We start from the raw sequence: 72,089 nt of genomic DNA, 5'->3' as shown, positions 1-72,089 counted from the left end.
ATTTTTTTTTATTTTCAATACACGGAGAAAAATGAATCTAGTATTTTATACTCCATATGACTAGTAAGGTAATTAAAGTAAAAAGCCCTAGATTTTAAGTAAAATTTACCTTACGTATTGAACATTTTTTGGATCCGTAAAGTAATTTTTGCAAGAAAATTATGGTGAACAAATTATAGTAGTATATACCTTACGAGTAGCAATATTTTCTTTACGTAGAGTCAAATATACCTTCAACCAAAAAAGTGTATGAATCTTTTCACTTTAAGATTCTAGTAAAACATATTTTACAAATTTAACTATTCTATGAATAAGTTTTACCTTACACTAAAGTAATAATAATACTGAATTCTAGGAATTTTTCCCAATAGAGATCAGTAACCTCGATACATAGAAAAAACTCTTAAAGCTGTCATTGAAAAGTGCGCCATTTGTTCTCCATTTGTGTTTGATTTTTATTTTTTGTCCAAGCTTTTAGGTGACGAGTGCGGGATAATTACATTAATTCATAAAGAATTCGCAAACATTTGGATCAAATAAAGTCAATTTCATTTTTATTGATGATATTTGCCTAAATAAAATTGTATGCATTTATCTTAGAAAAATTAATTAAAATAAAAAAGGTGACTTTTGTAATTATTGAAAAACATAACAGGGTCATACGTTACTTACTTCTAAATAGCTTTGAGGATTAAGTACGTGTTACCTAGTTATGCTTTTCAATAATTACAAAAATCAACTTTTTTATTTTAATTTTTGAAAGATAAATGCATACAATTTTATTTAGAAAAATGTCATCAATAAAAATAAAATTGACTTTATTTGATCCAATCTGTAACTAAATTATATAGCTTCCATAGAGAAGTTCAATTTACTATAAAAATCAGTATTTTCAGCCTTATAGTAAGGTTAAATATGTACCTAACTTTCTAGTAATTTCTATTAGAAATTCATACAAAAAAAGGCTTTTCTGTAAAGTTAATCATAAGCTATAAATTTACTAGAAAAGTAAGGTAAATTCCATTTTATTGGGGAGTCATCCCTATTTAAACTTTACATTAAAGTTAAATATACCAGAAATAAGGTAGTTCATACCTAATTTTTTCTCCGTGTAGGTAGGTACATTTTTTTGTAAGGCAAAATGTTGTTTTTGTCAATAAAGATGGTGCAGTAGTATTTTTTTAATGCAAAACATTATCAAGTTGCAGTAGGGTCAATGTGGATAAATGTAATCAATTTCATGTCTTTTTTTTCTTTCGACTTTAGATTTTTTTATGTTTTCACGGAACAACTTGAATGGTATCTTCAAATGCAAATATGAAATGATGGCAATTCTTCTTTATAAATATAAACAAATATTTCCCAAATTGTTTACATAACTGTCAAATATGGCATGTTTACAAATACCCCACCATGTTTATGTTTTTTTTGCAAATTCGGGGTAAATGTAAACGGTGGTTTAAAATTTAAAATTTCCTCTTTGTCATATGGATAACAACTTGAAAAACGTTCAAGAAGGTATTTGACAAAAACTTTCAAATTCCAATAAATTTTTTCGTTTTCTTCCTTTGGTTCTTTATATAGGCGCCCAATATGCATCCTGAGCAGCTCTGAACGTCATATTTTTTGTTTTTTTACGTCAAAGACCGATTTTGCAACATCATCCACTGAAAATGATGTTGTTGGCTACTTTAAAATGTGACTCCGCGGCACTTAAGCAATAGTAATTGACTAAAAATACGTTATTTTTATTAAAACCAATAATTTCACCAAAAATGTATTTTTATATTTACCCCCAGAATACGTTGTTTACATTTACCCATTATGAAAAATATTCTGGGGTAAATGTAAACACATGCAAATCGACATAAATGTGCCGTATTTTAAAATTTGCTTGTATCACATAGAATCTGCATCAAAATTAAAAACAAAAAAGTATTTGCAAATTATACTGACTTAATTGAATCTGCAAAAATATTTAATTTTTCTGAAAGACTAACGACTTGTTTGGCACTTTAAAAAATTATCTTTCACGGAAAATACGCTCGTCGAATGAATTCTCTCTTGACAGCAATGAGCTTGACGTATAAGTTAAAAGATACATGCGTCCGCGATTTGTACTTATGTATGCATCAAATAGATTTAACTGAAGCTTGTTATGAGCCATGTTTTCATTTACCCCTGTTTACATTTACCCACATTGACCCTAAATAGTTGTTTTAAAAAAGATTTTTTACAATTTTGAAATATTTCACAGCAGCTGATTGCTTAGAAAGTCAAAGACGAATTTAAATCACTTCTATCTACCCACATGCACTCCTTTTTTACTTGCGATATAGGTACTATAGGGCAAGTTTAGGATTCGTAAAAAAAATCGAACTCGAGATAACAATTTTACATGTCATTACGATGATGGAGAATGCCAAAAAAGTGGGTCCGGCAATTCTGTCTGTCTGTGTGTCTGTCTCTATCTGGAGGTGCAGCCTAAACGAGTGTAGTGATTTTCTTCAAACTTGGTAGTTAGCAGTTTTTTGTTATTCCCTAGAGGGGAAATTGAAATTTTTTTTTTATGACCAAAACTAACGGTACCTGCCATATAACGGAAATAGAAAACTTAATTTTTTTCAAAAACGGCTCTAACGATTTTGATTAAAATTTTTGTGTGTAGTACTACACTTTTGAAATAAAAAAAATATATTTTGTACCGTTATTAACGGTACCTGTCATAGAACTGTTTTTTTCGTTTCTGAATATCTCGTACAACATTAACCCGATTTAAATGAAAATTTTTATACAAAAGTGTGTAAGAAAAGGTAATATTAAAATTTTAGAAAATTTTCAAAAAACGCATTTTTGGTTTTTTAAAAAATATTTCAAATTTTTTTTTTGAAAAATCAATTTTTTGAAAACGGATCAATGAAAAATTTTGAAATTTAGTTTTTATGTGTAAATTAATTATTTCTTCAAAATGACATACCAACTTTTTTTTTGAAAAATGTTAAAAAAAATTTTATATATAAAAAATTATTTCTTTAAAAAACGGCTCCTACAATTTTCGAAAATTTTTTTCTAAAAATACCTTTTTATACAAGAAATAAAATGGCATATTTGTTTTTTTTTTTTTTTAAGATAATTTAAAACGGAGTTTAATTAATTATAAAAACAGATTTAATTTTTTTATAGGTACCTACTACTTATGAAATTTCTTCAAAATATCAAATTTTAAATTTCTTGAATAAAAAGCTTTAACATTATAGTTACTTTAAGCATAAGAGCAAGGACGTGCGACCCCAGTCGTGCAATTTATTTATTTTCGCGGGAGAGTGAGTAAGGTCATGGTCGTAAGAGATCCTTTCTTATTGTTCTCTTTTTAAATTAAAAATAAAAGCTTTTTTGTCGGCTGAAAAATTCTCTTCTCCTTTTTGATTCCAATTTAAAAAGCTCTTGTCGGCTGAAACGTGTCGGCTGGAAAAAATTCTGATGACATTTTTTTTCTATGGGATGCGATATCTGTATATAATTGTCTGTGTTTCTATGTTATAGAAAGGTATCTAATCGAAATGCTTCTCGTATAATATATAATAATTTTATCAACAATAATAATAATATATAATATTATATAATAATTTTATCAACAATAGAGGCACAGAGTAAAATTGACTGAAAAAAAGGGCACCCATTGGGGGTTGAACCTGCTATGTTTTTTTTATAGAAAAAAAAAAATAAAATGCAGTTGTAAAATACATATTTGTTGTTTTTTTTATGAAGTTTAATGCCGTTTTCTTTCACTCCAATGAGAGTACCCTTTTAGTACTTATTTTTGCACTTTTGAAGGTTTTGTGTTCTTTGACGCCACAAAAGTGTAAAAAAAAAATTACTCCGGAGTAATTTTAGTACTACGGAGTACCCCGGATTTACTCCACATTTTTAGTCAGATTTACACCGATTTGCACACACACTTATGAATTTGAAGTTTGACATTTTAAAATTTTGTTTGAAAATTGAAAAATGCGAAAAGTTTTTCTTTCAAATTCTTTTGATATTAACAGAAAACAACCATTATGGATATATTTTCTACTGTATTATATTCCGCCAGATATATTTCTTCCATTTTTGCGTTAATTCTTCACTTTTTCCAAAATGAAATTGAAAACCGAATAAAAAAAATTTTCCTCCAGTGTTCTTCATCAATAAAAAAAAAATCCTGTGCCATATAACAAAAAAAATCCCATTTTTTTGTGCGTTGATGGGATATTTTTATTTTACAATTATAAGAGTGTGTGTCAATTAGGCTGAAAAAACCCACAGTACACATAAAAAGGTAATATATTCCGAACTGACATTGGTCGCCAGATTGTCAAAACATGACACTTTGGCGACCAATGTCAGCTACCGAATTCTTAATTTTTTAAAATGCCGACGAAAAACGCACAAAAACCGATAAACCACGCACACCAGTAATTTTTAAACAATTATTTACCATTTTCCGCGATGAAACACGAAGAAAATTTGTTATTTTTCAATTTATAATATTTTTAAATGACTTTTATAAATTAAAACAAAAACAAATTTCCTGTTTACTGCGATTGAAATATAAAAATTAAAGGCCGACCTGACAGATTGGTGCCCATTTTTGACAAACAAATTTTGACAACGTTCGGAATATATTACCTTATTATGTGTACTGTGGAAAAAACCGATCAGAAGCATAATGAAAAATATACCAAAAGTAAAACTAAGTCCGCTTCTACACGAAGACGCAAAGCGCGAGACGCACATAAGAGCAAAGGATAAATAAAGTTCGAAAAAAGGGAAGGAAGATTTTCTACCGTGAGTTTCCGGTAAAAAAATTTGTGACTCTTTTTGACGTTTCTCTTTGATCTTGTTCTTTTTTTTTTGCTGTTCTGCTTTATTTTATTTCGTCTGTTGCGGAATCTGCTTCGTCGGTTGTGTATTATTTACGTGTATCGTAACGTTTTTAATTTATTCAAAAGTTTTCGTTGCACATAGCCCCCCACGGGAGTTTTTTTTTTTTTTGTATATTTTGGTGTTTTTTTTGGAATTAAAATACATAGTCTGCTTCTACACGAAGACGTAGACGCACAAGATGCACATAAGACCAAAGGAGAAATCGATCTTTCTCTCTCTCTTATGTGTTCTTATGTGCATCTCGTGCGTCTACGTCTTCCTGAAGAAGTCGACATACGAAAACAAGAACAAAATAAAACCAAAGAAAATAACTGTCAAATTTTCGTCTTCAAAAAAATAATACGTGTAGAAGCGCGTGACGCACCGAAACGAAAATCAAAAGGAAATTGGAAGATGATTTCTGTGCCATTGACTTAATATTTATGGACTGCTAGAAGCATATTCAGGTTGGTTCCACTTGTTTACTAGCGCCCTAAAAAAAAGCGGAGAATAAGTGCAACATTTTTGACGAAGTGCGAAAGGAACAAATATAGAAAAACAGAGAAAGCACTACCTTTTAACGACAGATGTCATTCACTAAAAGTTTCCTCTTTTCGCCGTCTAAGGTTATACCGCTAGTAGAGCTAGAAAGATGTGGAATCATTTTTTTTCAATTTTTGTATGGAAAAGTCAAACGACTAGAGCCAGAACTATAATTGGCGGATGGAGTCGGATGCTAATGTCAATTGTTGTTGTATTTCCATAAGTTTCCATCCGACGAGTGCGGTTGCGAGCGCACTCGTCGGATGGAAACTTATGGAAATACAACAACAATTGACATTAGCATCCGACTCCATCCGCCAATTATAGTTCTGGCTTAGCAGTCCATATATAGTAGGTCAATGTTCTGTGCTTTCTGTCTTCGTGTATTATGCTTCCTAATGTTATTAATATTAATTTTTCTTTTCAATTCAATTCAAATGTTTTCCCTAGGCCTGTTATCACTATTTTTTTCAAGGAAATTATCCATTTTACTTGTCACACACACAATTACATAAAAAAAATTACTCTTATTATGTTCTTTCACTCCAGAAAAAGGAGTAAAAATTTAGAGCACTCCTTAATAGAGTGAAAGAAAACGACATAAGCTTCACGAGTCGTTTCGTTGGTAGTTCAATAACTTTGTTAAAAAAAAACTAGCGCTTTTTGCCAATTTTACTTTGTATGTAAAATAAATTAACCTAAAATAAAAAGTGAGTATTAATTCTGTTGAGTTATGGGGTTCCCCCGAAAAAAATTCGACAAAAAATTTTTTCTATGGGAGTTGCGGTCACTCTAGTAGGTATACATCGGCACGACCAAACGGATAAATCGAATTTCTTGAAGTTTGAGGATTTTTTTTATGTTAGTATTTGATTGATAGATTTACTTCAACTTAGATTTTGTTTATTATTTTTGATACTCACGTGAGAAGTTTTAAGGATTTCTTAAAAAAAAAATAATGTGGGGTTCTTTGTTGACATTGCAATTGTATATAGATATGTAGGTACTTCCCTGAATGAACTACCACTGGCAACTCTCGGTCTAACAATAAAAGCACACCCAAGCCCAAGTGTGTCTCCTACCTGTTATGAAATCATGTTAAAAAAAAAGTTTTATTAAATGTGTTTTCGATTTAAAGTATATATATGTATAGTGAAAATTCAATGAAACCTTATAAAACCTTGAACTATTAATTAATAAACAACACAGTTCAATCTGAGCGTTATAAAAAATTGGTTTATTTAATGCACAAAAAATACCTAGCCAAGTATGTGGTGGACAATGGTGTGATCTCTTGTGTGGTCGCAATCCAAATGGAAGAGATGATCGATCGATTAGACTTAGGTGATGAAAGGTAATTGGAGAATTGCCTCCCACGCATATTCGCACAATAGTGCATTGTTGTTGCATTTTGTGGATGCTGTTTATAATCGAGAGCAAAAATCTGTACGTGTGAATTCACCACACCATTGACCACTACAAACAAAGCAAGTAAAGATCAAGTGATTGATAAGAACAGATTGTATGAAAAGTTTAAATGAAAATTTTAAGTGAGAAATTAAAATACAGTAGAATTCAAATATATGATCAAAATGATAATTATATACAAAATAAATGAAATGAAATAAATTGAATGAAATTAATTTAAGTTGAAGTTCAATAGTAAAGATATAATTGAATATGATTGTAGGTAGTTCATTAGTTTTCGAACATTTCGGTCCCCTGGAACGAGTTTCAGGACATTGGGAAAAGGGCCAATTTTGTAACAGGGCGAACAAATACTCCTGCTGCTGTTCGTACAGTGACCACTCGTACGTTTTCGTCTTTGCCTAGGGTGACTGAGACGATTCGTTGGAGTTTCAAGATGGCTCGGTTCAGGAACGGCTGTCAGTGGTTCACCTATGAGAAAGTGAGATGGGGTTAAAGGGTTAAGATCAAAATCAGACACTGAACATAAAGGACTAGAGTTTAGTATAGCTTCTATTTGTGTTAGTAAGGTATACATTTCTTCAAATGTGAGAATAGCCTTCCCAATAACACGACGCAAAGTTTACTGACTTGACGCCAGCTTCCCATAACCCACCAAAGTGTGGGGCAGAGGGAGGAATGAAGTGCCAAGAAATACTATCTTTTGCAAGTGTAGCAGTGATTAAATCGTTATGAGACGAATTTGTGCATTTCAGTTAAGCATCGTTGGGCTCCTTGAAAATTTATCCCGTTGTCGCTGTAGATGTTTGTGCATTTTCCACGGCGAGAAACAAATCTACGTAAAGCTGCGATGAAAGCGTCTGTGGAGAGGTCACTGAACAGCTCTAAGTGAATCGCTTTCGTAGACATGCACACAAACAAGTACTGGTACTTGAAAGTACTTAAGTACCGTAACACTTAAGTACTTTACAGCTCTGCCTGATAGAGGCCCAAGAATACCCTTGAAAATTATTTTTAGTATTTTTACCGTGATGTGCTATTGAATACAATACACAACTTTTGAGGTGTTTTTTGTGACGACGGGACACTCTAATGTGCATAGGCTACTTTTTGCAAAAAGTGAACATTTTTAAACTCATTTTATGATAGTTTTATTTTTTTTACTTTTGTAACTTTTCCACTTTTTGTAATAAGTGACCATTGTAGTTAGGGCTTTAGGTAAGCTCTGCTCTAATTTGACGATATATTTTGACACAAGAAGTTGATGCAGTGTTTTAACAGAACCATAACAGCCAATTTTGAACTGAAATTCCAGATTTGTTTATCGTTCACATAGTTGGAATTTTAGTAGGTACTGAAATTTTAGTAGTTGTCATGTGACCGCAACCAGTGACATGTAAGTCAACCAAAACTTTATCATGCGCGAACTTCAAAGAAAATCAATACCTTTCATTTATGCCATGCATGCAAGTTCTAAACTCTTTTCGTTTTGCATATAACTTAAACACTAATAAAAAGTGAAGTTATAAGATTGATAGTGTCTCTGCTATGACAACCAAAATATATTTTATAGGAGACTAATTTGGAGTTCTTATTAACATCCATAATAATTTTAAAAAGAAAACAAAAAACAAACAGGTAATTTTCTTTTTTGTTAAAATTGAAGGAAACAAGAGAGCTGACAAAAAACTTCAGGTCATTTTGAAAAATCGATAATCAAATGTTAACTCTAGGCTCTCATCATACAAATTCATTATATAAAAAGAAATATAACTTCTTTCGTGTTTTTTCAAATTTTATGAAATTCTTTCATTTGTTTTCTTCAAAAATGCAAAACACTTAAAAAAATACAAAACTCGAATTGATTTTGAAATACATAAAACGCTTTCTTATTCAAATGCAGTAAACCTTTAATAAAATATAGAGAACAAAAAACCAACAAATTTTCATGAGTTTTATTTAGAATCATTTTTTTAAATGTGGTTTTACCTCTTTCGTGCACTGTATTATCTTACAAAAACTCAAATTTGTTCAAAATGTTTCTTTTTTTATTTTTTTTTTCTGAACCATTTTTCCTTTTTTATTTTTAGATCCAAGAATCTCACATAGCCTCATAGGAAAAGTTAATCTCTTAGAAGTTTCAGCGGTAAAAAAAAATACTGTTTAAAAACCTAACTTCTAACAAATACGATACTGAAAGGAACTATCTTTCAAATATTTATTATGTTCATTCATACACACATATTTAAACTTTCAAAAAATTGCAGGCATATAAAAAAATTGTTCTAGACAACTTAGAACGAAACATCAGCAGACTATGGCTCATCCAATTACGATATTATTCCTAATGTTGGAGGTTGGAATCGTATCATCAGCTCCGAGTAGAGAGAACCTTGATTTTGGTAGCTTAAATGTTTCAGAATCAAAGCGTGACGGTTTGTATACATATATTAGGTTATAATTTAAATTAGAAGGACAAGTTTCCTGAGAGTTTCAGTTATTTATTATAAAATGAATACGTTTGAATACTATTTAGAAAAGAATAGTAATAGAGTTTGTGTCTTATTTTTTTTTCTTAATAGATTTAACATTCAATTATATAAGTGTATTGGTAAAAAAAAAAACTATAACTTCAATTATTGGAGATTGGTTTTTTTGGTAAGGTTTAAATGCCCGAGGGAGATAACAAATTTTGAAGAAATGCTTAAGATAATAAAGATTAGAACAGATTGGACGTTATAGACAGTAATCATTTATTGCAGAAAAATGGTCAAAGTTCTAAATTCAAACTACCATAATATAAAGACTTTAAATGATTTGAATTATCTTTATAAGTCCAGAAGATATGTAAATGAATACAACAGTCGTATAGTTCAAAACTCACTGCAATAAATGAATACTTCATACATGAGTAAATATAATCCCATGCAAATAGTTTCCAATCCCCAATTATTACTCCATACATTTTTTGTTTGGTGATTGGTAATTAAAAAAAAAGTTTATTCCAATGTTCCGAATATTCGGAGAAATAAACAACATACTCTATTACACTTTTTTCTTCATGGTGGATATGCCTACTGGGGAAGCCAGCCATACAAAAAATGGCTTAACGCGCTACTGTGCAGTACCTCAAATGCTTTTAACAAAAAAATTTTAACATAGTTTTATCCAGGAAGCATCAAGGTGGCGGGGAAATTTGCACATTTGAACAATTTAGAGTAAAATGCTTCTTAGGAAAGCTCCTAAGGGTCATTTTATTAACTATTGATCACCTTAATGCAATCTCTCAAGTTGACGAACTTGAGAGTTGAAACACAAGCTGAAATTTTGTTTGTATCACTTTTTTGTTTAACTTTTGAGCTTATGAAACAAAAGTTGGCCAACTTTCAATTTTAAATAAATCGATGGGATATGTAATGTGTATACTATAGTAAATGCAAATAGCAATTTTAAAAAGTAAATGAACTTGATTAAGATCGTTTTTATGTGCATTTTTGGGTCGAGCATTGGAAATATGTACATATTTAAAATATTACGAATCGGTATTCAACAAGGACTACCCATATATATAATTCTTTTTTGGTTAAAAATAAACTTAAAGCAAATCATTTTTTTTGCAAAAGCTTGCGTGTGTGTGCGAGTTTTGATAATAATCGGCCCTGGCGAGCTATCCGTCGGAGCGGAAAATCCTCGGATTTCATACTAATCATGCTTCGAGTTGTGCTTCCGATTCGTATGACGTCGAAGTTTTCAACAGAAAGCTCGATAAAATACACACGTTCTTATGGGAAGCAACCCATAAGCGACGAATCGGACGGAGGCGGACGGATTCGACGGAAGAAGTAGCCCAACTTTCTACTTTTTCATCCGTCGTAACCTTTGACATTGGTTGTCAACAATAGATCTGTTCAATTTTCTGTTTTAGAGTGCACACCGGGGAATTTCAGAACTAAGAATTGTGTTCTTTTCTTTTCCGATTTTATGAATTGTGAACTTTAATTGTTTATTTGTGAAGAAAATGTAATAAAAGTAACATTTAATGATATATCTAATAAATTATATCAATTAAATACTAAAATTCTGTTGTAGAGTTCAATTTTACTATGCCAAAGTCATATCTACAAATGATAATCTGTTATTAAAAATTGTTTTTAACTGAAGAGCAAGTACCTACATGAAATCTAGTCACGCATTTTATTTCATTAAAAAAAAGAACAACAATAATAATAATTTCTTGCATCAGAACTTCCGTAGTGCACATTCAGCGATAAAATATCGAACACACCTCGGAATTTGAAGTGAGCTGTCAAAAAGCAATCCGTCGTAAGACATATTCTATGGGTCACCCCTTTCTGTCCCAAACTTAAACTTCAACGGATGGATTGACGGAACGGACGCAACGGATTCTATGGGTTGGGGCCTTCAAAAAGCAATCCGTCATACGACGTATTCTATGGGTCACACCTTTCTGTCCCACCCTTCAACTTCAACGGATGGATTAACGGAACGGACGCAACGGATTCTATAGGTTGGGACCTTTATTCAATGAATCATGCTTCTCTGCGATAGGGAAATTTTTATATTGAATTAATGATAACACTGGTCAACAAAATTAAACTTTAATTGTGACAGAAACCAATGTATACCTTCTATAAGATTTTGGTGTGCTGAGCTCGAATTCGAAGTCAAAAAATTCTATCACATCACGTTTTTGAGATAATCCCGTTAGAAAATCGAAAATTCCGCTTTTTACCAGTTTTCGAGGTTATTTCTTAGCGTTTGGTTATTATATAAATAAATTAATTTGTAACGGTTTCATTTACGTTTCATTTACATTCTTGTAAGTTCTTATATTTTTTTTAACAAGAAAAAAGTTATATTTTTCTAACTAGTCATTATTACGTATAACTATCTGACACGGTCACGCTTTGATGTATCTCACCGCGATTCACCACCTTCGCAAATATAAAAACTTGCGAGATTCTAAATGGAACATTGTGTCAAAATTTGAAAGCGATTGGCAAAGAACTTTTCGAGATTTGCTATTAAAAGCAAATAAACATGAGATATACCAAACACGTTGATTTCAACATACCTAAGATTTCACGAAGAGGAAAAGAGATATTTAAGATATTTAAATGGACTTAGAAATACAAGATTTAGTTCTTTTAGAAACCGTTCCAAATATATTTAAAACAAATAACCAAAAGCTAAGAAATAATCTCCAAAGCTGGTAATAAGCGGCATTTTCGATTTTCTAACGGGATTATCTCAAAAATGTGATGTGATAGAATTGTTCTGACTTCGGATACGAGCTCAGCACCCAAAAAACCTATAGAAAAGTATATCTTGGTGTCTGTAACAAAAACCTTGTTGACGAGTGTAATTTGACCAATTAATGTTTATGTTGAATCGGCCTTTTTTGGTCACTTCCTTCTATATGCAAATAAGAATCTTTATTTCATTTAGATAAATTGATAGATAATTAAAAACTTTGGAAGCGACCCATAAGCGACGGATCGGACGGAGGCCGACGGATTCCACGGAAGAAGTAGCCCAACTTTCTACTTTTTCATCCGTCGTATCCTTTCACATTGGTTGTCACAATAGATCAGTTCGATTTTCTGCTTCTGAGTGCACACCGGGGAGTTTCAGAACTAAGAACTGTGTTCTTTTCTTCTCCGATTTTATGAATTGTTAACTTTCATTGTTTATTTATGAAGAAATTGAAATAAAAGTAACATTTAATGATATATATAATAATATATTATACCAATTAAATATCTAAATTCAGTTGTAAAGTTCAATTTTACAATGCCAAAATCATACCTTAAACTTATAATCTGTTATTAAAAACTGTTTTTAACGGAAGAGCAAGTACCTACATGAAATCTATTCGCTCATTTTATTTTATTAAAAAAAGAACGGCAATAATAGTTAACAATTTTTTGAATCAGAACTTTATAAGTGCACATTCAGCGATAAAATAGGTGTGTTTTTTATTACAACCGGTCTTAGCTAGACAAAAAAAAACGCAGTCTGGGCTAAGCAATTTACATGTTAAATACAACAACACCTTAGCCCCTTGGGCTTAGTTGTTTAGCCCGGAGATTTCTCTGGGCTTAACTTTTTGAAGAGTTTTAAATCTGTGCTACCAAACTAATTTTTTCATAAATTGTTTAGAATTTGTTTAAAAACGTGAAAACTCACGTTCGGAAGGAAAAAAAGTATTAAAATAGTTTTGCTAGCATACATTTTTGTATCTCTTTGTAAAACATACGCGAAAAATATACGAAAGCGAAAAATATGACAATTCTAAATTTTTGTTGTGTCTGCTGTTTTCGGAACATTCAATATACAGTGCTGCCAAGATTCCAGGTTAAGCCCCGAGGTGTTTTTTTGTCCAGTTAAGACCGGTGGTAATAAAAAACACACCTAATATCAAACACACCTTGGAATGCTACAAAAAAATAAAGAAAATATTTTGGTCTGACTTTTTTCAAAATTGTTGTAAATAAAAAAAAGTGCTTACCTACTATTATTTGTGAAAAAGAAAAACAAATAAAAGAATAATTTAATAATTTCTATATTTTTTATAGTATTTTTTGTTTTTTTTTTTTTTCAGGCGACACTTTAGTATTATACTTTTTATATATATATATTTTTAGCCTTATTTAGATATAAACACATATTATTATCATTTTACAATCATAATATTGATACTCGTTCATATAAAATTAATTCGTAAAATAAATGTTTTTCGAGGTATTTTTTGCTTTTTTTTTTCTTATGGAAACTACATTGAACGGCAATGGTTTTCGGCACTGTCAACCAGGTACCGTGACTCCAAGTAATAATACAACAAAATATAGAAAAAACAATGAATACTCAAGAAGATCTAGACAACACAATAGCAAATTTATTAGGTTTGTTCGTTGTGAGCTCTAGGGCACTCTGTTATTTTAATCATAATAGTCGATTTCAAAGTTAAAATTTGGGAAAAAAAGTTAAAAAAAAATTACATTTAATACAATTTTATTTAAGGACTGTGGATTTTAATACAAATTTTTCTAATAAAATAAACTGCCTCAATTGATATCTAATCAAATGCTGAAAACCATTTGTTTCTATGCCGTCTAGTTTTTGAGAAAATTGAAAAATAAAAAAAATACTTTTTTTAAGAAGAAATTTTATTGCACTTGTTTTAATGATGTTATTTTTAATAAGGGGTTTAGTTTCTTTTCTGGCGAAGACAAAATACTTTTAATTAAAACGATAATGACGTTGGCGCCTGCCTGGCGACTTTACATAACCTACGTGGAGCAACGAAGTTGCGTGAGCGGGACAGAGGATCCAAAAAGTGAAGTTTAAATCCTGAGAACCCGCGAAGCGGGCCAGGCAAAGGTACTGTTTAAATAAGAAAAACTGTTGACATTGGCGCCTACCTGGCAAGGTATCTAGAAGTCCAGACAAATTAGACATTCAACCCAAAAATAATTCGCATAGGGCTAAAAATTGGTGCAGAGCATTTAAATGTCGACTAAAGTAAAATGTCAAAAGTCCCATGTGTGCATAAAAAGTTATTCAAGTTTTAATGTCGAAAATTTATGTTTTTCATATATAATCCAGTCAAATAAGGGTTTCACCTCGGAATGAATGCTAATAGAAATTTTGTTTGCTCAATATCTTCTTTTTGGCATTCTATAACATACCTCAAAAGCCTAGAAAAATCTAATGTCCGCGATTTTCAAGGTCAAAGCGCGAAAGGAGATTTTCAAAATTAGCAATAATAGACAATGGTATTATATACAGATACACATATGATACATGTCTTCCAGGTATTTTTTAATGCTGATTCCAAAAAATCTAAAATCAAGACAATCTGACGTCTCTGAAAAAAGTTATACCAGTTTTTCATCTGTCAACCCATATTATTATAACAGTTGCAAACTTACTACCGAAAAACCCTTAAAAGTTATGGTAGAGGAACCAAAGGACATGAGTTTTTTTTTAGATTTTTGACATAAGATATAGAATATCCAAACAAAGATAGAAACAAAAAATTAGCCTATTAGCACTAATTCCAAGATGGTACCAGGATGTTTTTTAGTGCATATCCCAAAATTTCTCCTTTTTTCAAAAAATACCAATTTTTCAAAGATATGAATGTTGTTTTCATTGCATTTTTTTGATTCCTAATAATAATGGATATAAAAACCTTCATGCAAAATTTGGTTCCTCTACCATAACTTTTAAAGGTTTTTCGGTAGAAAGTTTGCAACTGTTATAATAATATGGTTTGACAGACGAAAAACTGGTATAACTTTTTTCAGAGACGTCAGATTGTCTTGATTTTAGATTTTTTGGCATCAGCATTAAAAAATACCTCGAAGACATGTATCATATTATGTGTATCTGTATATAATACCATTGTCTATTATTGCTAATTTTGAAAATCTCCTTTCGCGCTTTGACCTTGAAAATCGCGGACATTAGATTTTTCTAGACTTTTGAGGTATGTTATAGAATGCCAAAACGAAGATATTGAGCAAAGAAAATTTCTATTAGCATTCATTCCGAGGTGAAACCCTTATTTGACTGGTTTATATATGAAAAACATAAATTTTCGACATTAAAACTTGAATAACTTTTTATGCACACATGGGACTTTTGGGGACTTTTGACATTTTACTTTAGTCGACATTTAAATGCTCTGCACCAATTTTTAGCCCTATGCGAATTATTTTTGGGTTGAATGTCTAATTTGTCTGGACTTCTAGATACCTTGCCAGGTAGGCGCCAATGTCAACAGTTTTTTTTATTTAAACAGTACCTTTGCCTGGCCCGCTTCGCGGGTTCTCAGGATTTAAACTTCACTTTTCGGATCCTCTGTCCCGCTCACGCAACTTCGTTGCTCCACGTAGGTTATGTAAAGTCGCCAGGTAGGCGCCAACGTCATTATCGTTTTAATTAAAAGTATTTTGCCTTCGCCAGAAAAGAAACTAAACCCCTTATTAAAAATAACATCATTAAAACAAGTGCACAGTGGGTCCCGCCATAGGTCAAAAATAAAAAAAGTAAATATCAATTTTTTAAAATCCAATGATTAAACAACGTTCTACAATCTCCCATCGAACCAAAACCAAAAAAAAATTGACGGTTACCCTTTTTCATTTCTTAATAGCTGCAGTTTTTTTATCGCTGCAGTTATAAGGTGTGAACTTGCGATAGTGATAGCGGGTGTTAAAAATTGTGAACAGTATTAAATTGTTATGGATATTAAACGAGAAGGTTAATACTTTCTAAAAACATAAATTATATTGTTAGATAACATTAAGGCTAATTGTAATGGGGCTCGTTAACGAAGCAATTTTAACCATTTTTATTTAGCTCAATTTTCATTAAATTAGAGATTTAGTTGGTTTGCCTTCGAGTGCCCTCTACAATTTAAGTTCTCAAATGAAGAATACCGTTCTACCTTTCGAAATAATAGCACCGTTTTTTCCCCTTTTTTCCCTTTTTCGAGTAATACGAGTTTAAATGACGATACACGGAGAAAAAAAAAATTACAACGTAAAACTAAAAAAAATCCTTTTTGGCACTATTATTTTTATAAAAGACTGAACTAGAGGGTAAGGGTAAAGTGCTCGACTGACAGGCAGGTCCATTTCCGTCATTAACCATTTTTTTTTATATTTTCAAAAAAAAAAATTTTTTACCTTTTTTTATTTTTCTTGAAAATAACCAAAATTTAAAAAATCTGACTTGGTGCATTTTTTTGCAATAATAAATCATATAAAATGATAATACAGGTGTTTCATTAAAAAAAAAATGGTCATTATATTTTTGACCGCACTTTGTATGGGAGGTGACCCACTGTGAAGTGCAATAAAATTTCTTCTTAAAAAAAGTATTTTTTTATTTTTCAATTTTCTCAAAAACTAGACGGCATAGAAACAAATGGTTTTCAGCATTTGATTAGATATCAATTGAGGCAGTTTATTTCATTAGAAAAATTTGTATTAAAATCCACAGTCCTTAAATAAAATTGTATTAAATGTAATTTTTTTTAACTTTTTTTTCCCAAATTTTAACTTTGAAATCGATTATTATGATTAAAATAACAGAGTGCCCTAGAGCTCACAACGAACAAACCTAATAAATTTGCTTTTGTGTTGTCTAGATCTTCTTGAGTATTCATTGTTTTTTCTATATTTTGTTGTACTATTACTTGGAGTCACGGCACCTGGTTGACAGTGCCGAAAACCTCAAAGTGATATAGATTGTTTTCCGATTTGCCGTTCAATGTAGTTTCCATAAGAAAAAAAAAAACAAAAAATAGCTCGAAAAACATTTATTTTACGAATTAATTTTATATGAACGAGTATCAATATTATGATTGTAAAATATAAATATCTAAATAAGGCTAAAAATATATCAAAAAGTATAATACTAAAGTGTCGCCTGAAAAAAACAAAAAATACTATAAAAAATATAGAAATTATTAAATTATTCTTTTATTTGAAGAGGTTTGTGTATATCTTTCAATACGTGCAGGGCAGCTGCTTGTGTAATCAATTTATATTGAAGGTTTTGAATGAACAACAACAACTTGTGTGTGTTTCCACCAAGTTCAAAGGCTGGAGTTATAGCGATTTCACGGGGACCAACCCGATCATCAGACTCCTTTCAGTGGTGCTAAGTCGCTTATGTTCAATTAATTTTGAAAATTGCCCGAGCTGGGCTTGAACTCAAGACCTAGCGGTTGGGAGTCCGATGCACTACGCATCGCACCACCGCTGCCACTTGTGAATTCATAACCCCGAACAGGTTTTCCAATTATCAAGTTTACTTGAACCGACTAGCATTTTTATTAACTCAGACAAGTCTATTATTGTTCATTCGGTTTCTTTCGGAAAAAGAGATTTTCTCTATTTAAGACTGGGTTCCCTTTTTCAGCAAAGTCAAATCTCATGTAAAAGCATTTTTGTGTATTAGTGAATGTGTTTCGCTCTCTCGCCATCGAATTCTCTGGTTTTTTGCTCTCAGGATGTTGGTTATGGTTTTCATTCATTGTCTCTTTATGAGATCGCCATCGCACTCACGCGTGCGGGGTGACATGCAAATGGATGTAGGTATACTACATAGATCTTTATATGGATATGGTGTTTGTGGACGAAAACTGGTTTGAAATTCAATATTTTCATGAAAGATTTCTGGAGTGTATACCTATTTATTTTTGAAATGAAAAAGAAACTTGTTTCCATGTTGCTGTTATGGATGGAATTTGAGTTTTTTGTGCATTATAATAATAATTATAGTTGTTCAGCGGAGAAGCAGGTAGAGGATGTGTTAAGCCAAAACTATAATTGGCGGATGGGGTCGGAAGCTACTGTCAATTGTTGTTGTTTTCCATAAGTTTTCATCCGACGAGTGCGCTCGCAACCGACAGTATCCTTTGTGTAGTTTGTATAAAAATATGAATAGGTAGATGCGCAGAAGGATTGATTTTCAGGTTCTTGCTCACTTTTGAGTTGTTCTTCGTTGAGAAATTTTTTGTCTGGCACAAGCGCGTGCCGGCTGATATGGAAATGTATTTACTTACAATATATAGAATGTTTAGGTTCTTATGTGTATGTTGTTTGAGGATGGACTCGATATCAATCCAATTTACTTTCAAAACCTTTTTAATAAAGATTTTTTTTAAAGTCACCAATGTAATGAACTCAGTTCGTAAATTAATCGATTTTGTTTTTTATTTACTTATACCTACCTACATTATTAGGAAACAAAAATAAGGCAGCATTAATAACTTATAAGTTACTTTTTTTTAAACCTTGAAAATAATTTTTCAATTATGTAATCAAAGTTTAGGGAAGTTTTCAAAAATAATTTTCAAGCTCAACACTTTGAAAAACAATGATCTATTTTTTCAAATTGATATTTTATTTATAAATTCAGATAGGCATTACCCTTCAAGCAAACAGGTCCGACCTCGGTCCGAATCCGCTCCGCCTGAGGCGGAGCTGAGTCCGACTTCGGATCAGAAACTGGTCCGAAGGCGGCTCAAATTAGTATGGAAATTATAATCACCGCGAAGTCGATTGCATATGTATTGGTGTGGTGAAAATCTCCATTCCGAGAAAACGGAGCCGAAGGCGGACCTGAGTCGGAGCAGCGAAAACCTACCAGAAAGAGGAATAAAAAAGGGATGACGTTTCGCATTTGCGACCCAAAAAAGAACAAGATTTATTTTTTTTTTCACTGAAACTGTTTTATTTTTTATTTAATTTTGGCAAACGAAAGTTTCACAATATATACAATATAAAATACAATACATTTTTTTCATTTTATTTTATTTGTTGTTGCTGCTGTTGTTGGTGTTTCTTTAGATGCCCAATCGCATGTTTGCCTTTTTCTTCATCATTAGAGATTACATCTACAACACAAACAGAAACACATCACTTTAATCCAAACACTTTGAGCGATATATACAACATACCTTTTTTTGTTTCCATATTGTTAATAGTTTGATATAATTGTTTATAATTATACTTATATTTTATTAACAACGACACGAGACACGACGCGACTAAACACTTCAACAAAAAATAACAAAATGACGCTTTTGCTCTTGTTGGCTATGTCTGTCTACTTTTTTTTCCTTTTCTCAGTTTTCACCACGATTCTCTTAGACTTTGTGTTCATACACAAAAAGTTGCAAGTGTATGAGTGCAACCCCGCTTTTCTCGGTCGGAGGTCGGACTGTCTTTTCTGGACTCCGTTTTCTTGCTTGAAGGGTAGCTACTTTTTTGCTTCTGTAGACAATGAAAAACAAAAGGACATATTTATATTATATAACCCCGCACGCACGCGCGAGTGTAGTATAATAAACAATACAACCCAGAAATCAACCTACCCTTCAAGCAAACAAGTCCGACCTCGGTCCGGATCCGCTCCGCCTGCGGCGGAGCTGAGTCCGAATACGGATCAGAAACTGGTCCGAAGGCGGCTCAAATTAGTATGGAAATTATAATCACCGCGAAGTCGATTGCATATGTATTGGTGTGGTGAAAATCTCTATTCCGAGAAAACGGAGCCGAAGTCGGACCCGAGTCGGAGCAGCGAAAACCTACTAGAAAGAGGAACAAAAAAGGGATGACGTTTCGCATTTGCGACCAAAAAAGAACAAGATTTATTTTTTTTTTCACTGAAACTGTTTTTTTTTATTTAATTTTGGCAAACGAAATTTTCACAATATATATACAATATAAAATACAATACTTTTTTTTTATTTTATTTTATTTGTTGTTGCTGCTGTTGTTGGTGTTTCTTTAGATGCCCAATCGCATGTTTCACCTTCTGCCTTTTTTTTCATCATAAGAGATTACTAGCCGTATTTATTAGATTTGCTTAAATTGGTTCTCAATGGTTGTTTAGTTAAGCTTGCTTAAATATTTAATTCGCCTTTAAGCAACGTTGCTTGGATTTGGATTTATAATTGATTTCCCACAGATGATTAACTAAACGATAGTAGTATCAAAAAACGAGGGGAAATTAACTAATCTAGTACAACATACTACTACATTTTAGAAACATCACGTGGTTTTTGACATTTTGTAAGTATGTATTTGTAAACAAATACCTATTCATAAATTTGACTGCAAATAAAAACACTGATTAGTTCGTTGACGATGATTTTGCTTACGTCTTCGGGTTTCTCAATAAAATACGCAGGTCAAAGCCAAAAGAGGGAGTTGATTTTTACTAACCATTTTAATTCTTTTTTATTAATATTTTTCAATTCTTTAGTTTCAATTTAAAATACAAGCTCCTTTTAGGGAATAATTTAATTTCAAAACAAAATGTAGTCTTCACATCAAAACCCTAGATAAATTAATAGCATGATACTGAGCTCACGATCTTAATAATAATTCATATGTGGCCAAATCATTCTTAAAATGGCTCTAAGCAAGCTCTAAACGTGGTGAATGGCGTTTAAGTTAAGCAATCGTTAAGCAACGTTGCTTAAATTTGTAAATTCTTTATAAATACACATTTTGTACTTAGGACCTATTTAGAGGTGGTTTAAAGTTAAACAACCTTTAAGATTCTTTTATAAATATGGCTGTATATCTACAACACAAACAGAAACACATCACTATCCAAACACTTTGAGCGATATATACAACATACCTTTTTTTGTTTCCATATTGTTAATAGTTTGATATAATTGTTTGTAATTATACTTATATTTTATTAACAACGACACGAGACACGACGCGACTAAACACTTCAACAAAAAATAACAAAATGACGCTTTTGCTCTTGTTGGCTATGTCTGTCTACTTTTTTTTCCTTTTCTCAGTTTTCACCACGAATCTCTTAGGCTTTGTGTTCATACACAAAAAGTTGCAAACGGAGTCCAGAAAAGACAGTCCGACCTCCGACCGAGAAAAGCGGGGTTGCACTCATACACTTGCAACTTTTTGTGTATGAACTCAAAGTCTAAGAGAATCGTGGTGAAAACTGAGAAAAGGAAAAAAAAGTAGACAGACATAGCCAACAAGAGCAAAAGCGTCATTTTGTTATTTTTTGTTGAAGTGTTTAGTCGCGTCGTGTCTCGTGTCGTTGTTAATAGAATATAAGTATAATTATAAACAATTATATCAAACTATTAACAATATGGAAACAAAAAAAGGTATGTTGTATATATCGCTCAAAGTGTTTGGATTAAAGTGATGTGTTTCTGTTTGTGTTGTAGATGTAATCTCTAATGATGAAGAAAAAGGCAGAAGGTGAAACATGCGATTGGGCATCTAAAGATACACCAACAACAGCAGCAACAACAAATAAAATATAATGAAAAAAATGTATTGTATTTTATATTGTATATATTGTGAAAATTTCGTTTGCCAAAATTAAATAAAAAAAAAACAGTTTCAGTGAAAAAAAAATAAATCTTGTTCTTTTTTTTGTCGCAAATGCGATACGTCATCCCTTTTTTATTCCTCTTTCTGGTAGGTTTTCGCTGCTCCGACTCAGGTCCGCCTTCGGCTCCGTTTTCTCGGAATGGAGATTTTCACCACACCAATACATATGCAATCGACTTCGCGGTGATTATAATTTCCATACTAATTTGAGCCGCCTTCGGACCAGTTTCTGATCCGAATTCGGACTCAGCTCCGCCTCAGGCGGAGCGGATTCGGACCGAGGTCGGACCTGTTTGCTTGAAGGGTATCTAATCCTTTACCTATATCCCCGCACGAGCGATGTGAAGATTACACAATGCAAAGAATTTCGCTGACACCAAAAAAAAACCCAAAAGTGTCAACTCGCAACCGCGGCGGGTGCGATATTATAAACACGAAATGAATTGTTAGAAGAAACCCAAGAGTCAACAAGAACAAAACAACCCTTTTTGAAAACAAAAGATAATGATCTTGCAAAAAATATCTACTATCTACCTACTCTCTGCATCATCTTCATAATTTCATGAATGATTTCTGCCTGCCTGAGTGAGGAAATAGGAAACAAAATAAAAGTATTATGTAAACACAAAAAAAAAACAAAATATAACGAGAAAATGAGAGCGCAAGAGCAAGTTTTTTTTTCAATAAATAGAAAAGAACAGAAAAAAAGAGTTCATCAGCGCCAGCTTATGCGTGGCATTCTTTTGAACTAAATTTGCATGTGTGCGTGATCAATGGAATTTTCAAAGTAAAAAAGCTAAAATAGACACTTTTTCAACAATTTATATTAAAAATACTGTGAGCAAAAATATATATTTTTTTTTTGAAACTGATTTGAAATATAATGAAAAAAAAATAATAAAAATAAATTGTGGATGCTTTGACTGCCCCTTCCTCAAAAACAGAATGCAAATATTGGTTTATTAAAATCAAATTTTTAGTGTGTAAATAAAAAAAATATTTTTTTTTGGCAAACGGGTTGCATGAACAACTTTATTAACTTCTCATTAAAAAATACAAAAACATTTTAAAAAATAATCACGCTATGCCACACGACTAAAATGCTAAAAAAGTGCATTTTGACACCTTTCCTTCAAATTAACCGTTCAAACTAACTTCAAATTAAATTTTAGAAATTTTATTGGATTCTCCTAATTTCACTTTATTGTTTTCTTTTTGTTTCATCTAAAAACAATAATAAACGGTAAAGTTATTCTAAGAAGAGTGAGTAAAAAAACATGAAATTACAACAAATTAACGAAGCTTTTTTTCTAATAAAAAAAAAAAAAATCTGTTTCACGTACTGCATGAAATCACATTTGATCATTATAAAACAAACAAAAAAAAAATAAAAAGTTTATAAACAACGGTGCCTCAACCAAAATTCTGATTCAATCTAAATTTGCAGAAAAAAAAATCATTTTCGACCCTTATAAAAATCGCACAAGAAATGTTTAAATGATGCAAAAATATTCGTACGTTTATTACCTTTTCAAAAAAGTATGTTTCATAATATTATTTTATAAACTGCAAAAGTTTTACAACAATTAGTCAACCATCTTCCATTAAAATGCTATGGAAACTCCCCCTTAGACTCCAATCGTATGACAACAATTCGTTGTTCGTATACAAGGAGGGAGATGAGTGGAAAGAGGTTCACACTGGTCAAATTTGAATTTATTATTAGAAGAGGTTTGTGTATATCTTTCATTACGTGCAGGGCAGCTGCTTGTGTAATCAATTTATATTGAAGGTTTTGCAAACTTACTACCGAAAAACCCTTAAAAGTTATGGTAGAGGAACCAAATTTTGCATGAAGGTTTTCATATGCATTATTATTAGGAATCAAAAAAATGCAATGAAAAACATTCATATCTATGAAAAATTGGTATTTTTTGAAAAAAGGAGAAATTTTGAGATATGCACTAAAAAATATAATAAAATAATGGATATAAAAACCTTCATGCAAAATTTGGTTCCTCTACCATAACTTTTAAGGGTTTTTCGGTAGTAAGTTTGCAACTGTTATAATAATATGGTTTGACAGACGAAAAACTGGTATAACTTTTTTCAGAGACGTCAGATTGTCTTGATTTTAGATTTTTTGACAACAGCATTAAAAAATACCTCGAAGACATGTATCATATTATGTGTATCTGTATATAATACCATTGTCTATTATTGCTAATTTTGAAAATCTCCTTTCGCGCTTTGACCTTGAAAATCGCGGACATTAGATTTTTCTAGACTTTTGAGGTATGTTATAGAATGCCAAAACGAAGATATTGAGCAAAAAAATTTCTATTAGCATTCATTCCGAGATTTACCCCTTTTTTCACCTTATTTTACTGTATTAATATACCTAACATTGAAACGGGAGAAGCTATCAAAAAAAAGTATATGGATGACTTGTAGGTTTTGTAATTCCCTAAAAAAATGTAATGACACTTTTTTTTCTACGAGATATCGTGGTTTTAAAACGTGTCAAATGTCGAAAATATCGGTTTTTTGCCTAATACTTTTAGGGCCATTTTTTTCACTCGGAGTTGAACACAACTTGAGAATTTTTAATATAAATATAATATAAAAATTCTCAAGTTATGTTCAACTCCGAGTGAAAAAAATGGCCCTTAAACTATGAGTCCTATCAAAAAGTTGTCTTTCAAAAACTGGTTGATAATGTGCTCCTTTATATTACTACATTTTTTGGTTTTTGTTAGTAGTCTTTCAAAAAGAAAAAAAAATTTGATTTGGTCAAAATTCAAAAATTGCGAATCTGTGGACATTAGGGCGTTCGTTATTTTTGAATCAAGTTCCTAAGTGGAAAAACTGTTTCTAAGTAATAAAAAAAAAATCCCCTATTTTTTCCAAATTTTTATTTTGACGCTAGATGGCGCCTGACTTAAAAAATGTCCTAGAAAAATGGTTTACACCTTTTTGAAAACGTTGTTTAATGTAGACAAGATCCTCATCAAAAAATTTTATTCTAAGGCCATAATTAAGAAAATTGTCTTATAAGCCAACATTTACCTTTTTCATTTAAGAAAAAACTTTAACCCTCTTGGGGCGCCATCTAGCGTCAAAATAAAAATCTGAAAAAATTAGGGGATTTTTTTTTTATTATTTAGAAACAGTTTTTCCACTTAGGAACTTGATTTTCGAAAAAAAAAACCAAAATAACGAACGCCCTAGTGGACATAGCTTCTAAAATATGAGTTTTTTGACATATATTTTGAACTCGTATCATATATTATAACGCTTTCCACAATATAGCTGAGGATATTTTTTAGAAACACTTATCGTTTTAAAGGAAGTGCGCCCAAAAGAGTGGTATATATAGAAATATCGTTTTTTTTTGTCTATTTTCGTCAAATGGTCAGTGTTATCTAAACAAATTTTCATAGCATGTGTAGATTATTTGTTGTTTTTTTTACATATTTCAATTAAGTGTTTATCCCTCTAGAGCTGCAATTAAAAAAAAAATTTTTATTTGGACAAAAATCAAAAATATCAGTTTTAGAAAAATTTTAGAAAAATATTTAAAATTATTTCATAGCCCATGATGTTTTCCATAAAAAAAGATTAAAATGTACTTTTTCATAGTTGCCATCGTTTAGACAGATTAGCTTTCAGAGAGAGGACTATACGAAAAAATCACGAATTTTGTATTTTATTCGTAAGGAGTTTAGTCGATCGTAAAACCTTGAAAAAATTCGCATAGAGCTGAAAACTTGCACAGAGTATCGAAATATCGACAAAAGTAAAGAGTCAAAAATCCCTTAAAATCCCATGTGTGCATAAAAAGTTAATCAAGGTTAAATAAAAGACAAAACACACGATTTTTTCGTATAGTTCTCTCTCTGAAAGCTTATATCTTCTAAACGATGGCAACTATGAAAAACATTATGGAAAACATAATGGGCTATGAAATAAATTTTAAATATTTTTCTAAAACTGCATTTTAGAAGAGTTAAGTATAAAAACTGATATTATTGACTTTTGTCCAAATAATTTTTTTGAAAATTTGTTTAGATAACACTGACCATTTGACGAAAATAGACAAAAAACGATATTTCTATATATAACAGTAGCAAAACTTTTCCTACGTGGTGAAACGAAGACTTGTCTAATCTAAGGAGAATGACTAGAACAATTTTCAACATCTGCCATAAACACAAATTCTATCAAACCTACAAAGACTGCTTAAGAGTCTATAAGCGTACTATAGCATCATTTAAAAGAGAAAGCTGGGAGGAAAACTGCCATTCCATTGAAGATATAAAGGACTCCGCCAGGCTTAGCAAAGTTCTATCGAGGGAACACACCAACCCTTCGTTCCTTAAAAAGCCTGACGGATCCTGGACTATATCTGCAGCTGAGTCCCTGAACTCCTGATGACTAATCATTTTCCTGGGTGCGAAGATAGCACCTCTGAAGTGAACATAAATCCCACTTTGCTGTCATTTACTACAGAACATGTTAACTCCCTAATAACAAGAGAAAATATAGCCTGGGCTATTAACACCTTCTCTCCATATAAGTCTCCAGGCCCTGATAGTATTCTACCTATCATGCTACAAAATCAGCAAGAGATAGCAGTTCCTTGGCTTGAAAAAATCTTTAAAGGCTGCATTCTTCTTAATCATGTGCCCAAGTCGTGGAGACAAGTTAGCGTGGTTTTCATTCCCAAAGTGGGCAAAAGAGGGCATGAATCCACGAAGGATTTCCGGCCAATCAGTTAAACATCTTTCCTACTCAAAACCTTGGAGAGAATTTTTGAAACTCATATTAGAGAGATCTTTAAAGTATTTCCTCTGGAGAGTTCGCAGCACGATTATATAAGGGGCAAATTTACGGAAACAGTCCTCCAAGAAGGACAATTGAGAACTCGATCCACTTTAAAGAATATACCCTAGCTACCTTCTTAGATGTAGAGGGAGCTTTTAACAATGTCCCATCCGAATCTATTCTCGAGGCCCTAGTGACTTTTGAAGTAGAAGACTACATCAGAAGTTGGATAATTTCAATGCCAAAAAAGGAGAGAAGAATTCAAGCAAATTTAGTAAATTCACACTGTTTTAAGTGCGTCAACAGGGGTACGCCTCAGGGTGGCGTTCTTTCCCCCCTTTTATGGCTCCTTGTCATGAACAATATCCTCCTGAATCTTGAGAGAAGTGGAGTGAAGGCAGGAAGGAGTGGTGGCCTGCTCTGAGTAAAGCATATAAAATCTACAAACTTCAGAAAATCCAGAGAACAGCAAGCGTAGGGACGACTGGAGCCCTCCGGTCGTGCCCCACTGAGGCTCTAAACGTTCTCTTGCGTCTTTTACCCATAGACCTTCATATTAAATACTAGGCCTCTTGTAGCGTTTTAAGGCTAAAAGAAACTGGTAGTTGGAAGGCAAAATCTTTTGGTCAACACTGTCAACACTGTAAGGAATTTTAAGGTCAGGTTTCCGTCGAGGCCAAACTGGGAAGAGGGCATTGTGACGAGAGACTTCGACACTTCCATTTTCACTGATGGCTCAAAAATGGACTGTAGGGTTGGTGCGGGTGTCTATCAGGAATCCCTTAATATTTCAAAATCCTTTCGACTTCCAAATTTTGCAAGAGTGTTTCAAGCAGAATTGCTGGCAATTAAGGAAGCTTGCAAATTACTAAGAATAAATTTAAATTAAACCCAGAATGTAGCTATACTAACAGATAGTCAGGCAGCTAAAAAAGGATTTCTTCGGTCATGAACGTTCCAAACTCGTTCAGCAGTGCAGAGAGCAACTCTCAATAATGAGCGAAAGCCTCACAATCACTCTTGTCTGAATCCCAGGACATAGTGGTTTTGAGGGCAACGAAAAGGCGGATGAACTGGCCAGGCAAGGATCGGCCCTTCATGAGTCACTAACGGTAGCAGTTAACATTCCAACAGGAGTCATTAAGGGCAATATCTTCTCAAACTATTTAAAAAAAGCTAATAATAGGTGATCAAAGATCAAAGACTTGATCTCGTTCCTCAACGCAACAAAGTGGATTAAGGAATGCCTAAACACTTGTTTTTCCTTTTAAAATCAATCTAAATTCTATCTTAAATAAACCTATTTACCACTCATAGGTTCCATGAGTTTTTGGTATCAAAACGGCGCACTCTGCACTAATTGGGTCATCAAGCTCGGTTGCTTTGACCGCCATCTCTACCTACCTACCTACTTATATACCACTCTTTTGAGCGCACTACCTTTCTAAAGCATATATTCAGCTATATTGTGGAAAGCGTTATAATATGTATAATTAAAAAAAAAATTATTTTTAAATACAAAATTAATTTAAATGAATTAAAACTTTTTCGGAACTTTATCTATTTGTTCTTTTCTTAACCACAATAGCTCAGAAAAAGTTTTTAATTCATTTAAATTAATTTTTTATTTAAAAATAATTTTTTTTAATTCACTCAGTTTGTTCATTTTTTTTTTAATTACTTTCAGTAGCTTTTTTTATGAAATAAAACTTTTTTTTTTATCAAAATTACCTCTTAAGTTTTTTGACTTAAAATGACCTCAGGAACCCATGGTTTTCATTTGGGGCGGTGACTGTGGGACACCCTGTATAGGTATACGAGTTAAAAATATATGTCAAAAAACTCATATTTTAGAAGCTATGTACACAGATTCGCAATTTTTGAATTTTGACCAAATCAGAAATTTTATTTTTTTTTGAAAGACTACTTTAATAAAAACAAAAAATGTAGATTACTACAATTAATAAAAGAGCACATTATCTACCAGTTTTTGAAAGACAACTTTTTGATAAAAAAAACCACGATATCTCGTAGAAAAAAAGTGTCATAATATTTTTTTTAGGGAATTGCAAAGTCATCCATATACTTTTTTGGATAGCTTCTCCCGTTTCAATGTTATATATGAAAAACCTAAATTTTTGACATTTAAACTTGAATAACTTTTTATACACACATGGGACTTTTGGGGACTTTTGACATTTTACTTTAGTCGACATTTAAATGCTCTGTACCAATTTTCAGCCCTATGCGAATTGTTTCTGGGTTTGCTCTTTTTTATGTTTATTTTGTTTGAACTATAGTGTTTTTCTTGGAGGTACACAAAGCTCTCAACTTACTCTATGTATAAAATATAAAAGACCTTTTTAATGGTGGCAATGTAAATTGAAAACAGTTAAAAAATTAAAATCTGATAAGTTCTCTTCGTGTTTTTCAATTTTCTCAAAAACTGCATAAAAACATATGGTTTTTTTTTATAATCAACGCGCACATCAAGGGATTATGAATACCCTTAAAATGTTTTAAAGTGCGAGCTTTTAGGAAAAGAGGAGAGGACTAAGTAGGAGAGACCGATTTATATTGACTTTAAACCTTTGTAAATTGCAATGCGGAGGAAAGACAGAGCCAGGTAAAGAACTTCACATACGAGTTGAACGGCTAAAATATGAGTCTCTATACTTAAGTGTACGGCCGAGGTTGGGTTACAGGTAGAATTTATGGGCATTTCTAGTGGCGTGGGTATTGCGGTTAAAATTCTTTAGGGGAGGAATGCAACTAGCAACTTCACTAGAGCATTGATTATAAAAAAAGCGATAAAAGAGTGAAAGGCAGGTGACATTACGACGATGTTCAAGAGAATCTATTGATTGAGTAATTGCTCCATCACCAATCATTTTTAATGCTCTGTGTTGTACCCTGTCTAGTAGGCGCAAAGGTGTTTGGGAAGCGCCTGACCAAATGTGTGACTTATACTCTAGCTTAGGACTGACGTAGGCATTATAAATTGAGGCCAAGTCTGAAGGTGTGAAGAATTTCCTGCACCTTTTAAGAAAACCTAAGCATTTACCACCATTTTTGGCAACTTGAAATATGTGGTCGTTCCAATGTAGATCATCATTAACATACATATCTAGTACTGAAAGCTTTTCCGTTTCATTGATGAAGGTACCACTCATGGATAGTGGCAAAGGGGGTACATTGAATTTCAACGACTAAAGACACAGGCGCGGATCTAGAAATTTGGTTTGGGGGGGAGGGGTCACAGGATTAAAAAAACTTACTTCCAAAATAATCAAAAAATGGTCAAGTGCTCAAAGTTTTAGCTAACAAAAAAAATTCTATTCAAATTCTTAGATCAAATGTATTTTCGAGATGATTTTGTTTCGGAGCTTAAATTAAGCTAAATTTTTGACAATACATTTTTTTAGAAAAGCATTTACCCTGTCAAACATTTGACCTGCTCTGGGAGCCAGTTAAACTTTTATCTTCAGAGTATAAATTGTTTGCAGAAGGATTAATGTATTTTTTTAATTTATAACCAAAAACTGAAAATAAAGAAAGACAATTGGGAAAGTAATGTCGGCTTTTCACGAGTCGATTTTAGCCGCACGATAGCTTACAATAAAATCAGGATTTTGTTTAGTAAGTGTTTCGCAAATAAATACAATGATCTGATCTGGTTCACGAGAAAAATAAAACACAGCTTTTATTGATGATGAAAAAAAAATTTTAAGTGAATGTAAACGCAAAAATAAAATTTACAGGTCAACGCTGGGTGGATGTTTGTAAATTGTTAATATTTATAAATGTTTTAAACACCATTAATTCTTCTGTTTTGCAACTAAGAAAGTATTTAGCCAAATCAAAAATAAATCCCGATTCTCACAGCTAAATAAAGCCCAAGATAAATTCTTTATTCAACAGACATAGATACAAACGCCAAAAACTTATCCTCGGCTAAAAATTGAATCAAATTCACACACGGCCTAAAACTAAGACTTCAAAAATATGTCCCGTTTTCGTAAAATTGATATTGAAAAAATATATGTAGGTATATATTTTTCTTAATTAATGTTATCTTCTTCGTTGGCTACAGGTCGTATTTTGATTTTACTTTTATTACCAGAGTATTGCATATCAGTGATAATGCATTTCGTTAGAATAACATTAACAAAATCATGGATACTCTGTTTTCAAATTCTTTTCCAATAAGGGCCAATTTTTCAATAGTCAGATAAACCTCAGATAGAGCTTTTTCCCAGGAATAAAAGTTTTTTTATATTGACATTTATTCTTCTGATAGTCTAACTGACGATGGAAAAATCAGGGCTAAATATAATAAAAACATTATTGAACCAATATTTTAATCCATTGGTTCAACCTTTAGTTACAATCGAATCGGCTTCAAGATGCTCTTATTAGAAACAAAGATAATGTACGTTTAGCTTTTAAATCAGTAAATGTTTTAAAAAATTCACTTTTTTCAAATTTAAAAGTTGAATTTTCTAAAAATGATAAATCAAATATCGTATATAAAATAAAATGTTTAGGTGATGGCACAAAAAATTGCCCATCAGTTTATGTAGTTACATCCAAAAACTGAAAAACATTCACAAAAAACTGCTCTAGATTTACATTGTATAGATGAGGGCAGGGCTACCTTTGCGCCTCTAAAGATGCGTTTTTCCTTTTTTTTCACCCAATCCACTTTCCCTCTACTTTTTCAAAATTGTCAAAAAATCCCTGTTTTTGATATTTTGATTCCTCTTTTTTAAAATTATGTACGTTTGATTAAAAAATAGACATTTTTTTGAAAATCATGGAAAATTTGGCTCATAACACTTTCAATTATAACGACTCAATTGTAAAAAAAATATACGTTGCTGTTGTTTAGCGCTGATTCGATTTTTATAAGGTTATTTTTAATAAATTTTGTGTACGAGTATTATTTTTATTATAACCACAATTTTAATTTTAAGAAAAATTGTGTTAAAAGGTTTTTGTTGCGGTTCGGGAAAGGCACAAGGAGGTATTTCTTGTGACTGTCGTACTTAACTTATTCTATTTTTACATTTTTTTATTGGGGTCTCTTTTTTTATCAAAATCCTCTTTTTTTGCCTCTTTTTGAAAATCTACGAAGGTAGCCCTGGATGAGGGACATAGACCAGATTATAACAATGTAGATATTCTATAAACAGAAAAGCATTATAGTAAAAGAATGGTATTAGAAATGCTACATATTTTAGATACAGAGAATACTGTTAATAGGAGAACACATTGTGAAGGGCATAGCAGTATTTATAGTCAGTTTGTTAGAAGGAATTTCTAAGTTGAATTTTAAAGTCAACTTAAATTCTTAAAGTTAATTTTGATGAGAAAATTTTTTTGAATTTCTTATCAAATAAAAAAGTTTTTATATTTTGAAATTTCAATGATTATAAACGTCTTTTTCAAGACATTTTTTATTGAATTTTAAAATATTTAAACAATAGCGAAAACAAACTATAAGAAATCAAGCCAGAACTATAAGAAAGCCATTATAAGCAATTTTTAGAACATTTTTTTCTTAGAGTCCTGAGGAAGATTGAAAGCACAATCGAAACGTGTCGACAGAAAAGAAAAAGTAAAATCAAAATACGACCAGTAGCCAACGAAGAAAATACATTTATTAAATAAAGAAAGGTCACGTAATAAGGAAAAATTTATATTTTTCTTAATCCAATAAATTACGTTGAAGTTACCTTAATTTATGGTTCAAAATTCAAATGTACTAAAAGTACGAAAATAATTCAGAAATGTTTTTCTTCCACATTCGTGTTTTGAGTAGAACTCGCCTGGTGCCCTTCACTTTAAAAAAAAAACTGAAGTTTCGATTACATCATTGTTTCCAAGAGCGATGTTTTCAGCATCATTATTTTTTTGCGGAAACATCAAACCATACATATTTTCTTCTACAAAAAAGTTTCGAGTAAAAATAGTATAATTATATGTAATACGCATTTTAAGAAATGTGATCTCTGAAAGCAAAAGTTATCTTTAAAAAGAAAAAGTATTTACAAATTAAAAAATTAATTTCCTCCACACAGGTTTGCTACAAAGAAAAGCGTATATCTTCTTAAACCAAAATATCAAATTAAGTTATTGCGATTATTTAGTTATGATAGAGCGTTCGTGGATCGAGATACATGTAATCGTGTAATAGTTATTATATCATGGAAAATTATATGATTTTTCAGGTTTTAAAAGTTTTCATTAAAAAAATGTGTAAGAAAACAAAAACAATTTTTCATGGCCTCATTATATTAACAACTAAAAATGACTTCTTCCTAATATGCCCATGAATCATTTCCTAAAGCATAGTCATAACAATAAAGAAACCCTTCTTATGGTTTAAAAGCTCGTGTCTACCTTTTTGCCTTATAATTTGCTGTTTTTCATCTGAGGTTTTGGGGGGAGGAGGGGTCATGACCCCCACGACCCCCCCCCCCCCCCTAGATCCGCCACTGTAAAGACAGCATTGGGTTTTCGAAGCATTTAATCCTACTCGGTTTTCGTATCCCCATTTTACAATGCTGTCGAGATCAGAATTCAATGAACTAATCATACGCAACCGTTCACGCTCTATATCCGAGGAGCAGGGACGTGAAGTAGGAAATGAATATGAGAAGCTAAGGGTAGAATCGTCAGCGAAACAATTCACTGGATTAGTAGTTTTTGATAAAAGATCATTTATGAATATAAGAAATAGAGCCGGAGACAAAACGGAACTCTGAGGTACACCAGCATTTATGTAGTGAATGTCATATTTAGTCCCGTTTCTGCTTGAATCTCGTAAGTACATTTTTTTAAAAGATTTTATTTTCTGTCAAACATTGCTCTAAGACTTACAGAAAGAATAGGTACAAAGGTTTAATTGTAGAATCAACTCAATCAATATGTCTAAATCATAACTTGATTTCCCTTTGTTCAATTTATATTTTTAATTTTGAGAAAAATGTATATTTATTTTAAGAACTGAACAAAATTTGCTTTGTAGATACGTGGTTCAGGCAGAAACGGGACGATTTAAAACCACCCAACACAACTTGTATTGAAAGATTAGAAAGGAAGTTACTAATCCAACGGAGAAGGCAATCTTCCATACCAAAAGCACGCATTTTTTATATAAGAGCTTGATGCCAAACTCTATCGAATGCCTTGGAAATATCTAGCGCAATAATCTTACTTTATCCAAAGCAGTGTCATTAAGAAGCTTTCGTTCTTCAAGAAATTTCATAAGTTTACGATTAATGTTTCCATGGCCTTGGAAAGAATTGACGTTAGTGCAATTGCCCGGTAATTGGATGGGGGAGACTATTCGCCTTTTTTGAGAACAGGTTGGACATATGCAGTTTTCCAACTGCTCGAAAAAAGTCCAGTTGAATGGAATTTTGCGAAGTGGCTTTGCCAAAGTAGAAGAACACCTCTTCAGAATAATGGCGGGGATACCATCTGGACCAGCGGATGTGTGTATATTGAAATCTTTTAAGACGCTACCGAGCGAGTGCGAAAAAATATATGTTTCATGGTGAAGTTTACACTCTCGAGCTTGGGAGGAACCAGGTTGCTATTTGGAAGCGTAGAATTCGCAGCAAATTGCGCTGCCAGCAAGTTGGCTTTGTCGAGAGAACTGACAGTTGGAATGTCGTTGAAGACAAGCGTTGGGATCGAAGATGTAGTTGAGTTCTTGATGTTTTTGACAAAAATTTTTGCTACCTTTTGGATATGACATTATTTTTTGTCGAATTTGCCTATCATTATCATGTAAAAATTTCGTCTTCCGAATGTGCGCCTTACAGATATTTCTGGCCTGTTTGAACTTTCATGTCCGTTAAGAATAAAATAAGATATCTTATCAGCTGATGCATCAGCGCTACCGTCGAGAAGGCACAATGACCAATTAAAATTTCGAAAGAAATTGTTCAGGCCATCCCAATTGGCTCTCTCATATTGCCAAACAGTTCGCTTAGGGATTTGCGGAATACGCAAAATCTACCGATATCACACAATGGTCCGATGTCCCTAGAGGAGAAGATAATTTAACCCTGTTTTTATCGGGATGAGAAGAAAGAAACAGATCAAGTTTTTTGGCAGCATTGCCAGAAATATCTGGAACCCGAGTCGACTCGTCAACAAGCTGAGCTAAAAGATTTAACTCAGCGAAGATTTCTACCTTCGGGTGTTGTTTGTCTGGCCAGAATGTCGAAGGCAACCCGAATTGTGGACATTGAAATCACCCGCAATTGCGATCTCAGTGTGAGAGTTTTGGAAAACAATTCTTAATATGGAGTCTGAAAGTCCATCTAACTCACTGTAGGTTGAATTATATTCTGAATTGGGGCTTCTTTATATGAAACAATAGTGGATGGATTGCTTGGCACTATGGCACTAGGGTGTAATGCGGTAGGTAGAATTCTGAGGGATAAGAATCAGCACTAACCTGCGTTTCACTAAGTGCGAAAGCAGCTGGCCTGAATTTGGCATTGTGGGCGTATACAGCGAAGAAATTTGCTCATAGCTGTTGCTAAAGTCATCTCTAAAATTACTCCGCATAACTAAAAACAAGAATCGAAAACAAAAAACGAACACAGACTTACTAAGTAAAACCAACAAGTATAGTTCCCAAGTTAACAGACCAAATGCAAGTTCTACCGGTGATTATGCCCTGGAAGAAATGTGTATCGAGTCTGTTAACTGAAAAAAACACTTCTTTAATCTACTTATTGCCTAATAGCCATTTCACACGTCGCCGAAAACCGGCTCGGTTTCGGGTAAAGATGTTTGCAAAGTACACAAATGTGTATCTTGCAACCTGCCAAAAGGGGCGTTTACCCAAAACCGAGCCTGTTTTCGGCGATGTGTGAAATGGCTCTAACAAACCCATACATTGCGTTGACAACAATAAATCAAAACATTGTATGAAGCTGCGGAGACAATGAAAATGGGTTAAGAAAGGAGATGAAAAAAAGGCAACCTCTCGTTATGTTTGTTATTGTTATTTTCGATTATTTTGATTAATTATCACCGACACACAAAATAAAAAAAGTGTCATGTACCAGAAACCGGACCTATGTTTCTATGTTTTTGGGCACGCTGAATCCGAATTTCAAGTCCGTTTGGCCCTGTCGCCCTCCAGTTTTGAGTAAAATGCAAAAAACTAAAAAAAAGGAAGTTTTATGTTTTATTTGGGCTTTGATGATCTTTATTTTTGGATGCAATTAATGAAACACTAATTCATCTTTTTGTTACCCTACGTTTCGCCGGTTTCTTTCCAGCTTCCTCAGGGGATTTTTATTTGATTTTAGTGGTGAAAATTAAATTTAAGTACATTTTTATTGTTTTTTGTTGAATTTAAAATTTTTAAATAATGAATTTAATAAATTAACATGAAAAACTAAACAAAACACTACAACAAAAACTTGGAACTATTATCACAATTTCTTATCACAGACTTTAATTTAATTTACTATTATCACAATTTCTTATCACAGACTTTAATTTATGGCAAAGTCTGTGATAAGAAATTGTGATAATAGCTCTAAGTTTTTGTTGTAGTGTTTTGTTTAGTTTTTCATGTTAGTTTATTAAATTCATTATTTAAAAATTTTAAATTCAACAAAAAAACAATAAAAATGTACTAAAATTTAATTTTCACCATTAAAATCAAATAAAAATCCCCTGAGGAAGCTGGAAAGAAACCGGCGAAACGTAGGGTGACAAAAAGATGAATTATTGTTTCATTAATTGCATCCAAAAATAAAGATCATCAAAGCCCAAATAAAACATAAAACTTTAAATTTCAATCATATGATCAAAAATTCACATATAAAAAAAAGGAAGTTTTTTGCCCTTTTTGGGGTATTTTTTACATTTTTCTCAAAACTGGAGGGTGACCGGGAAAAACGGACTTGAAATTCGGATTCAGCGGGTCCAAAAACATATAGAAAGATAGGTCTGGTTCCTGGTGTGCTGGCACTTTCGCGACATGTCGCTTTCATCCCTGTTTTGTTGCTTTTAAATTTAAATGATAAAAATTTTTTTCAGGGTGTTGCTCTGAAATAAAAGTAAGAAATTGAGTTTTTATAAAACATGGAACTGTTAATTAATTTGCAGCAAAATGGCGTTTGAAATAAAAAATATTTTGATTAATTAATTATTTCTTATTACTAGGCAATGTTTTAATGAAAGAATTGTAAAAAACAAAAATCAATAATGATCGCAGGAAGCAAAATACAGCTGCAAAGTCGGGATTTTTCGAAATCTCACAAAAACTGCATTAAATCGAAAACCGTAAGGATTTGGGATAAACAAGTTACCAAATTCTGAGAGTTCTAACGTTGGCCTATCAGCATATTTCGTTTGATCCATTACTTTTGGGACACCCTGTATGACTTGTAAGAAAAATTATTTTATCAGATTTTTCTTTTTTCAAAATATTTTTTGTTTTTATTTTTCAGTTTTCTCAAAAACTAGAAGACTAGTTTTCACTGTTCGATAAGGAATCAATTGAGGAAGTTTTCTGTGTGAGTAATTTTTTTTATTAAAATTCATAGTCTGGACAAAAATAGTATAAAATGAGTTTAAAAAAAAAAAATTTTCGCCTATTTTTAACTTTGAAATCGATTATTTCAAAAACTGTTGATAATAATATATTGATTTAAAAATTAGAATTAAATGTACAATTTTGCCTTTCGAAAATGGTATCATTTATGACTGTAAGTTTTGCCGTTGTTTTTTAATAATTTTTTTTATTTTGATAATTTTTTTTTTTAGAAAACTGCTGAAAACTGATTTTTTTCAATGGGTGAAGGTCAAAAAAACCGTTTTTTGCCCCTAACTTCAGATTTTGGGGGTGTTAGGGACTTTTTAAAATACCGTTTCGTAATCAGTGCGACTAGCTCTACAAAACGTGATAGGTCTCCGCCCGCGTATTTTTTGAGTGTTACATCGTGTAATTAAAGTAAAAAGTTCTAATAAAATTAACCTTACGTTATAGAACATTTTTTGGCTCCGAAAAATAATTTTTACAAGTAAACTATAGTGAACAAAATAAAGTACATAGTATATACTTAACCAGTAGCAATATTTTCCTTACGTAGAGTAAAATATACTTGCAACTATGAAATTGTATGACTATTTTTACTTTAAGATTCTAGTAAAAAATATTTTATTGATTGTAGTAAATAAATATTGCCACTCAGATATCCCAAAGTTACAAAATAAAAATATATGAAGAACAAGTAAAAATAAAAATTTCAAGCATTAAACAATTCCCGTTCAACAAGTACAGGCTCTAAATCGGACTATTTGACTATATTATTTATAATTGTATGAGAAGTGTAAAGTTTTCGGGCCCCAGGAGTGCACGAGTATGTACCCTGTGGGCAGTCTGGGCAGTGCCTCGGGGCCCCCACGTATACCAGGGCCCAACGTTAGGTTGTATATGTGCACTCCGTTTCGTAATTTTAGCCTAAGATATCCATCTTAAGGACTTCAATAAACAGAAACAGAGTAGATACAAATTATGGGTTGGCTAGCCGTACTAGTCCTCGGGTCCTGCCTGTCCCTCTGTAAAAATTTAATGGGTTTTGTAAATTCCAAATATGTACAAATAACAATTATTTCAGTCGATCTTTTGAGAGCTTTTCCACACAGGGGCACCCAAAATAAATATCCTGTTGGATATCTGCAACAATTTTTTCTCACCAAATATATTTATAAAGAAAATGAGAGTGAATGTTTCCAGCTTCAGAAAAGTCTGAATTTTATTCTGAATGAATGCAAACAATCAGAACAGAAATTCAGAACTTTTTGAAATTCAAAAAAAAGTTTTTAAAATGAAGAAAGAAAAAATCTTATAAGCTCAATACAATTTGTCGAAAATCCTTATAGAAAATTAATACAGGATTATTTTAACTAATTTTTTTTTTTTGTTTATAAGTCATTCCCTGTTTGCAGCTACATGTTCAAAAATTTCAAAATCATTATACAAATTGTTAGGAATCCCACTTTTTAATAAATGTTTGTAACTTAGTTTGTGAAGAACTTTCAATTTTTTTTTAATTTAAAATTTTTCGACTGTCTGTTTTTTTCCAACAGAAATTTTGAATAATACTTATCAAAAACTAGCTAACCCCCACCCGCTTCGCTGAGTGCACTTTAAAAAAAAAATAGGACCTGTGTGAAAATAAATTAAAACCGAAAAAAAAACTGGTTTATTGTAATTTAGCAGTTATTGGCCATTGTTAATGGAATAATAGGTGTGTTTTTTTGTTTATCTATATAGATTTTGTGCAAAAAAACGACATCGAGATTTTTGAAATCAAAACAATTTACGTTTTAAAAACAACAAAAACTTTATCTGTATAGATTTTTGAAAAATCCAGATAATTATCCAGATTTTACTTTCTCTCGATAAAAACAGTAGTGCCAAGGTAGTTTAATTGTTGTGTTCATACAGAAATATCTGAAAATATTAAACAAAAAAAAAGCGGAGAAAACGAGGTTTGAAAAAAACTCTCATAGAAAAAAATAATCAAAAATTTGTTTGACATGGTTGCATTGAAATGTTAATATCTCGAGATATACGCAATGCACTTTTCAGATAAAAGTCTTAAATGGATCCTGATAAGATTGTTGAACAGATATGTATATAAAATTACCAAAGTTTTTTCGAAAAATTAGAAATAAAATTAAAAACGTTTTCACATTTGATTTTTAAAAAATCGAAAAAAATTCAATATGGCTACATTCAAACGCTTATAACACAAAAACGACGCAACTAATGTTAATGGTCATGGTCTTAAAATGTAGCTAAGAATATACAGATAATTTTTGGTTTTTTGTGAAAAAAACAATTTTTTTGAATCCAACATGGATGCCATGGCCATATGAAAATTTTTGTTTGCATCCAACATGGATGTAATGGCCTTCCCACTTCGGAGTTAAAAAAAAAAAAAAACAAAAGCAACATTTTTGACAGACAGCTGCCAAAGTATATGTACAGTGGTGCCAAATGTTTGCATGGATTTCAAAAATCCCGATGTCGTTTTTTTGCACAAAATCTATATAGATAAACAAAAAAACACACCTAATGGCACTTGATTCTGAAGGCCGGATTACACTTCAAAACAATTTTTACAATGTAAATTCAAAAAATGCTTTGATTCGAAGTGTATTTCCAAGTATAAAGACAAATTACAAAAATCATGCTTGGCTGAGTGAACGTGCAATAATGACTGGTACAAATAAAAATGTTTCTGAAATCAATGCAACAATTTTAAACGATATAAATGCACAATTTTTTGCCTACAAATCGGTTGACCCTGTCACAAATGAAAGCAATGTAATGTATCAAATTTCCAAACGGAGTTTTTGAATTCATTGGATATACCAGGACTGCCTCAACATCATTTAGCGCGGAAAGTAGTAGCGCTCATTATAATGCTTCGGAAAATACAGCAACTTAAACTTTGCAATGTATAAGACTTGTCTTGAAGAATAACGAAGAAAAAAAAAAACAAAATAATAAAAAATTATTAAAATTATTTTAATTTTAAGTGGAGTGATTGAATATAATTCAATATAAGTTCAAGTGACCTCAACTCCAAAAATTTATAAAGCGTTTCGCCCAGGTACGACAGTGGGCTCATCAGTTAGATCTGTCGTACCCTTACTAAGACGCCTTATTTTGGTCGATGTTTACCGACACTATATAAAACTCACAGCATAAATATACTGTAAATTTTAATATTCTATGGGAATTTAATTAAATTCAGACACTTAGAAAATGTATGCCCGTGGTCAGGCTGATATAATAACGGAGAAAAAAAATAATAAAAAAATTATTAAAATTATTTTTATTTTAAGTGGAGTGATTGATTATAATTCAATATATATAACTGATTAGCCCACTGTCGATGTCGTACCTGGGCGAAACGCTTTATAAATTTTTGGAGTTGAGGCCACTTGAACTTATATTGTCTTGAAGAAGTTAATGGCAAATCTAATTGAAGCTACCATTTTTTGTTGAAAATTCAACGGCGAAGATGTGTTGATTCCTCAAGGTCCAATGATTCTGTCAGATTTTCCATTTGAATTTAAGCGTCTTCAATTTTCTGTAACTATGCATTTGCTCCTATAACCATAAATAAGGCACAAGGTCTATCTTTAAAAATATGTGGTATTCATTTAGAGAATTCTGTTTTTTCTCATGGTCAACTATATGTTGGCTGTTCGCGGGTAAGAAAACCATCTACTTTATTTACATACAAAGAGATCAAAGTGGTGTGTATCAAAAAGTGTTGCCATATTATTAAACCCAAGCGAAAAAATACAATTTTTTGGTTCATGCTGCTGAATTTTTAAAGTTTTTGTCGAAATTTTCTGTCCCATTTACCTACGCTTATCGTGTAGATCCGGATTGCCTTAAAAAAATGTCAAAGAATTCATACTTTTTGATACCAAATAACGTATAAAAGGGGATAAGCTCCAAAAGACGTTTCCTATAGAATTCATACCGGGAGAATTATCAGACCGGTTCAATACTTAAATTTGTATATCTAGGAATAACGTGACATTCTAACCTTTATGCCAAGGACCCAGTCTTGCATAGATATAGAAGCTTCGAGTCTCGAGTCTTTTCTGAAATCGTAGAATCAAAACGTTCTTAAGCTCCTTTTTGTGTTGGTCTGGAGCTATGGCGTTTTCCACAACATAAAAAGAACCTCATCCTTTCCCTGAAATAGCAGAACAGCCAATAATGATCAGATGATGTTTTTTTATTTGAATAAGTATTGCTTGTCTGGTCTGATACGAAAAAAAAACTACTCCAAATCTTAAAACATTACGTACTGTCCAGACGATCAGTGCTTCTATGTTTATGCAAGTGGCGATCCTTGCCATAAGGTTAAGCATGTCACGTTATTCCTCGGTACAGAAAAATTAATTATTGGACCGGTCTGTTAATTATCCGGGCGTGAATTCCATAGGAAACGTCTTTTGGAGCTTATCCCCTTTGTACGTTATTTTGTATCAAAAAGTATGAATTCTTTGACTTTTTTTAAGTCAATCCGTATTTGATGTGGCGAAGACGAAACAGATGCACCAGAGAGCGTTGAGTCCCAATGAGTGTCTGCTTCAAACAAATTTAAACGTTGACAGGCATCACGGTGTTTTGCACAATAATTATTTTGAAGTCTTAATATATTTTTTACAAATTAAGCTTAGTTAAACTTTTTCAAAAGCTAGAGTGTTTTTTTACTTGTACAAATTGACAGCTATGTAAAGATGCGAGAAAAGGTATTATTTTTTTTTTTTATACAAACCATCTACATAATAATACCTTTCAAACAAAAAAAAAATTAACAAAATCGGACCAGCCAAACGCGAGTTTATCGGCCACACACACTAAACGAACTCATTTTTATATATAAGATAACAAAAAATAAACTTCATACATTTTCTAAAAAAGAAAAAAAAGAAAACAAAGGCAAACTAAAGTCTTGCCCCGAGGCCCAAGGAGCTCTCAAGCATGCCTCTTGGGGCTCTGCTCTCATACTCGATTTTTTTTTATTTTTAAGATGTAAATTAAGAAGCACCAAAAATCTCAATAAAAGTATACTTTCCTTTTCTTTTTGCCACCCGGGCCCTTTTGCCCCAGTCCAACCCTGACGCTTTCCCCCACTCAAAACATTCGTTCTTTTTTCTTTATATATTATAGGTTCCCGTCTTACTAAAACTTTGTATCTGTATTTATTTTAGGACAACATTCCAATGATTTTAAATACTATTCGTGCAATGAACACCAAAAATCCCACCTTTTGTGTGGATCTATATATACGTTTATGGAGAATCGAAGGACGAACTTATCCCTTCCTTAAAAAAACTCTTATCACAATCACATAAAGAGCTAGGCGGAACCGATCTCTCAGAATTTGAAATAACAAAAACTTATGTCATCAAGGAAATTTGCTCAGAAAGGTTTATATAAAAATATAGTATTATTTAAAATGCATTAAGTTAATATAGTTTAATTTTGCTTTCAGACCAAATCAATACGGTTCTGATCTAGTATCTCATCTATCAGACACATTTAACACATGTACTGATAAAAATGGCGACCAAGCTACGTCATTGGCCTAAGATTCCATAGTATCGCTGTGTGAAAGTCATACTGTAAACATTATCTCAACTTGGAAGAAAGCTCTGAGTGGCTAGTTCCGTCATGAAACACGGCCGCGCACAACAAAAATTTTACTTCGCTTCTTTGGTCAGGTTCCATTACTTCAAACACCAACTATTGAATATGAAAATCTCGTTGAAGATGCTTTAGATAACATTTGGAAAACAATCTGCACTTCGGACAATCTAGAGATAATTCAAGAAGCCTTTAAATCTTTGACACAGACTTCAAATATGTATCAAGTGAGTATAACCAAGAGACTGGTCGCGAAATCATAGATTTGCAAAACGAAACAATTCCTGGTGATTGTTGGATTCAAGTGTTACAAAGAGTTCGACCTGAATGTACGTCTGCTGTAGCTGATCTACTTTCGCATTATATTTACCAAGAAATCAATGGGTATAGAGGTGGTGTTTATCGAATACCTGAGGGTAAACCGTAACCTCGTAAAATTCAAGTGAACGATCCCAAAAGTGTTCTCAGAGCGGTGTTAAACTATTTGATTTCACAGTCTCGCTTTGGTGATCGTATTCATGAGCCGCATGTTGTGAGGAATGCTTTACGAGCAATTTCAAAAAAATTTCCCAAACCAATTCCACCTTTAGATTGGTGTTTCCTGCATAGTTTCTTTCATTTAAGTTTTGAAACACGAAAATATTGTATATTAATTGCAAAAAATCAAGTTCTGGACTCGGGAACTGCTAAGAGATTGTTGGAGAATTTCCTAACTGAATTTGAACCGAATTGCTTTGAAAAAGACCTTCTGCTGTTCAGTGTGCTTCCGGAAATCGCCAATGGAGTGAGTTTGCAAATTATCAAATATTTAACAGAGAAGATAGCTGTTTACTGCTTCAAGGAATCACAACTCAATGGATTTGCTGAAGGTGAGTACTTGATTTTTGTTTGTTGTTTTTTTATGAGATTATAAAGCAAGGATTACACACGTATTTTTGACTTGTAACATGTAATATATATAACTTGTAACGTACATGTTGGATATATGGGAATTTTATACGCGGTCAGCGGTGATAAATTAATTAAATAATATGATAAAAGCAACAATTATAAATGGAAAATACAAAGGAGAAGACGAATTAATACCACACATGTGCATCCCAATGATTTCAAAGACATCTTATTTGAATTCGAAAGACTGAAGTTTCCAATACGACTTGCCTTTCATGTGACTATTAATAAATCCCAGGGAAAGTCTTTAAAATTCTGCAGGATTAACCTAGTAAATCTATGCTTCTCGCATGGCCAATTGCCTGGTCTAGAGTTGGTAAACCATCAGCTTTTTTTGTTTATTCGCTTTTAAACAAACATAAATTATTGTGTATAAAAGAGCTTTTGCAATTAAAATATTACTACACACGTTTCAAATACGATTCGTCATTTTTCTTGGTACAATTTTTATTAATGTATAAAAAATAACCCAATTTAACTTATGGACATGTCCGGGAACCAATAGAAACTTTTATAACGGAAACATTATATTTATAGGTGCGTTGCTATTATTTGAATTGGTAAATAAGACAAAATCTCTAATTAAATGTTGTTTTGATTTAAAACAACACCTGGACATCAAATTTTCCACCTCCATGATTTTGACCCATACACAAATAGTTTCAATTTAATTGCTTCTCTTCTAGCCATTGTGTTCTGAGGTCATCCGAGTTGGAGATTTGGCGATGCGGTCCACTTTATTGAAATGTGGGGTTCAAGTCCGAATAATTCAATCAATTTACAGGTTCTATGATGAATACTTTTTGGCTCTTCCAATATTTAAATTGATTTGTATTTATTTTTTTTAGAACCTGACTTCCCATATCTTCAAGTGCTGGTTCCTTTCCAACCCTTGTCCATGAAGGCATCCTATTGTCCCATCGATACGTCACTGAACTATCAACAAGCAAACAAGCTTATTAAGGAACCAAAACCTAGTGTCTTGGTTATTCCTGAAAACTATTAAAAACCGCATCCAATTGCTCCACAACTTTATATTGAATAACCGGTAATACTCATATTGAAAGGTCATATAAATTCTTCTAATTGCTTCATTTTTAGGACAAGAAAATCATCACTTCCAAATGTGGCGAAACCATTCGATTGCCACTCAAACGAAAAATGGATCGAGTCTATCTTAAATCTGAACTAGCATCAAAATTGTTCCTCGTGAAACAACTCCCGGTGTGACAATATCCACATTAACTGGAATTCTTGAAGTCAAAGATAAAGTAAATAATATTGCTCCATGTGATGATGAATCGGATAGTAAAGCAAATACAAGTGCTGGCACAACTCTACATCCACCACTCTACAGAAGTTCTAAAGAAAGTTAAATATGAATATGGAGGAGTAGATATAGATTCCATATTGGCGCAAGATGGAATAACAGAAATTAAAACAGAACGAATTGGAGGTGTATTAACGATAAGCGTACCAAGTGAAGATACGATAATTAAAATTGATGAAAACTCAACGCATATTGTGTGTGGGGGTAAGCAGTCGTTGAGACTGAAATTGAGAGATTCCCTAATGAAATGTGTGCAGCAGCAATTTGCACATTCTCAAAAACCACCCGGCCGAGTGCACCACATGCAAACCCAATTTACATTGGGAAAAAAAACCAACCCCTTTACCCGAAGGTACACCAATGCATCCGGATGTGATGCGAATGACTTGGAATCGACAGCAGGTATTTAATAACATTAATATCATTGATCACTGTTTAATCAATATCTTTCTATAGAATAACGAATCAGAAGGAGATATAGACAAAGGAAGGAATCAACAAAGGAGGGAATACTAGACATCCAAAACACAAACAACAGCAGCAACAACAAATAAAAAGATTTATTTTATTTAATATTTATTTTAAAATTGTATTTATTGTAATTTTTTAATCTAAAAAACATTAAAATAAAAAAAAAAAAACAATTTCAGTGAACAAAATTGATAAACAGAGTTTTTTCTTATGCTAGAAATGTCAAACATATTCGATACTCGAGTATCGATCGATTTCAAAATGCCGGACGTCATTCGTTCCGACTTCGGCTCCGTTTTCTCGGAATGGAGATTTTCACCACACCAATACATATGCAATCGACTTCGCGGTGATTATAATTCCCATACTAATTTGAGCCGCCTTCGGACCAGTTTCTGATCCGAAGTCGGACTCAGCTCCGCCTCTGGCGGAGCGGATTCGGACCGAGGTCGGACCTGTTTGCTTGAAGGGTTGTCTTTTTGACTATGATTTTGACTTTGCCAAATTAAACGTCAAAAACTTATTACCCCTTGTCTTTTTATACCATGGGTATGATCATTAGAGCCCATGGTATAAAAAGACAAAGTATGATCATTAGAGCGGCCATCTTACAAAATGGGGTAATAAGTTTTAGAAGTTTAATTTGGCAAAGTCAAAAGCAACAACAATTTCCAAGACAAATTTGTTTACAACAACAATTTCAATGGGCAGCTGTCAAAACCTTAAGTAGCCATTTTTAAGTTTTGACAGTTCTCGATACAGACCATTCAAGCAAGAAAACTGAGTTCAACAAAGAAACTCCGACCTCAGACCGCGAAAATCGGGCTTGCACTCACACACTTGCAACTTTTTGTGTATGAACACAAAGTCGAACGAGAATCGTGGTGAAAAATGAGAAAAGGAAAAGAAAGACAAGGCCAACAAGAGCCAAAGCGTCATTTTGTTATTTTTTGTTGAAGTGTTTGGTCGCGTCGTGTCTCGTGTCGTTGTTTGTATAATGTTAGTTTATTAATTATAAACAATTTTATTAAATTATAAACAATATGGAAAACAAAAAAGGTATGTTTTATATATCGCTCAAAGTGTTTGGGTTAAAATGTTGTTTCTTCTTGTGTTGTAGATGTAATCTCTAATGATGAAGAAAAATCTAGAAGGTGAAACATGCGATTGGGTATCTAAAAAACACCAAATGAAATAAAATGAAAAAAAAATGTATTGTATTTTATATTGTATTTATTGTGAAAATTTCGTTTGCCAAAATAAAAAAAAAATAAAACAGTTTCAGTGAAAAAAAAATAAATCTTGTTCTTTTTTTGGTCGCAAATGCGAAATGTCATCCCTTTCTTATTCCTCTTTCTGGTAGGTTTTCGCTGCTCCGGCTCAGGTCCGCCTTCGGCTCTGTTTTCTCGGAATGGAGATTTTCACCACACCAATACATATGCAATCGACTTCGCGGTGATTATAATTTCCATACTAATTTGAGCCGCCTTCGGACCAGTTTCTGATCCGAAGTCGGACTCAGCTCCGCCTCAGGCGGAGCGGATTCGGACTAAGGTCGGACCTGTTTGCTTGAAGGGGAGTTTTTTTCTAATGATCATACCTTCTCTTTTTATACCATGATTAGAGCCGCCATCTTACAAAATGTGATAATAAGTTTTAGTCGTTTAATTTGGCAAAGTCAATAGCAACAACAATTTCCAAGACAAATTTGTTTACAACAACAATTTCAATGGACAGCTGTCAATATCTTAAGTAGCCATTTTTAAGTTCTGACAGTTCTCGATACAGACCCTTCAAGCAAGAAAACGGAGTTTAGAAAAGACACTCCGACCTCCGTACGAGAAAAACGGGGTTGCACTCACACACTTGCAACTTTTTGTGTATGAACACAAAGTCGAAGGAGAAGCGTGGTGAAAAAGAGTGAAAAGGAAAAAAGAACGTAGGAAAGACAAGGGCAAAGAAAAAAACAGCGTCATTTTGTTATTCCATTTGTGAAGTGTTTCGTGTCGTGTCTTGTGTAGTTAATTGTTTTTAAAATATATTAAATAATAATACAAAAATATGTAAAATTTGCTATGAAAAATGAAATATGAAAAATTTTGTGTTTGCAAGTCGCGATTTTCAATGTGCAACCGGGAAGTGGAAGTTCGAAAAATGAAAATGACATCATTAGCGAAATGAAAATGCACAACACCAACAACCAGCAGCAACAACAAATGAATTAAAAGACTTATTGTATTTTAAGTTTTATATTGTATTTATTCTGATTAAAATAAAAGTTTGTTTGTCAAAATAAAAAAAAATCAACAAAAATAAATATATATATTGTTCTTTTTTTTGTCGCAAATCCGTCATTTCTTTTTTTTTTTTTTTGTTCCTTTTTCTGTCAGGTTTTCGCAGCTCTGACTCGGGTACGACTTCGGCTCCATTTTCTTGGAGTGGAGATTTTCACCACACCAATACATATGCAATCGGCTTCACGGTGATTATAATTTCCATACTAATTTGAGCCGCCTTCGGACCCGTTTCAGAGCCGAGGTCGGACTCAGCTCCACCAGAGGCGGAGCGGATTCGGACCGAGGTCGGACTTGTTTGCTTGAAGGGGAGTTTTTTCTAATGATCATACCTTCTCTTTTTATACCATGATTAGAGTCGCCATCTTACAAAATGGGGTAAAAAGTTTTTGACGTTTATTTTGGCAAATTCAATTTAAATTTGACAGTTCTCGATACAGACCCTTCAAGCAAACGAGTCCGACCTCGGTCCGAAGACTCTTCGCCTCAGGCGGAGCTGAGTCCGACTTCGACTCTGAAACGGGTCCGAAGGTGGCTCAAATTAGTATGGAAATTATAATCACCACGGAGCCGATTTTATATGTGTTGGTTATTTCACCAAGATTTCTCCTTCGACTTTGTGTTCATACACAAAAAGTTGCAAGTTTGTGAGTGCAACCCTTTTTTTCTCGGTCAGAGGTCGGAGTGTCTTTTCTGAACTCAGTTTTCTTGCTTGAAGGGGAGTTTTTTCTAATGATCATACCTTCTCTTTTTATACCACCTTTCAAGCAAGCAAGCCTGACCTCGGTCCGAATCCGCTCCGGCTCAGGCAGAGCTGAGTCCGACTTCGGCTCTGAAACGGGTCCGAAGGCGGCTCAAAATAGTATGGAAATTTTAATAACCGCGAAGTCGATTGCATATGTATTGGTGTGGTGAAAATCTCCATTCCAAGAAAACGGAGCTGAAGTCGGAATGAATGACGTCCAGCATTGGAATGAAACAAAAAATGGCGCTTGACATTTGTAAGCATTTGCAAACAAAACAGAACACGATTTTCTTTTTCTTAAATTTTTTTATTGTTTTTTTTTTAACACAAAATTTTATTTTATTGTATTCGTTGATTCAGCTGCTGGAGAATTTGCATCATAGAAGAATATTGTATAATATAATATTTTCAGCTAGCGTCTCATTATTGAACTCCTTGAAAAACAACAAAAAGATAAATTATTAATTATAAAATCGCAGAAGCACGTTAAGCAATTCATACCTTTTTTTGAAATAAAATTTTCCATATTAATAAAATAATGTATTTAGTTTTAGAACGAGGTACGACGCACGACCCGACCACCGACGAGATACTGCAATAAACGACAAATAATAACAAAATGACGCATTATTCATTGTCTTGTTGCCTTTGTCTTTCCTAGGTTCGTTTTTCTTTTCTCACTTTTTCACCATGATTCTTCTTCAACTTTGTGTTCAAGTTTCAAGTGTGTGAGTGCAACCCCTTTTTTCTCGGTCGGAGGTCGGAGTGTCTTTTCTGAACTCCGTTTTCTTGCTTGAAGGGTGTTTATCTATTTTCCAATGCATGCCCTTTAAGCAAGAAAACGGAGTTCAGAAAAGACACTCCGACCGAGAAAAACGAGGTTGCACTCACACACTTGCAACTTTTTGTGTATGAACACAAAGTCGAAGGAGAAATCGTGGTGAAAAAACCAACACATATAAAATCGGCTCCGCGGTGATTATAATTTCCATACTAATTTGAGCCGCCTTCGGACCCGTTTCTGAGCCGAAATCGGACTCAGCTCCGCCTGAGGCGGAGCGGATTCGGACCAAGGTCGGACTTGTTTGCTTGAAGGGTGTCGACCAATAGGAAAGCAATGGAAAAGTCCCATACTTTGGTCCTAAACTGGAAAAATACTCGTGGAAAATCGTTGAATCCAACTCTTGTATAAAATTTTAGAGATTTTGTATCGTCATCGTACGAAACTAGCCGAAAAATACAATTCTTACAAGTTAAATTGTTTTTTTTTTTTTGTATTAATTAAGAGCAAACAATGGGTGCGTTAACAAATCAATTAGTTTATGATGTTGAAATGGAAAATTCTGAAACCGTAACGGAAAGTCAGGAAGAAATAAAAAAAGAACGAGATGTTATGACTGTTTTGGAAATTCGCGAACAAATTCGTCAAATTGAAAAGGCAATTGTCAGCAAGGAATCAAGGTATAAAATATTGAACAAAAAAAATTACTTGAATATAAAACGAATACATTAAATATTATTGTTTTCCATTCTAGATTTATCCTAAGAGTTATCCGCAGTTTGCCAAGTACTCGTCGAAAGACAAATAGCATTGTTTTAAAGAATCTATCAGTTTACATATATCCTCCTGGGCAGGACCGGGACTACGTACTCGGACTTATCTCCACTCTTCCCGGAGAATTGCAGGATATTGAAGGATTGAAAAATCGTGTTGCAACCAAAAATCCAGCACCCGAAGTAGATGCATACTTTCAACTTATTGTTTTGCTCAAACTCATTGATCATAGAATTTTGGAACAAGCTTCAAAGTGCTCGATCACGTTAATGAATAAGATTCTACATCAAAATCGTCGAACACTTGATTTGATTGCCGCCAAGTCTTATTTTTATCGCTCTTACGTAGCAGAGTTATCCAATGACTTAGAAAACATAAGGGGATTCCTTCACGCTCGCTTGCGAACAGCAACACTACGCAATGATTTCGAGGGCCAAGCCGTCATTATTAATTGTCTTCTTCGCAACTATCTTCATTACTCGTTGTACGATCAAGCTGATAAGCTCGTCAAGAAGTCTGTTTACCCCGAGACGGCCGGGAACAACGAGTGGGCTAGATTCCTGTACTACTTGGGTAGAATAAAGGCCGCTAAACTAGAGTACAGTGTCGCTCATAAACATCTTATCCAGGCTCTTCGTAAGGCTCCGCAAGCCACTGCTGTTGGATTTAGACAAACTGTTCAGAAGGTTATCATAGTTGTGGAATTGCTTTTGGGAAATATCCCAGAACGGCAAGTTTTCCGTCAGCCAGCCCTAAGGAAGTCCTTGGCATCTTATTTCCAACTTACCCAGGCTGTTCGTATGGGTAATCTTCAACGCTTCGGAGAGGTAGTTGAAAATTTTGGTCCGCAGTTTCAACAAGATCATACTTACACTTTAATCATACGATTGCGTCACAATGTAATTAAAACTGCAATTCGTTCTATTGGCTTATCGTATTCAAGGATATCTCCGCAAGATATTGCAAAGCGTCTGATGCTCGATTCAGCTGAAGACGCCGAGTTTATTGTAGCCAAGGCAATTCGGGACGGTGTTATTGAAGCAACTTTGGATCCTGAGAGAGGGTGCATGCGTAGTAAGGAGAGTACTGACGTGTATAGTACAAGGGAGCCGCAGTTAGCTTTTCATGAAAGGATTTCATTTTGCTTAGATTTGCATAATCAGAGTGTCAAGGCTATGCGTTATCCGCCAAAATCATACGGAAAAGATCTAGAAAGTGCCGAAGAGAGACGCGAACGGGAACAACAAGACTTGGAATTGGCAAAGGAAATGGCTGAAGATGATGACGATGGATTTTAAAAAATTAAAAAGAATATTCATTTATGTATTTGAATTTTTCAAAGTTTGTTTTGTAAAACTCTACCATTATAATAATCCTGTTTAAAGTCATTATTAAATTTTCTAATAGTGATCACTTGGTGACTTGCTTTTCTCGATCGCCGCTTTTGATTTTTACTTGCGATATAGGTACTATATATCAAGTTATGCATTCGTACAAAAAAAAAGTTGAGATAACATTTTTCCATGACATTACGATGGTAGACAATGCCAAAAAAGTGGGTCCCAGAAGTCCGTCTGTCTGTCAGTCTGTCTGTCTGTATAAGGAGCTACAGCCTAAACGGATGGACCGATTAATGTCAAACTTGGTATGTAGCGTTATTTGGCGACTCTCCAGAGGGGTTTTTGGAATTAATTTTTTTGGACCAAAAATAACGGTACTTGTCATATACCGATTTTAGTAAAATTGAAATATCTCGAAAACGGCTCCAACGATTTTGTTTAAAAAATTCAAATGTTAGTTTTAAGCTAAGGTCTATATTTCAATGAAAAATTTTTTTTTTGAAAATCATTATTAACGGTACCTGCCATAGAACCGTTTTTTTCAAATTCGAATATCTCCGAAATTTCTTATTTATATAATTTAAATATAAACCAAAAATTAAATTTCCAAAAAAATAATCTTTGGATTTTTAAAAAAATTTTGAAATTTTTTTTTTGAAAAATCAAATTTTCGAAAACGGGACATTGAATTTTTTTGAAATTTTGTTTTTAGATGTTGATTAGTAATTTCTACAAAATGGCATTACAATTTTATTTTAAAACTTTTTTCCAAAAAATTATTTATAAAAAATTGTTTTTTTAAAAAACGGCTCTAACGATTTTGAATTTTTTTCTAAAAATGCACGTCAATATATTAATCAAAACTGCATACTTGTTTTGGAGGGCAATTTAATTTCAGATTTTATTTTTTATTTTTTTTTTTAACCAATTTTATTTTTTTTCCAAATTTCTATATAAAAAGTCTTAAAAATTTAAGCAACTTTAACTCCAAGAGCAAGTTCGTGCGACCCAGTCGTGCATTTTATTTTTCATCGAATAAGAAGTACGTTAAGGGGTGTTTATCCGAATAAGTGAAGCCGCTTTTTATTAGTGTGAGTTGTACAGATGCACATGTATTGGTAAAGGGTCGGAATGCAGATATATATTGTTCACATGAGTGTCCACTAAGCGAAACCATTGAATGAGAAGTACAGGAAGGGGTGTTTATCCAAATAAGTGAAGGCGCTTTTTGTTAGTGTGAGTTGTACAGATATCCATATATTGGTAAAGGGTCGATGTCCAGATATATTGTTGACTCAAGGGGCGCCGACAGAAATGTAACTGGTCTCGTGAGAGACTTCCGCATAAGTGCTGTTTTTCATCATAATTATGTACGAATTTTAAATTGTTTTTTTCCTCAACTACTCAACTAAAAACAGACTGAAAATTGTTTTAAAATCATCAAGATAAGCTGAAACATTGGCGGTCAATGATTGCATCGCCTTGTCATCACCAATAAGAGTGAGTTCGCCCCTGGAAAACTAGCTCGAAATTTGACAGAATATATATATTTTTTTTTTTTATTTTTTTTTGTGGCTTCACTCATCAACTCTATAGGTGTGATATACACCCCTCCCTGTACTTCTTATTCAATGAACAAAACAACTTTCATCCATCCAAACGGGACTAGGTGCATAATTTACCGTTATTTAGTCGTTAATAAGTTGTGGTAATTTTGATCTTGTCGTTCATTGTTTTCATATATATTTTTGATGTTTCGCTAACTTGATATCAACTTAGCGAAACAACAACTCTTAAAAAAGGTCTTTTTGAACATTTGAGTATGTCATAATTTGCTGTGAATTAGTTGTGATAGTTTCGATTTTGTAGCTCCATAATTTCATAAGGAAATGTGTTGTTTCAATAACTTGATATCAACTTAGCGAAACACGCTCTAAAAATTTTTTTTTGAACAACTGAGTATGAGTGAATTTGTCGCTAATTTGTCGTTAATTAGTTTTTTCCAATTTAAATTTTGTCACTCACTGTTTTCATTCAAATTTTTGACATTTTTCAAATCTGACACGAATTTATCAATTCGCTTAAAAAGTGACTTAGACTTAATGTACCAAAGCGTGGCTTGTACCGAAATTTGCCGTTCGAGACCCTCGAATTAGTTGTGGCATTTTAAATTTTGTCGCTCACTGTTTTCATTCAAATTCTTGACATTTTCCCAATTTGACACGAATTTACCAATTTTCGTTCAAAAAGTGATTTAAACCTAATGCATTAAAGCGTGGCTTTTACCAAAAATTTGCCGTTCGAGACCCTCGAATTAATTGTGGCATTTTCAATTTTTTCGCTCATTGTTTTCATTCAAATTGAGTGTTGTTCCGCTTGACACGAATTTACCAAGTTTCGCTTAAAAAGTGGCTTAGACTTAACGCATCAAAGCATGGCTTACAGCTGCATTTGTTGTTCGGGACCCTCGATTTAGTTCTGCCAATTTCAATTTTGTCGCTCACTGTTTTCATTAAAAAGTGTGATGTTTCGCTAACTTGACGCGTCAACCTAGCGAGGCACCCTCCAAAAAGTGGCTTAAACTTAACGCATCACCCTCGAATTTTTTATGTCATTTTCAATTTTGTCGCTAACTGTTTTCATTAAAATTTTCGACATTTTCCAAATTTGACAAGAATTTACCAATTTTAGTTTAAAAAGTGGCTTAAACCTAACATTAAAGCGTGGCTTATACCAAAATTTGCCGTTCTAGACCCTCGAATTAGTTGTGGCATTTTCAATTTTGTCGCTCACTGTTTTCATTCAAATTGAGTGTTGTTCCGCTAACTTGACACGAATTTACCAAGTTTCGCTTAAAAAGTGGCTTAGACTTAACGCATCAAAGCATGGCTTACAGCTGCATTTGTTGTTCGGGACCCTCGATTTAGTTCTGCCAATTTCAATTTTGTCTACCTTCCTAGCTGACCCATTTCGAGAACTGCTAACTTGATGACCGGGCGCGTGTAGACACCATCTTTTGTCTTAATAACAGCCGACCGTTCTTGGCGATCTACGCTTGGTAAAGTTTTTATTACTTTTCCTTTCGGCCAGGTATTTCTGGGACTATTTTCATCTACAATAATTACTATATCCCCCACTGCTAAAGCTTTGACCTCATAGTCAACGTAGGAAGGTATTCCTTTACCCAACGTTTCAAGAGGTGGTTTCCGAAGTTTTCACATGCAATCCAGTTCTTCCTCAAAGCTCCAGCGCTGTCATCCATTTCACAAAAATATTTAATTCCAATAGAAGAGCCAAAAGGAAATGATTTGGTGTTAAAGCCTCTTCAGTTTCGGTATCGATTGGGACATAGGTAGGGTTTCCAGAACATCTCTTTTAAAGAGAACATGTTCTCTTTTTCAACTCTGATCTTTTTTACACTCTCTTTTTTCATAGTATTCTTTTTTTGTTCTCTATTTTTCAAATGTCCTCTTTTTAGTATCTTTTTTTATTTTCGTCCATAGTTTTTCAAGATTGTTACGATTATCTGTCTCGTTGTTTCAACTCTCAAACTCTGCCCACTCACAGTTAAGGTAAAGTGTTCATCGCATTTAAATTCAAAAGAGATGTTCTGTTTTTCGTTTTCGATCTACATATTTTATAATTTCTTTTTCTACACGGATCTCAGTTTAATTGCCTTTCAGCTCGATCTTTTTATTTAAGTACTTCTTAAAAATTTAAATAAATTGTGGCTCGTCAAAAAGCTGACTTGTGCAGTCATTCCAAAGTTTACTTCTCTAGAGAAGTTAAACATCCATTCAAAAGATTTACAATAACTGAGAATATGGACGCGTTCTTCTTTGAAAAGATTTGATCATTTTTAACGTAATTCCTGTGTCCCAGATCCACTACTTTTAAGTAACTCTTTAGGAAAAATAAATTTGTTCTGCTTATGTGACGTTAGCTTTTGCTTTTTCTTATCAATTACTCTCTTTTTTGTTCTTTGTATTTTTTTTTTTTTAAGTCCTCTTTTTTTAAAGGTTCTAGAGTAAAATGTTCTCTTTTTATTAAGGTCCCAAATGGACACCCTAGACATAGGTCATGGGCCTAGAATTGATAATGTGTTCAACTTCGGCCGTCATACTAAGGAGTAGCTCATCTTTTGGGTTTCGAGTAGTTGTTATTGGCCCCAAGGCTTCTTTGACTGAGCGAACCAGGCACCCCCAGCTCCCTTCCATATGAGGGGAAGCTGGTGGGATGAATTTCCAATTTATGTCCTGATTCATATCTTTCTCCGATAAATCGTTACTATTCGATAGGCTAGCAACTGCATTCTTAAGTTCTTGGTTTGCCCCCTTAAAATTAGGGCCGTTGTCACTCCATACCTCAACAGGTTTGCCTCTTTTGGAACCAAAGCGTTTAAGCGCGAGGATACATGAGTCGCTAGACAGGCTTTGTGCGACCTCTATATGGATGGCTCTGACAGTTAAACAGGAAAATAGAACCCCCCAACGTTTCTCCAGACGTCTCCCACGGCGACAAACATAGGCCCGAAGTAATCACCGCCAACATAGGAAAATGGATTCGTAAATGACTTGAGTCTTCAGGAGGTAGGTCGGCCATCAATGGAGGTTCAGGTTTTGCTTTACGAATTTGGTATACCTGACAGGCGAGTTCGACTTTTTTAATAATGGTATGAAGAAGATTTGACGGATTTCTATGCTGAAATCTTTCGTGGTAGTCTTGAATTATGAGAAGGGTAATCCGGTGATTATTAGGCAGAATGATAGGTCTTTTGCAAGCATTGTTGACGTGTTCTGCTGCGTCTACACGATCTTTGATTCTAATTACATTGTTTGCGTCCATGTATGGGCTGGTCTTAAATAGCGGGCTTGATTTTTCCAGCGTTATGTTGCGTTACCATATTTGTTTTTCTTGAGCACAGATCACTCTTTTGAAAACGATTGAGATTGACAGAGTCCGTATAGGAAGTTTTCCGCAGTAACGATTTCCGTTGGGATTAAAGAGACATCCTCCAATAGTTCTTTTCCCCATCTTGCGAGGTTGATAAAACGGAGCACATAAGCCATTGATCTCTTAAGTCGCTTCCATTTTGAAAATCTCTCAGACTCAATAACGGGTGATGGATGGGCGATTTGATGAATAAGTACCCTAACCTCTTCGTTTGTGGAGAACTTATCAATTGCTCTTGGCCAATTATCTTCTGGTACACGGAGAAAAAATAAGGTATGAACCACCTTATTTCTGGTAAATTTAACTTTAATGTAGAGTTTAAATAGGGATGACTCTTCAATAAAATGGAATTTACCTTACTTTTCTAGTAAATTTATAGCTTATGATTAACTTTACAGTAAAGCCTTTTTTGTATGAATTTCTAATAGAAATTACTAGAAAGTTAGGTACATATATTACCTTACTATAAATACTGATTTTTAAAGTAAATTGAACTTCTCTATGGAAGGTATATAATTTAGTTACAGATTGGATCAAATAAAGTCAATTTCATTGTTATTGATGACATTTTTCTAAATAAAATTGTATGCATTTATAGCTGCGTTCCTTTGGAAATATTTATCTACTTTTTAGTACTTAAAGCTGTTTTGAACTACTTTTTCAGTATAGCAAAGTAGATCAAAGTAGTTTTAAGTACTAAAAAGTAGATAAATATTTCCAAAGGAACGCAGCTTATCTTACAAAAATTAAAATAAAAAAGGTAATTATTGAAAAGCATAACTAGGTAACATGTACTGTTATGTTTTTCAATAATTACATAAATTACCTAGTTTATTATAATTTTTGTAGGGTCCAAACAAACAATTTTATTTAGGAAAATATCATCAATAAAAATGGAATTGACTTTATTTGATCCTATTTTTTTTTTTTTTTTCTAATTCCTTATGAATTAATTAGATTGAATGATGTTAATGCATATGGATACTCCTATGTTATTCTAACACAAGAAAAAAATTTGCTATCCGTAATTACGGAGCCAATAATAACGCATAAAAGAACACAAAAAGTAATGAAAACATTTCACTTCCAAAAGAAAAACACAAATTTGAAATTTTTACATTTTATTTCTTTATTTTAATTATTCCGCACCCGGACACCTAAAAGCTTTGACAAAAAAAAAATATCCAAAACAAATGGAAAGCAAAATGGCAGACTTTTCAATGACAGCAAATAAGATATGGGGAAAATTCCTAGAGTTAGGTAGTATTATGACCTTAGTGTAAGGTAAAACTTATTCATAGAATAGTTAAATTTGTAAAATATGTTTTACTAGAATCTTAAAATGAAAAGAGTCTTAACTTTTTTGGATGAAGGTTTATTTTACTCTACGTAAAGAAAATATTGCTACTCGTAAGGTACATACTACTTTATTTTGTTCACCATAATTGTCTTGTAAAAATTACTTTACGGAGCCAAGAAATGTTCAATACGTAAGGTAAATTTTACTTTAAATCTAGGGCTTTTTACTTTAATTTCCTTACTAGTCATATGGAGTATAAAATACTAGATTCATTTTTCTCCGTGTAGGTATAGAAATAGAGGTCCGTTGTACCAACTATCGGACTGAAGGTCAAGTTTGGTATTCCACTTTGTGGCCTCGTCGGCAACATTTTCACCGGTTGGGTTCTATTGCCATTCTTTGGGTTTAGATTCTTCTAGGATCTCACCAACTCTAAAAGCTACGAATTGTTTGAATCGCCTACAGTCGTTCTTTATCCAACCAAAAATAACTTTTATGTATTTCCACGGTGTGTCCTCTTTTTAATCGACTTGGCCAAAATCACTCCAAGCACGGCAGCTTCTAGTTCTAGACGTGGAACTGATCTAATAGCGTTTTCGTTTGGGAATTCTTAGAACTGTCCGGGACTGTCCGATCCGGAATGCCAAACGATCAGAGTTGTATACTTTTTTTTGATTCTGAAGTTTGGGTTTCTTTGTATTTGTGAAACATCAAATGCGAACGTCTGATGAAAGTTTTGTTTTTTTTTTTATTTTTTTTATTATTATTAAGTTATCTATTCTTTTTTTGTTTTCTTCACTTTATTTTAATATAGTTTAAAGTTTGTGCATAGTTAAAAATCTAAAAATTGAGAAAAGAACAACAAAGAATGACATTTTATTACTTTGACGTCTTAAGTGTGAACATGTGTGCGTGATTCTGGTTTTGATTCTGCCTCAAAATTCAGAATCGGTTTTCTCTTCTTTTCAGAATTAGAACTGTCATTGAGTGCCAAACGAACAGTTTCAGAATCGTTCGGAAGAATTCCGGACAGTTCCGGACGACCAAACGAAAACGCTATAAGTTTCAAGGGAGAGACTTTTGTTCTCTAGGCTACTAAGCTACATTCGATTTGTTATTGTTACTCTTTTACGACACGCAAATAGGCGACTGCAGCATACGCAGACACAACGGCGTATACAAGGGGGGGGGGGTTACGGGGTCATGACCCCCCCCAAGAACTCAGAACTTAAAAAAGAGTTTGTTATGTGATACTGAAATCTCTTGAGTAAGATTATTTTCAAAATGTTGAAGTTTTAGAACATGAACGAAAATTAAAAGTAAAAAAAATTTTTGGTATTCAAACAAACTATTTTACCATATTATTTTGGGGATGTGGTCATATTTTTAGCGAACGCTATGCTGGATTAGGATTATTTTGATTCGTTCGATAATATTAGTTGAGCTGTGCTGTAGAGTTTTGTATGGAAACAAGATCCGGATAAGTATTATATTCAAAGCTTTTTAAAAGAAATTGAATCTGGTAGGTACACAAAAATAATATCTTAAGGGCAAGACACTGCTTACCAGCAAATAAAAGAAGCAGCCATATCTTCTATTTTTTTATATGATGAAGTGAATAAAATATGTTTTAAATAGGGAAGCTTTCTGTGGCCTTGCTGTGTGGAGGTCAATTCTGTTGATAAAATTCGTCATCGGCAAAATGTTAAAGAAGGATGTCATTTCTCAAATCATTTTAGTTTTTTGCAATGTTCCAGTTCAATACATTCGTCTGATAAAATTTGGTTAATTTTGTTTGCTTACAGAATATAACAGTATTTTGTACATACTAAATTTGCTAGATCTGTTGCATTTTTTGAAACAACTATGGATTTGTTAATCATCAATGGCCAGCCAATTATAGAAGCAATGTAAGCAACCTTATCTAAGGCAATTTAAATATTATTATTAAATATCACTTAGGGCTAATTTTTTGAATAGTTAGATAAACCTAAGTTAGAGCTTATTCCTAGGAATAAAAGTTTTTTTTTATAGTGACATTTATTCTTCTGATAGTCTATCTGACGATTGAAAAAGCAGGGCTTAATCTAATAAATACAACTGAATGTTTTTTATATTGTAAACCGCTGATTAATACATGAAAACGGACGAATCCCAAAATATCGCCAAAATTATTCTTTTTGTCTTTACTATTTTAATAGAGGTATTTTAAATTCCCATACAATTTTAAAACAAAATTTAAAAAAAAAATATATTTTCAAATGCAATTTTTTTTACAAAACTTTGCGATGCGTTTGTCTGAGGTTAGGAAGACTTTTAATTCAAAAGTTAAAAACTGTTATTAAGTAAAAACGATTTTTATTTTAACTTTCTGGGCTAGCGGAAAACAATGAACAGTTGTTTTAAGGCAAATTATTCAATCGAAGTACTCGTATAGTACATTTTATTTTTAGGAGAGGATAGCCTCAATTGGTCAAAATTAAAGCCTAGTACGCTGCTGATAAGAAACGAAAAATCCCATACAAAAATGAAACAACGAAATGGTAACCCGAAAATTTCGTTCAACTTTTCGTTCTGTAGTACGCTGTTCGGCACAACGAAATTGAAAGTCTAAACTTCTTTTTCGCACACAAACAATTGCCGGGGACATTCATTGTGTGTGGAAAAATGACATTTTGAGTTTTTTGTTTGTTTTTGTTGTTCATTTTGTCATTGCATGTCTTTCTGCGATGCGTGTTTGCTTTTTTTTCATTTATGTTTTGCAATTTTTGAGTATTTTTCGGTCCAGTTTTCGCAAGCATTTCGTTGTCCTCGTGGAGACCGACGAAAAATTTCGTTTCACATCAGCAGCGTTCTAGGCTTTAAGGCTTAACGCTAAACTTAAACGAATCTCATAACGTTTTTGTTTGGTTACTTTTAGAACTACATTCGGAACTTTTCGATTCGAAATGCAAGACGCACAAATTTTAATGTTTAATAGTTCAAAAAGCCCATTTTCAGGTTTATGCCTGCTATCAAAACTTTTGAAAAAAAAAAAAATTGGCATGACCCCCCCCAAGAAGCAAACCTGTATACGCCCCTGCGCAGACATGCTTGCATCTACAAAGGTATGAAGCTCGACGTGGCAATTGTCGTAGCTCGTAGAAACTTATTTCGAATAGATAGGGCCTCCTGATTTGTAGCATGCCTATTTTCGGTAAGAGTTGAAGCCACTGACACCAGGTTTTGAAATGCTCAGATTTTATTTGTTCGTCCCATTCTACATTACTACGCCATATTTCTTGAAGCAAGATTTTCAGAAGTACCAGGAAATTTGAAATCAGCCCTAGAGGATTGAAGATTCTTATGAGCGTCGTTAAAACTTCTCTCTTCGTGGGTGCTTGTTCAGCTTTCCAGACTTCATCACTTAATTTATGTAGGCTGCAGCTAAATGAAAACAAATCTTCGGATGGGGACCACCACATTCCTAAAATTTTCTCAGACTCGTTTAGTCCTTTTCGGTTTTCGAAAATTTTATCGAATTTGGCCGACCTATTATCAAGCTTCTCAACGATGTTATTTGAATTGCTTATAAAGTTCCGCTTTCGTGTATGCGAATCACCTTGTTGGCCAACAACACTGCCTCTTCTTCCGTGTCCAAACTATCTAGATAATCACCCAACTAACAATTTTACTTCCACGAGGTTAGGATCTTTAATTTCTTGCAGCTATTATCTCTACAGGGCTTGTATTTAGTTTGTGAATCGAAAATTCAAACTTCCGAGGCTTAACTTTCGTTAACCGCTTCCTAGAAACCTAGTGCAAGTGGAATCTAAAAATTTCTACAAGCATTAATTTAAACATTTCGTTTAAATTTCAATATGGTCACATGAAATTCCATTGTAGAAGCACATGAAATAAAAGCCAATAACTGACTTCTTTTAAATGGCTTTGCAAAAGAAATTGTATTAGAACTGCTTTCAAAATCTTTATGAATGCTTTTTATTTTTTGTATCCAATTCGAAAATTTAGACTCAGAAATGACTTAGGTAGGTATTTTAAGTATGGTAGAAGTACCTACAACTTATACAATTGCCTTAAATGAATTTATTATTATAATTCTATATTACCGAAATTATGTCAATAGTATATGAGTCGTGATATTCATTAAAAAAAAACATTACGTTGAATTTAAAATAAACCGCATTAAACGGTTTTGCCTTTTTAAACAAAAATTCCACAAAATAGATGTGTTATAGTTACTGCATTCTAATATTTGAATTACAAAATTGTTGAATCATTGTTTTTGATTGAAAATATTAAAAAGTATGTTTTATATTACTTTTAAATATAACGACTTACATAAATGTATGTTTTGTATCTCTGTATGAGAAAAAAAGAAGTTCAATTTCTGGCGCATGCGCGAAAAGCTTTTAGTTTTATATGTTTGCCTTAGCGAAGTTAGGGGATATTTATTTATATTTGTAGAGGTCCTTTAAGGGCAGGTCTACCCAAGCAGCCAACTTAAATCTCATGTAAATGAATTTGAATGTATTTTTCTCTTTGCCATGATTTCACAGCTTTGAATAACATTTTTGCTCTTCGACTCTTTTTTCCCTCAAAGTGAAGCAAAAAAAAAAAAAAAAAAAAAACAAAAACAAAATGGAAAGCCACACAAGAAGATAGAGAAAAGAAATACCTCTATGCAAAGGAGATACATTTTTGTTGTTTCATTCATGGGATGTGTGAAAAAAATGCTAGGCAGGCAGACGCAGAACAGTGATTTTTTTTTATATTATCCTTTACTTATAAACATAAATAATATGTATTACGCATGAATAACAAGTTTTTTTTTTTGTTTGCTGGATCTAATTATGTCATGTGTTTTATTATCTTTTGTTTTCTAATGATATTTGTATAGGTTCTTAGAAAATTATATGTATGTATAAAAAAAAACGGCAGGCGAAATCAGACATTTCAAAAATATTATAGTACCTACCTATGTAGGTACATAATTATGTAGGTATATCTAGCTATGCAGGATTGGCAACCCTTTCACTTTTTCAATTTAGGTAATTCTTTATTTCGCAGTAGTGTTACAAAGTAATATGTAGGCTGGTAGGTACCTACCTACATATTGAAAAATATTTGTTGGTGCTTTCTATCAGTGCGCTGCGTCATGCGGTGGCAAAGTAATAAATGTTTTTTGATCATTTAGGTGATGATGAACAATGGAAAAAAGATTTATCATCTCAGTAATTTCGCGGAACATGGCGCTGGGCACCCACATAAATACAACGGCTACCTACTAAAAGTAATAATTTTTTTGAAAGGGTTGTAAGAGCGCTACATAAATATATGGTAGGTATATATTTAGGTAGGTAACTATTAGTTGTTGTTATGAATTACTGTGGGTATGAGGACAAAGCGAGGAAAAACGTCGCACCGACTAGGTAGGTACTGGTTATTTATGGCTTTCTTTTTTATTGTTTTCAATTTCAAAATCTGTGTCCGATATTTTTGTGGCACTTATTTTTACAAGACTGCCAGTTGTGTTAGACCAGTGCCAATAGTTTTTGAAAATAAAAAAATTATTAGCAGCATATGGGTGGTGAGAAAATTTAGAAAATTTTTATAAAACCTCAAAAAAATGAAAAAAAAAATGCAAAAATACAATTTTTTATTTTTATCTTTTACAAAAATAGTTAGATTTTAACCAAACTTGGTTAAAAATTATTTTGTTATGTGTTAAATCTACTAAAAATTTGAGCAAAAAGTAAATTTTTGGATTTTTGACGAATTTAATTTGAAAAAAATAGCCTATTTTTCAATCAAAAAAGTTACTGAAAAAATTTTTGATTTTAAGCCTGGTACGCTGCTCGCGCTAAATTTTAGCTCCCATACAAATTATCGAAAAATTTTAGCTGGGCTAAAATGAGTTCCATACAAATTATCGATAACTTGTATGGGGGTTTTATCTCCGCTAAAATTTAGCGCGAACAGCGTACCAGGCTTTAGAAGAGTTTGGAATGCAATAATTATTAAGATTAAAACGTTTTGTTGAAGATTGTGTGAAAAAACTATACACACTTTTAATTTAGAAAATATTGAGGAAAATTGAAAAAAAAAACAAAAAAAAATATTTTTAAGATTGATGTTTCCGTAAAGGACAGTAATATTGGCGAAAAATAATTTTCCATGGAAACCAAATTATACTTTTCTTATGGCCTTTGACCTTCTTAATATGAATCTAGCATTAGAATTACCCACAAACAAAAGCTGATCATTTTCTCCTCCGTAAAACAACGGGAATTAAACAGTCAATTTATATTTCCTTCCTATTTCCAAGCAAAAAATAGAGAATTGCCTACCTAATTAATACGTACAAACAAAATTTCTTCTAAAGATCGATACCAGGGCAAGTGCACATGAACATGACAAGGAAACGCTTTTATTTACTTTTCTTTCTGCTCGCCTTAGACTTATTCCACATTCAACCCCTTCCTCTCACAATGCTCATGTGTATTATGACTTTTCATTATAGAACAGACCAATAAAGAAAAAAAAATTATGTCGAAACTAATTCTACCTACTTTACTATGTATGCAAGCTATGTTCCTATACACTATATGTAGCGAAAAGTAATATTCGTTCATCAACGATAAAAAAAATATTGCAATCATGACCATGCACAAAAAAAAAAACAGTACATACCTAACTTACTTCTCTGAAAACAAAAACGAAAAATATGCAATTACTGTCACCCATAAACAAAAATCAAGCAAATATCTTGCAACAAAAAAATCTGACCTTCCACAAAGTCTAGCATTGAAAAAAAAATAGACAAATAAAAAATAAGACAAAAAAAAAAAACAGACGAGACGAGAGTCAAACAAAAAAGTGAGAAAAAATGAGAGCAGATTCATTAAAAAAAAAGAGAATGCAGCGAAAAGAGAACTTTTTAGCGCTGATTTAGCAGTGGAATTTTGTTGAACTAAAGTTTTTTGTGTGCGTGAGGAAGGAATTTTTTTAGGTGAAAAACGCAAAATAGACACGATTTTAAAAATTAAAATTTAATATACCATGCATGAAAAAATATTTTTTTTTATTGGAACTTATTGACAAAATAACAAAAAAAAAAAAATAAATTGATATTGTCAAGGTTTCCCTTCTTTCACAACGACATTATACATATTGACATATTCAACTGCGTTTATAAGTATGTTAGGTCCAAAAAATTAAAAAAAACAATCAACAGATCCCAGCTCTGAAATATATTTTATCATATTAAAATAATAAAAAAATTTAAAAAAAATTATTTATGGATAACCCGCCAGACAAAACAAAAAAAAAGACACCAAACCTATAATTTTTTCAGATTTTTTGTTCCAAAAACTCATATTTTTTTTATAAAAAAAAAAAAAAAATATAGTAATGTTAATGAATTTTCAGGCTTTATACCAAATTTCAAAAAAACGATTCAGTGAAGACTTGAAGGTATTTGTTGTTATGTAAAAAAAAAATATTCACAAATAAAAAAATAACATTTGATTAATTTCCCAGTGGTTCTTAACAACACCCATCTAAATTTGACGATTTTTCATAGTTTTTACTGATTTTGACAACTACAAAATTTTTATTTTTTTTTTAAGCCACTAATATATGTCACCAAATATATTCTTAATTCAAAATCGTTTATTTCAATAAAATATTCTCAAAAATGTGGATTCTACAGAGCTTCGCGCAAAGTCATAATCATTTTTTGGCCCTGAAACATACCCTTAAGTACAAGCAAAACATTGTAAAAAGCATTTAATTTTATAAGTTTGCCTAAGCGAACTAATTTTATTTTTAAAAGCCCTGTGAAAGTGAGTACATAATAAATTTTATATTGTTTTTGCCAAAGATACCAAAGATCACTTTCACATTCGCTTTCCCAGTTGACACCAAAGAATTCCAATTAACAAAACTGACCAAATCAACCAACCAAAACAAAATTTGTCAAATTAAACTACTTGAGTATTGAGTCTACTTGATACGGGCTGTACAGTCATGTTTTCTTGAGCCGGGCTATACCCGTTTTCCACTAAATGTGATTTATTTCATATCACAATGATCAAACATTCATATTTTCGAATGAAAAAAAAACAAAAAAAAAACCGATAAAAAATGTTTCACAATAATAAAACACTTTTATTTGCAACAAAAAATTGCGATTAAAAAACATTGGTTGGTCTTAGAATGTTTAAAATTTAGAATTATATGTATTTTTCAATAGTGAATTATAAAAAAATTAAAAAAAAAATGTTTTGTCAGAAATAAAAAAAAAGTTTATCGTGGACCAACCTTACCATTTATGTGTTTGAAAAATAGATGTTGGCCGATTCTCAGACCTACCCGTTATGTGTACAAAATTTCATATAAATCGGTCCAGCCGTTTCGGAGGAGTTTGATAACAAACACTGCGACACGAGATTTTTATATATTAGACCTATAATTTTTTCAGATTTTTTGTTCCAAAAACTCATATTTTTTTTATAAAAAAAAAAAAAAATATAGTAATGTTAATGAATTTTCAGGCTTTATACCAAATTTCAAAAAAACGATTCAGTGAAGACTTGAAGGTATTTGTTGTTGTGTAAAAAAAAAGTATTCACAAATAAAAAACAACACCCATATAAATTTGACGATTTTTCATAGTTTTTACTACAAAATTTTTATTTTTTTTTTAAGCCACTAATATATGTCACCAAATATATTCTTAATTCAAAATCGTTTATTTCAATAAAATATTCTCAAAAATGTGGATTCTACAGAGCTTCGCGCAAAGTCATAATCATTTTTTGGCCCTGAAACATACCCTTAAGTACAAGCAAAACATTGTAAAAAGCATTTAATTTTATAAGTTTGCCTAAGCGAACTAATTTTATTTTTAAAAGCCCTGTGAAAGTGAGTACATACTAAATTTTATATTGTTTTTGCCAAAGATACCAAAGATCACTTTCACATTCGCTTTCCCAGTTGACACCAAAGAATTCCAATTAACAAAACTGACCAAATCAACCAACCAAAACAAAATTTGTCAAATTAAACTACTTGAGTATTGAGTCTACTTGATACGGGCTGTACAGTCATGTTTTCTTGAGCCGGGCTATACCCGTTTTCCACTAAATGTGATTTATTTCATATCACAATGATCAAACATTCATATTTTCGAATGAAAAAAAAACAAAAAAAAAACCGATAAAAAATGTTTCACAATAATAAAACACTTTTATTTGCAACAAAAAATTGCGATTAAAAAACATTGGTTTTTGTTTTGTTTTGTGTATTTTATTAGTTTAAAAAACTCTTAACATCAGTTAATACTTAAAACTATAAGTGATTTTAGACTAAATTATTTTTTAATAAAGGTTTCAATAAAGACTTAAATATATTTAGGTTTCTTTCAGTCTTGAGGTTTGTAGGCAGATTATTAAATAATTGCACTCCTTTGTAAAGCAGGTTGTTTTGCGTACCAGTTCTTCTGTACAGTGGCAATCTAAAGTCTCCGATATTCCTTAAATTATAAAAAGAATTTGTTATAAAACTAACATTTCGTTGCAAATAAATAGGATACAGATTATTTTTTATTTTGAAAATCATCAATAAAGCATTAAATTTTAAACGTTGCTCAACATTTAGCCATCCGAGATTTGATAGCATTTCTTGTATTGGCGTTCTAAATTCACACTGAAGCACTGTTCTCATCGCTCTATTTTGCAATATTTGAAGTTTTCTAATGTTTTCTATGTTTGACATATATATTATCGATGAGCAATAATCAAAATGTGGAAGAATCAACGTGTTATAAACAGTCAGTGCACAATTTCGAGTTATATTTTTACGAATTCTTTTGAAAAACCCTATCTTTTTTGATATCTTAGCACACAGATAATTAACATGTTCATTGAATTTAAGCTTGTTGTCAATATGTACTCCCAAATACTTGATTTCACGGACACATTCGACTCTTTCATCATTTATTTTTACGTTGACATTAGGTTCACTACTATTTATACACATGATTTTAGTCTTACTAACGTTAAGTTTCAGCTTATTTTTACAAAGCCATGTGTAAATTTTGTCCAGTTCTCTTTGAATTAAATATTCACATTCATTTATGTTATCACCAACACTGTAGATCAATGTATCGTCGGCAAATATTGATATCTGAACTTCTGATACCACTTTAACAATATCATTAATGTATAAAAGAAAAAGGATCACTCCCAATTTCGACCCTTGAGGCACACCAAGATCCACTTTTATAGCCTCAGAAAAGGTTTCATTCACTTTGACTCTTTGCGATCTTTCAAACAAATAACTTTCAAACCATTTAAGCTCAACTTGACGAATACCATATTTTTCAAGTTTTTTAAGCAATATTTTTCTATCTATTGTTTCAAATGCTCGTTTTAGGTCAAGAAAAACAGCAAGTATAGATTTTCCGTTATCGATTTCCTTTTTCCACTCATTTGTTAGCCAAGATATAGAAGTTTCACAGGAGTGTCCCTTCCGAAAACCTGATTGTTGAACACACAAAATATTTTCATTTTCTATATACTTGGTAAGTTGGTTGCACACTATTTCCTCTAAGATTTTCTCATATGTTGGGAGCATGTTGATGGGTCTCCAATCTTCAGGGTTTTTTGGATTTTGAATTTTTTCAATAGGAACCACTACCGATTCTTTCCAGCTTTGGGGGAAGTCTCCATTTTGTAAAGATAAGTTAACTATTTTTAATAAGTACGGATACATTTCAAACTTGCAATCAAGAATTATACTGCCATTTAACCCAAAACAGTCGTTTTTGTTGTTCATTCCTTTGATTGTTTCTTCAAGTTCCAACAGACTCACTTGTTTAAATTTAAATACACTATTTTGGGTACCGATACTATCTGAATAATCAATTTGGTTGATGCTCCCATGAATTTCTTGAACACTTTTCACAAAAAATAAGTTCAATGCGTTAGCAATTTCTTTTTCCGTTTTAAGACACGTATTTTGGATTTTTAGCTCTATGATTTCATTTTTTTCCGTTTTAAGTATTTGTCTTTTCAATGTTTTCCATAAACCTTTCTGGTCGCCAGCATTAGCAATTATTTTCGATTCAATGAATATACTTTTTGCCCTCATACACTCAGTCTTATACATATTTCTCGTCATCTTATACTCTCCCCAAGCTTCAATAGAATTTTCGAACCTAGCCCGTTCATATAAGTTTATCTTACTTCTTTTTAAATTGTATAAATCGTTGTTATACCATTCAGCATGATTTTCGTTTATTCTAACCGACTTTGTGACAGATAGCAATGCTACTTCAATTCCTTCTTTAAACTTTTTCGCACAGCTATTTAACTCGTTTGTTTCTGTTATACTATTAAAATGCTCACAGTTTAAAGCACGCACGAAGGGATCATATCTGTACTTAATATACTTTATCTGCTTAAGATTGTCTTTTTTATTGGATTTCGTATATAATTTAATATTCAACGACTCATGATCCGAAGTTTTCCACTCGTTGCGAACCGCGACATTAACTTTCAATGTGTGTTCAGCTAATACATAGTCTATTAATGTTCTTGATGTTTTTGTTATTCTAGTTGGTTGTGTGACTAATTGCATAAGTCCGATGTTATTTAAAAAATCATTTACCAAGTTCAATTCATGATTTCTTTCAGCCAGAAAGTCAACATTAAAGTCACCCAGGATTACCGTGTATTCACTTTCGCTTATATTATTTAAAGTCCACTCGTTTAAAACATCAAAAAACTCTCGAATTCTCATTTTTTCAGATCTATAAAGTAGAATAATATTCCAAGACTCGTTTTTAACACTAATTTTAATTGACAAAATCCATATTTTTTTATCGATTGATAATTGTTTCTTTTCCACTGATTTTATACCATTTTTAACATAAATTGTTACCCCACCCGTGTGTCGTGAGTTACTAAAACAATTATAGATCTTATAACCGTTTAAAGATACTTCACATTTTTCTATTTCAGGCGTTAGATGTGTTTCCGTGAGTAATAAAAAATCAAACTTATTTTCATCTACTAATTCTTCAATTAGCTCAAAATTACCAGTGATCCCTTGTACATTCAAGAGCACACCGTTTAAATAAGCTAAAGGTTTTTTGTTAAATATATTATCATTTAATTGCTAATACATCACCCGGCTTCGTTCCCCATCCAGTTTCTTCAAATAAACTGGACACATATAATCCATCGTCTTGTGGTTAATATCTAGATTCAAACCAAGTCTATCGTTCATTTTTACACAGTTTATACATTTATTTGTCTCCGCACTATCACAATCTTTGATGTCATGCTCACCACAGCATCTACGACAGCAGCTTTTATTTTTACACTCAGCTGATATGTGGTTAAAACCTAAACATTTATAGCACCTTTTCACTACTATTGATTCAAATACTTTGCACCGATCCCATCCAACATTTACTCTTCCTATGTCCATGACTTTAGCAAAGCTTTCTTTATCTAATTCCACCACAGCGTTATAGTACACAAAATTCTTTCTCCCTTTCTCTCCGTTTTTTTTAATTATTTTAATGCATTTGATTTCACTCTCGGCAAGCATACCGTTTTGCGCTCTTAAGCTTTTTTCGATTTCTGCCTCTTCAATCTCCTCACTTACACCCGATATGATCACTTTTGGCTTTCTCAGCACCGGTATTTTTATTTCATATTCTGTACCAAGCTTTTCTTCAACTGCATTAACCACGTTACTTCTGTCCATTTCACTAGCACAAGATATTTGTACAATGCCATTATGTCTTGTGGCCACTTCACTAATTTTTAGATTTGATGGGTCAACATCGGCAACCCGAGTACTTGTCTGCATTTGCACCCGACATTTTTTAGATAGAAGAGAGTCTTAGCTAAACATGATGTATTTTACAGCCTTTAACTCGATCAAATATTATACACTTTGGCCAAAAAACAAGTGGTTTCTGCGTTTTTTAGCATTTGAGTAGGGTTGCCGAGTACTTGTCTACATTTGCGGGGTGGCACCCGACATTTTTTAGATAGAAGAGAGTCTAAGCTATACAGGATGTATTTTATAGCCTTTAACTCTATCCAATATTATACACTTTGGCCAAAAAACAAGTGATTTTTGGGTTTTTTAGCATTTGAGTAGGGTTGCCGAGTACTTGTATACATTTGCGGGGTGGCACCCGACATTTTTTAGATAGAAGAGAGTCTAAGCTAAACATGATGTATTTTACAGCCTTTAACTCGATCAAATATTATACACTTTGGCCAAAAAACAAGTGATTTTTGGGTTTTTTAGCATTTGAGTAGGGTTGCCGAGTACTTGTCTACATTTGCGGGGTGGCACCCGACATTTTTTAGATAGAAGAGAGTCTAAGCTAAACATAATGTATTTTACAGCCTTTAACTCGATCAAATATTATACACTTTGGCCAAAAAACAAGTGATTTTTGCGTTTTTTAGCATTTGAGTAGGGTTGCCGAGTACTTGTCTGCATTTGCGAGGTGGCACCCGACATTTTTTAGATAGAAGAGAGTCTAAGCTATACAGGATGTATTTTATAGCCTTTAACTCGATCAAATATTATACACTTTGGCCAAAAAACAAGTGGTTTCTGCGTTTTTTAGCATTTGAGTAGGGTTGCCGAGTACTTGTCTACATTTGCGGGCTGGCACCCGACATTTTTTAGATAGAAGAGAGTCTAAGCTATACAGGATGTATTTTATAGCCTTTAACTCGATCAAATATTATACACTTTGCCCAAAAAACAAGTGATTTTTGGGTTTTTTAGCATTTGAGTAGGGTTGCCGAGTACTTGTCTACATTTGCGGGGTGGCACCCGACATTTTTTAGATAGAAGAGAGTCTAAGCTAAACATAATGTATTTTACAGCCTTTAACTCGATCAAATATTATACACTTTGGCCAAAAAACAAGTGATTTTTGCGTTTTTTAGCATTTGAGTAGGGTTGCCGAGTACTTGTCTGCATTTGCGAGGTGGCACCCGACATTTTTTAAATAGAAGGGAGTATTATCTAAAATATAGTGTTTAGTTTAGCTTTCTAGTGCATAAAAAGTTATACTGTTTTGTTCAAAGAAGATTTTTGTCAGTGTTGTTTTCATTTGGATGGGGTTGCCACATTTGTAGGGTCACGTCCTTTATATTATTTTATTATTTTTTTTTTATTATTTTGGCTTTCGTTTGGCTTTTCAAATTTTTTTTTATCTGGCCACACAAC

General features: G+C 32.6%; 1 protein-coding gene and 2 long non-coding RNA genes across 3 annotated transcripts; all 3 read left to right on the top strand.

The window, feature by feature from the left end:
• The first annotated feature begins 8,353 nt into the window (after window positions 1-8,353).
• LOC129906398 (uncharacterized) lies at window positions 8,354-9,965 on the top strand. The gene is made up of 3 exons (XR_008770780.1): window positions 8,354-8,517; window positions 8,970-9,025; window positions 9,147-9,965. It is a non-coding gene; the product is annotated as an uncharacterized LOC129906398 (long non-coding RNA).
• Window positions 9,966-36,918: 26,953 nt separating this feature from the next.
• LOC129906399 (uncharacterized) lies at window positions 36,919-45,811 on the top strand. The gene is made up of 8 exons (XR_008770781.1): window positions 36,919-37,069; window positions 37,133-37,198; window positions 42,438-42,656; window positions 42,722-43,742; window positions 44,511-44,608; window positions 44,673-44,872; window positions 44,926-45,556; window positions 45,611-45,811. It is a non-coding gene; the product is annotated as an uncharacterized LOC129906399 (long non-coding RNA).
• Window positions 45,812-49,834: 4,023 nt separating this feature from the next.
• Window positions 49,835-51,654, top strand: LOC129906396 (probable 26S proteasome non-ATPase regulatory subunit 3). The gene is made up of 2 exons (XM_055982154.1): window positions 49,835-50,125; window positions 50,200-51,654. The coding sequence occupies exons 1-2, from the start codon at window positions 49,959-49,961 to the stop codon at window positions 51,515-51,517; spliced, it is 1,485 nt and encodes a 494-aa protein (XP_055838129.1). The 5' UTR covers window positions 49,835-49,958; the 3' UTR covers window positions 51,518-51,654.
• Window positions 51,655-72,089: the final 20,435 nt, after the last annotated feature.

This window comes from Episyrphus balteatus, chromosome 1, assembly GCF_945859705.1.
Source record: "Episyrphus balteatus chromosome 1, idEpiBalt1.1, whole genome shotgun sequence".
NCBI classification, from domain to species: domain Eukaryota; kingdom Metazoa; phylum Arthropoda; class Insecta; order Diptera; family Syrphidae; genus Episyrphus; species Episyrphus balteatus.
Note: the sequence above shows the minus strand (reverse complement) of the source record. Positions and strands in the feature narration are given on the sequence as shown.

Excerpts from the sequence above, each read along its gene's own strand:
- LOC129906396 (XM_055982154.1), top strand. The coding sequence starts at position 49,959 with ATGGGTGCGTTAACAAATCAATTAGTTTATGATGTTGAAATGGAAAAT. Across the intron at positions 50,126-50,199 it reads ATTGTCAGCAAGGAATCAAG|ATTTATCCTAAGAGTTATCC; the intron begins GTATAAAATATT and ends TTTCCATTCTAG.